General features: G+C 45.2%; 1 long non-coding RNA gene across 1 annotated transcript; it reads right to left on the bottom strand.

The window, feature by feature from the left end:
* Nucleotides 1-38,050: 38,050 nt before the first annotated feature.
* On the bottom strand, nt 38,051-65,160 carry LOC132229251 (uncharacterized). The gene is made up of 4 exons (XR_009451663.1): nt 64,861-65,160; nt 46,871-46,921; nt 39,455-39,553; nt 38,051-38,615 (listed from the first exon to the last, which is right to left on the bottom strand). It is a non-coding gene; the product is annotated as an uncharacterized LOC132229251 (long non-coding RNA).
* Between the last annotated feature and the right edge of the window lie 6,929 nt (nt 65,161-72,089).

The following is a 72,089-nucleotide window of genomic DNA, read 5'->3' as shown; positions in this document are numbered from 1 at the left end:
GGGTTTTCAAACCTCCAAGGCTGCCAGCTGTTCAGAACGGCCTTCTGCCAAACATGTGAAGTCCTGAATCAGCAAAAATTGGGTGCCTTTAGAAGAGACCGGGAGAAATGTAAATCTAAAAGCACAGCACCAGCCCAGCACAAAACAAATGTTGAACAAAAGGTTAATTCCAGGGATAAACAGCTCTAGGTGGCCGCTTGGCTGAGAGTCTGGTTCCCATTTCGTTATGCCATTCTGCCAGATGTACCCCTTTATTGATACATCCTGCTGAAGCTGAGATGAAACGCAAACTAGAAAGCTGCAAGGATTGCTGGCAACACGACGCGGCAACGTGCAGGGGCAGAGAAATCTCTGAACGTGGCCTACGTGGGGCTGCACGTTCCCAGAGAGAGCCGCCAGGACAGGGGCCCCGTGTACGCTGTTTATGCCTCGTGAGATTTTTTTGTTTTTAATGGAGGAAGAGGGAGGGTCACCTGATTCGGCACCCTTTATGTGTATTGGTATCACTTCAGAGATGGACGTGAAGCTCATTCTCTGCTTTTCCTCGGTCTGGGAACTCCAGGCTCCATCTCTCCTGCGTCTTCCTTTGTATGAAGTGCTTTCCCAGTTCCTTCAATCATTCACCCTGAGAAATGCATCGAGGACCTCCCATGAGCCAAGTATTGGCTGTGTCCTATTTTAGTTAGTGACATCACCCTTTGTGTTGCTTTAGGACAGGGGTGGGGAACCTTTGTTTCTGCCAAGGGCCATTTGGATATGTAAAACATCATTCTGGGGCCATACAAAATTATCAACTTAAAAATCAGCCTGCTCTATTTGGTCCAACGTTTAATCAACTCACCCCTAATGCCTTGGCAGGGCCAGGCCCAGTGATTTCGCCGGCCTCACATGGCCCTTGGAACAGACGTTCCCCACCCCTGCTTTGGGGCAAGGACCATGCTTATTTATATTTGTATATTATGATAGTTATTAAATATATGTTCATGGAGGGAGTCACAGCGAGAACTCCCTACGTCAGTTTCCTTCCCCTCTGTCCCAGGACGCCCGCTCTTGTCTGATCCCATCCGAATGCTGGAAGGTGAAGTGGTGGCCCGGCCGCTTCCCACTTGCAGGCAGAGAGAACAAAGGCCGCCTGCGCCGGAGGTGTTCTCCATCATGTGGAAGGCTGTGTCCAATCTCATTGTGGCAAGCAGCAGGTAGCGGTGAAAGGCGGCTCAGGCCCCCATTGTGATGGCCGTGGCTGCAGGTGAAAGGTCACTTCTCAGGCAAGACTCTGACCCTTAACTTTTTTGTTGGGAGTGTCACAAGGTAAATTAATCAGATTTATAGCATTAAGCTCTGCCAATTTCTTTATCCTCTCGGCTCTTTTTCTCCAGCAAAACTCTCTCTCCTAGGGGGGAAAAAAACTCCTTTTTGATGAAAGGGGAAAGTGCTTTTTGTTTCTCTCTCACAGTTTTCACTAAAAAGTGAAAATAGTTGGACACATATAGATAAAGCCCAGAGGCCAGGGCAGCCCCTTCTTCCTGGAAGAGCTGAACGAGGGTTCTTGCACGATGACGTGAACTTTCCCGGCTCTTAATCAGATGTCCCCTGGCGTGGGGACAATGAGGAGGGCAGGATTTGCTGGTGGTGAGAGGCGTCTTGATTTCTGGGCAGAGCCCTCTCCTTTGACCAGAGCAACTCAGCAAAGCCCATTAGGGTTACGTCACCATGAGCTTATGTCTCATTTGGACCCGGCCCAGGGCAGTACTGGTACCAGAGCAGTATTTCGGCGTGGCAGGTAGTTTGGAAGTGTAGGGGCAGAGAACCCTCAGTCCCAAAGCCAGAGGCTTGAAGCTGCCTCCCAGCGGGAGTGGGAGGGAGGCTGCTGCTGCTGCAGGTGCTTTTCAGGCAGCCTTGCAGGAGAGCACCAATTTCCTGCTGCTAGAAATTTGTCTGCAAATTTTTTCTCATTCAGAAGTGACGGGATCCAGGAGACACTGGCTAGATATGATAACTTGATTAAGGCTTGCACCGGCGACCCAGATGCCTGGGAATTGGCTGGAAGAGAGCATGCTCCCTCCCTAACCTTTTGCCAGGAGAGAACTGACAGGTTGCAGCTGGTAGATTTCTACACCCTTAGCTGGAAGGGGCCAATGTTTCAGACTCAGAGCCCTCTGAATACTGCAGTTCTGTTTTCGATACAGTTCCTTTGCAGATAAAGAAAAGTCAGCTAACAAAGCATCCTGTCACCACATTTATGTGCAGCATAAAATAAGAATTGGATTATATTGACTCAACCAGTACTTAGTGAGCACCTACTATGTGCTAAGCCCTATTTTAGACAATGGATGTATAGTAGTGAATGCTTTCATGGAGCTTATCATCTAATTGGGGGAAACTGACAGTAAATACTTGCGTAAATTCCCCGTATGTCGGGGGGTTAAAATGCCATAAAGAACAACCAAGCAGGGTCAGAAGATAAAGAATGATGATGGGGGTGGGGTGATACTTTGGAAACATAGAGTGGATAGGAACATCCTCTTTGGGAAGATGACATGGGTTAGAGGCCTAAATGAAGGGAGAACATAAGCCACATTGATAACTACTGCAGAGCCCCCTGAAAGAGGGTTTAGCAAGTGCTAGGTCCTGAGGTGGGAGTATGCTTGATATGTTCAAGGAATATTCTTTTACAATGAAATCTCACTTATAAATGGAAAAACCAACCCATTTAACAATTATAATAGTGGTAGGACTTTTGTGACACTGTTGTTATGAGGATTAAATAAAATAATGCTTATAACTCATAGCACAGTGTCCTTGAATAGTAAGAATTTAATAAAAGTTCATTGCTTTTATAGTTTTTGTCTATTAAGCATTTGATAGTCACAATAATCCTATAAGGTTGGTGGGTAAGAGCTATTAGCACCATCTTATAAATGAAGACTCTGAAGTCCACAGAAGGGAAGTGATTTGCCCAAGGTCACACTCCAAGTTAGTGGCAAGTGGAAACAGCCTGAGTCATAAGGGCTGATGCAAAGTCACCCAGGAGAGCCGTTGGTCAGACTTTGCCTGAGAAGGAAATAAACTTTTATTTCATTAAACCACTGAGATTTGGGGGCTACGTGTTCCAGCAGCTAGCATTACTTAACCTGACTAATACAATGGGCTATGAGAGGGTAGAGACCAGGACTGAGCCCCTCAAATAGCAGAGCTCATGGCTCTTGGAGGAGAAACTATGTCACCCACAGAGAAGGTAGTAGAACGGACTATGAAGCCTTGTCTCTTGGGGCTCATTTAGACAAGGTCCTCACAGGTTATTTTGATATTTCATCGGTGGACATGGCTTTTTAAAAACTGCATCTATTTCTTAGCACACTGCTAAATCTTAGTGTTTAGAAAACAGTGGGTTATATTTGGGAGTGGGTGGGAAGAGAGAATAGCCAGAGCTAGAGGAAAGATGAAGTGTAGAATAAATAAATACAAATTGCCATATAGGGTGTCTGCTTCCCTAACAAAACCCATGTATCTTTCAAAGCCCTGTTTGAATGCCACTTCCTCCAGGAAGTCTTGTCCAGCATGTGTTGCCCTGCACTTCCACAAAAGATCCCTGTTGGCTAATAGTCATTTGGCCTCTGTTCTACTTATACATGTATGTACATACATAGCTCCTGCATGAGACTACATGCTTCCCAAGGTCAGGCCTGTGACCTCATAGCTCTCAAAAACAGTTCAGGGACAGGATTCCATTTGAAGAGAGATGCAATAAAGTATTTAAAAAATTTAAAAGGTGATTTTAAATGGTTGGGCAAGTATTCTGAGAACATTTTCTTTGTCACATGTTAATATCACTGCTCACAAACATGCAACCTCACATGCATACATCTCTCAGTGGGCTCCTAATTTTCATGGGCAGAAGGAGTGTGATGGTGTATTTTGCTGTTGCCTTTATGTTGATATTCAAACTCCTCTTCCCCCCTCATCCGCATCAATTATTGAATGCCTTTTAAAAGAAAAAACTAACCCAGCAGATGTGTGTGAGCTGTTTGATCTCGAGACTGAATAGGAACGAAAGTATCTGAGACTCAGATTATGGTGCAGAGAGGGGAAAAAAAATCTGAACAGGAGCTCTGTGAAGGAGAGAGTTTAGCTTTGATCTTCTATTGAATTTTGCTAGTGGGGTGTGTGTTTATATCTATTTCTATTTATCTTTTTAGCTCTAAAATTCTGTGCTGCCGTGTCTGTCTTTTGTAACACCACAGAAGAGTTTCGTCTGGTTCTGTGCCATGTGATTTAAGTCATTTAAGGTAAGAATCTAATTTCTCTGGGAAATGAGGAGAGGACTGTAGCTTAATTTATGGATACCTTTTCCTTTAAGGGAGTCTAAAATAATTGGGCCACTTTCTCTCAAACCAAATGGAAAAGAGGCCTATTAAAAAACAGAGAGGCTGTGCTTCCCGACGAGGAGGTCTGACTTTATCGCTTAATTCCCAATTTGCACATCTTCTGCACTAAAGAAAACTCAGACCTTGGAAAGTAGTGTGACCTTTGTCATCTAGGAGGAAATAAAAGTACACTTGTTTATAGTTAAATCTTATTTCAAAATTCCCCATGAATGGGGCCTCTTCTTAAAAAAAAAAAAATCAGTCATCTTAAAAGTTAAGGTAACTTGAGAAATTTTAAAAGGCACCTGCCCTGGTTTGCTGATAATATCATATAATGATACTGGTGTGATATACAGAAGGCTTTTAGTTGTCCTCGCACTTTGTGGATTTTTAATGCCTTTCTCGGTGTAATGAGTTCGTTTATATTCTCATTATTGACTTTTTCTCTTGGTTTGAGGACTGCTAAAATGCTTATTATAACTTTCCTTTCCTGGCATGCATTCTTCAGTTAATATATTCATTCATTCAACCAATATTTATTGAGCCTACTAAGTGCCAGACACTTTGCTTGTACACTTCTAACCTGTGGTGGGTATTAAAAAAATAGATGTTTATCTGCACCTCAAGGCATAAGCCTGCTAGAGTTCCTAAATTAGGCACGAAGAATCCTCCTACGCAGCTATTCTTAGAATTTGTTTTATTTAGCATTTTCCAAGTTTTTATCCAACGCCAGCCAAATATAAAACCCAATGCTAAGCCCTGGCATGAGCAGGGAGATGGGTCATGCATGACTGTTTTCTACATGGCTTGCGGGTGGGACTGGGGAGGGACACACAGAAGGACCACTAAGGGAGAGAATAGGTATGGGTGGATGGAGTAGGGGGAGCACTCAGAGAAGGGGGATCCCTTTAGCATGGGCTGAAACTTGTCAGCTTCCAAATAATCAAATTGGAATGTCAGTGCTCTGGTGTGGAAGGAGATGCGATTCAAATGCTGTCCAAGGGGTTTGATCGTCTTCGGGAATCCTTCCCTGCTGGGCCAGGAGCGGAGGTCACACTCTGGAGAACACCTGTTGCCTAGAATTTAGGCTGCGCTTCTTTGGGTTGTGGATCACAACATTCTAGAAGATTCCAGAGAGGCTACCTCACTTCTCTGCTAAATGAAGGCCCTATTAGAGGCAAAAATATGATTGATATATCCTACTCCACCCCCCAAAAAAACTTGCTACAGGCTTACATCTTTTATTGTTCTCTGTCGTACCTTTCCTCCTCCATCCCCTGGAATGATTTCAAAACTTCAAGTGTTGGTTCCCACTGACTTTGTGACAGGGTAGGGTCATCCAGGGAATAAATTATCACAGTAGGTGCAGTTATATTGGTTGGCTCTCATAGGCCCATCCTCCCTTTCCTTCATTGGGGTCCATGTGTAATAAACACTAAGCCCTTGGCTCTGCCTTATTTAGAATTGAAAACTGTTCACAATTTTTCTTAGAGAAATTTTAGACTTTTGTGGTGTTTTATGCCATGGTTGGTCAAGTGTATTTTAAGTATGTAATTTCTGATGGGCTCCCTTTGGACTTGGCCAGCTGAAAATAAATTAGAATTTAAAATAGCTGTATATGTTTTATATTTCTAATCATATATATCTCTGTGACAGTTTAGGCATTAAACAACTATATCCAGAATACCTACTATGTGCATCAAGTACCTACTGTGTAAAAAGTAAACAAATACCACAGGAAGATGCAAGTTTTCCCCCTATATTTATTTGTACAATAATGTATATGCATTCAGTACTCTAAACGCTTTATTTCTGATGGCATTGTATAGAAAGTTTTGCTAGTAAGTTGAATAGTAAAAAAGACTTTGCTAACATAATATTTAGCATAGATTTGGCAGTTAAACATGTCTGACTCAAATACTGGCTTTGCCACATATTATCTGTGGGACCATGAGCAAGTCACCTCAACTCCTTATAAAACAGAGTTTTGGGGCTGTTTTGTGGATAAAATGAGATATAACATTAAGTGATTACTATTATGCCTGTCACATAGTAGTTGCTCATGAAGTGCTAGTGATTTTTCCACTTTTTTGCATATTTTTCTAGTGTCTTTACTTGGGTTTCAAAAGCTGTGATCACTTTTTATCTTATGACTAGGGGCCCGGTGCACAAAATCCGTGCACTGGGTGTGTGTGGGGGGGAGTGTCCCTCAGCCCAGCCTGCCCCCTCTCACATACTGGGAGCCCTCAGGCGTTGACCCCCATCACCCTCCAATCGCAGGATCGGCCCCTTGCCCAGGCCTAACGCCTCTGGCTGAGGCATTCGGCCCGGGCAGCGGTGACCCACAGCTGCAGTGGCCCCGCGATCGTGGGCTCCGCTTTAGGCCCAGGCAAGGGACCCCTAGCTCCCGGGACTGCCAGCTTCGACCGTGCCCAGCTCCCATCGCTGGCTCCACCCCTACTTCCTGCTATCACTGGCCAGGGTGGAAAAAGCGCCTGATTCTCTGATCATGGCTTGGGGGCAGGGCAAAGGCAGCCCCAGGGCCGCCTTTGCCCTGCCCCCCAGCTCTTAGCCCCCCCCCTGGGTTTCTGATCACTGTCAGTGGCAGGGGGCTTCTTCCTGCTTTCCCTTTCGCCTCCCTGCATTGTGCCTACATATGCAAATTAACCGCCATCTTGTTGGCAGTTAATTTGCATATAGCCCTGATTAGCCAATGAAAAGGGTAGCTCGTACGCCAATTACCATTTTTCTCTTTTATTAGTGTTGATAGAAGTTTATATTTTCAACATTTCTCTTCAAAAATGTCAAGATCTGTAAAGCCTTACACACTGGCAGTGTGGGGGTTTGTCTCTACAACATGCTGGTAAGGTTGCCTCTTTCGGATTCTTGCTGTCACATGGCACACACCTGTAGCCCCAAAGTAACTGAAAGGCCTCCTTTTGTGGCCCCTGGCTACCCCAGCCCAGCACCACCCCATGTCATCCTGAGGGAGCAATGGCCTTTCTTATGCGGTGCTCACATTACAGGTGTGTGTTGGAGAGGCCTGCACTCCCAGCAGAGTCTGTATTCTCTGTGGCTGTCTCTCACAGACACCTCTCTGAACCTCTGCCTCCCTCCCTCCCTCTCAGGAGCATGTGGTGCTTCTGCCCCTGCCAGCTTCTCAGAGCTGGTCTTCTTGAAGTCATTACCAAAGGTCATTCTCTTTGGCTTTCACAACTACACCTCATCATACTGTTGTCTCCACTCTGTTTTTCCTAGCTTTTGAACTCACCCAGCCTCTCTAAGAAAACTTTCACATCTCCTTTCATCTCTCTTAAGGTTTACACATCTGGATCGCTCCTACTGATGTCCAGTCAAACCCAGCCAGCCGGGGGAGGCAGGGCCCATCCCCTGTGTTGCCTGTTGGCTCCATCCATTCATGTCTGGGAGTTGCACCTGATTTTGCTTTGAGGAACCATCCAGCACCCACTGTGTGTAGTCTTGGAGGGGCTCTGGGACCATTGGTCAAGTGGTCCTGCTTTCCCTTGGCCAAGGCTTGGCATGTGATTATAACTTGACCAATCAGATTCTCTCTTGGGAATTTGTATTTTGGATAGAAAACCACTGGAGTCACCTAATCCCTGCAGCAGCTTCCTATTCAGACTGTCCATTGGTTTCTGCTACCAGGGGCCTGCCTGGGTTCCCAGCCATTCTGACACTGATTCTTCTGATTCTATAAGTGGTCCTGCATCCTCTACTAGATCTCTCTTGTGTTTAAAATAGTAAGATTTCACTTCTCTTGTTTGCAACCAAGAATTCTAATTGATATAGTAGGTCAGTCCAAATATCTAAAGCTCAATTTATATTATGATTATTCTTAGCTGATCCACAGTGGAATTCTAAAAATCTTCTAAGTTTTGAAACAAAGGATTTGGCAACTGCATTTTAGAGTGAACTTCCTGGTCCCTTGAATAGAAAGGCTTTTTCTTAATCACACGGCTAAAGGTAACTACAGATACTACAAGTAAGCTCGAGAAAGTCTGGTGTATCTAACCTTGTCTTTAAATCAGTGCTTCTCAAACTTAGTGTGCAGGAGATCACCTGCAGAGCTTGTTGTTCATCATTTCTTTTTTTAAAAAATTCTCACCGAGGATATTTTTTTTCCATTGATTTTTTTTTTTTTTTTTTAGACAGAATGAAAGGGAGGGAGGCGGGAGACAGAGAGAGAGAAACATCTATGCAAGATAGACACATGAGTTGGTTGTGGGTTTCACGTCCTTGACAAGGAATCTAACCTGCAACCTTTTGGTCCAAGGGCTGATGCTCTAACCACTGGGAAAAACCAGCCAGGGCCCAAACATCAAGTTTCTTGAAAACTACACTCAGAGCTTTTGTCTTAGTGGGTCTGGAGCGGGACCGGAAGTCAGACTTTTGAACAAGCTCCCGCTGACACTGCTGCGGCTCTAAGGACCATCATTGGAATAGCAAGTCCTTAAATATGATCTTTTCCCCAAGTAAGAGAGACTTTGGAACACGGAAAGGTTCCCTCTGGCTTTTGAAAATTAAAAGACGGAGACAAGATGAAAACTGCCCTCCCATTGAACTTTAGAGATGCCTGCTGCTCCCTGACCTCAGTAACAAACTGTGTCCCACTGAGCCCTGAGCAGGAGGAGACAATGGCTGGGCTGGAGGGTGTGTTCAAGAGCAGGGTGTCTTCACCAGCCAGCATGGCATCCCCCAGAGCCTCACAGGCTGCTGGGCAGAAGGTCCAAAGCTACTTCAGTGGAAAGTTAAAAACAACAACACACCAATAAGTAATTGCATAAGATCCAGAGGAAATGCATGACGGCCTCCTGGGACTACTCAGCAGTGACCACAGCTAGAGCCGGGACCTGGAGCCGAGCCCGCTCCTTACTGTGTCCTCACAGGCCCCCATCCCCACCTCAAACACCCTCCTCACTTTGCTCTTCCAAACCATTTTCTTACCGTCCCCTGAAACCAGCTCTGAGCTTACCTCTCCCCAGGTCCCCTTCCCTGCCATCTTCATTCTGCACTGTTCCAACATCTGCATACTCAGCTTTAAAATGTTAAAAGTCCTGCTCTGATACTAATAACAGCCACTACTTCTCTGCTCCTTACTGCATTCCTGGAGCTTTGTTTATCTATCTCATTTAATTCTCCCAACAACCTTATAAGGTAAGTGTTATTACCCTTGTTTATAGATGAGAAACAAAGTCAGAGGAGTAGTTTGCTTAAGATAAACTTAGAAAAAGTTAGAGGCAGAAATTAAACCCTATTCTGTCTGACCCAAAACCTATATCCTAAACCACCCTGCCATGCTATATGTATGCATGTGTGTGTATGTGTGTGTGTGTGTGTGTCTATGTTCCTGTACATGTCATGGTATTTTGTTTCCCTTTCTAATGGAAAACGCACCTAGGCAGGACGAGGTGCTCTGGGAGAATATCTTAGTGGTTCTCTTGACCTGGCTCACATTATATGGAGTGCATAGAGTCAGGTTTCTTTCCAGGGTAATCATTCAAGAGATATTGCTTACCACTGATGTATTCTCTGATGGCTGACATTTTTGAATGTCGGCAAGAGTAGGCACATTACTGGAAGAGAGAAGCATTTTTTCCTATTTACCAATTAGCTCTGTTTTCCATTCATGTCTATGAGACATATGAAAAGTCTGATGTCCAAAAGGAATAAAGAGTTCATTATTTGTCATCATCCATTGAGAGTCTGTTTTGTGCATACCATGAGGCTGGGATCTAGAAAGAGCCACAGAGGATCCTGATTTGAGAGGCTTTAGACATGGGGTGTGCTGGTACCCAGAGTTGGGGGAGGCAGGGGCCAGGAAGGGAGAGCAGGTAGGGACCAGGCAGAACCTGGGCTGGAGGAAATGTCCTGATGGTGGTACTGGTCCCAGGCTGGACTTCATACTGAACTTAATGGTGTGTGGCAAACACAGGTGCTCACCTTGAAGGGGTATACAGTAGTAAGGGGCTTAAAGTCAGATGAACACCAGCTTTGCTAATACAGGTGCTTGGTGATTTGAGCATAATAGCCAGGTAGTTGTTGAGAAGGCACAGAAAGCACTCACTTATTCATTCATACAATCACTCATGCATTTAAGAAAAATATATTGAGTATAGAACTTGGCACTGATGATACAATTATAAACAAGACAGATAGGGCCCCTGCCCTCATAGAACTTGTGGTGTTAGATACTAATGGCAAAGGGTGGCTTGATTATAGTTGTGGTCAGTGATATTACAGGATGAAAGAGGACTCATGCTCTGTAAGTGATCAGAGTGTAAGTTCTCCAAGCAAAGGGGCAGGAGTTTAAGACCAGGCAACAAATACAATGGCCTCTGTGCCTGCAGTTCATTTGGATCAAGTGAGAGAACAACCTGTCTAATTGCACAGACAGGCCCTGAGCCCAGGCTGAGAAAGGGTGTTGGACTTAGAACCAGAAGAGCAGGTGTCCAGTCCCAGACATCCTTGTTCCCACAGCAAACTGCCTGAATTTTAAGACATGTAAATTCTCCAAGCCTCAGTTTTCTCATTTGTAAATGGGAAAAACATTTATTGCTCTGCTTGTTTTATGGGAGTCATGAGTGAGAATGTGAAAGGCTTTTGCAAACTATGCAAAGCAGATACACACACACACACACACACACACACACACACACACACACACACACCCTGAGCTTAATGAGCCCAGGATGCTTAGGGCCAAGGGCAGACTTCAGTGCTAATGAAGCATTGAGAGGGTTGGGTCTGGAGAGATTCCCATGAGCAGTCTTCAGAGAGATGAACGTGGCACAGGGAAGAAGGAAGTGGCCTGGTGTGGGCATTCCACAGGGGTGGCATGTGTGAAGGCAGGTCATCAGGAGGGAGGGACCATGAGGGGGGGCCCGAGGTGTGTTTGGTAAGAGTCAAGAGTCTCAGTAAGGGTCAATCAGAGACAGAGGAGTTGTATGCGATGGAAGGAACAATCTGTGAGAAACCTTGACTGTTTTATGGTCCCAGTTCAGTCAAACGTCACTAAAACATTTAGGTGACTCATGAATTTCAGTTGTTTATCAAAGAATTTTAATTCTAGCACAAAGAAGGGGGCCTGGCATTTCTACATATAAAAATGAAAAGAGATAGAGTTAGGAATATGGTCCACTCTTTGAAGAAAAATAAAGTTAGAATCCTTACCTTATACTCAGTAAAAAGTGAATTTTAGATGGGTTAAAGGCCTACATGAAAAAGGTAAAATGACAAAGCCCTAAAAGGAGCTATAGCAGAAAAGATAAGAGAATACACTGAGTGGCCAGACTATTATGACCACCCATCAGTACTTCATTGGGCCACCTTTTGCCTTCAATACTGTGGCGATTCTTCTTGGCATTGACTCCACGAAATCTTGAAAGGTGATGCGAGGAATCTGACACCATGCCTGATGAACAGCACTGTCCAGTTCTGTGAGATTTGATGGTTGTGGAACCAGCCACCTGATGGCTCTTTTAACTTCGTCCCACAAATGCTCAACTGGATTGAGATCTGGTGATTGTGGGCGCCACCTAAGCAAGGTAAAGTCTCCCTCATGTTCTTGAAACCACTCCTACACAATACGAGCACCGTGGCATGGCGCATTGTCTTGTTGGAAGAAGCCATCTCCACTGGGATACGCCATCAACATGATAGGGTGACCTTGATCAGAAACGATACTTAGGTATGTTGTGCTATTCAGATGTTGATAATGATCTGGCCCTCTAGCAACTTCAGCGCAAAATTATAGTTAACTTGCCTACAAACGTCAGGTGGTCATAATAATCTGGCCACTCAGTATATATTAGTGGCCTTGGTGTGGAGAAGGAATCTTAAAGAAGAACCTGAAAGCATAAAATGATTTGACTTTGGGTGGTGGGCACACAATGCAATATACCGATCACGTAGCATAGAAATGTACACTTAAAACCTACATAACCTTATTAACCAATGTCACCCCAATAAATTTAATTTTGTAAAAAGCACAAACCTTAGGGCAAAATAATGATGGATTTGCCAATAACAATATTAAATTTTTGTGTTCAACAAATTATACATTAGATAAAGATTAAAGAAGGGCATCAGATGAAGAGAAGATATTTGCAATGCCTTAAGCGAATGGGAGTAAAAGAACACACAAGGAACTCCTCAGGACCAACAAGAGAAAGACAGGAAATCCAATGAATAATAATCAAAGGCTATGTGTAGGCAAGTTACATGGGAAAGTTTAAGTACACAGATGACACCCAACCTTACTAGTAATCAAAAAATTGCAAAATGAAATTACCGAACTGTACCTGTACTCACTAAATTTGCAAAACTTAGATGATCAGATCCTAAATACTGATGAAGACATGAGGAAATAGGCACCCACAAGCATTGCAAGGGTAGCCCTTCCAGAGAGCAACCCGATGTGCAGCATGTACCTAACTGACAAAAGCATGTGATGTCTGACCAGCTCTCACCCCAGGGGGAAATGCCATAGAAATGCTCACGTGTCAGAGTTGTGCTGTTTGCAGCAGCATGGGGGTCGGTGATGATCTCAGACACTGTCTCTAGAGGAATGGATAAGTAAAATAAGATGGATGCACACTGTGGAATATTATACAATAATCAGAAACAGTAAGCTGGAACTAAAACACCAACATGATTAGATTAAGCAAAAATGGTTTTGAGTGAAAGAAAACAGAATAAAATATATAGCACAATAACATTTATATAAATTAAAGCACAACAGAAAAAAGTATATTTTACAATTATTCATATCCAAAGACATATAACAAACATGATTGATGAGGTACCTAAGTAGCAGCAAGAAATGGGGATAATGTATCAATCAGTGTCCAATCAGGAAAACAGAAACCACTCTAAATATTTGAAACAGAGAGGGTTTACTACAGGGAATTGATTACAGGGGGATTGAAAGGCTGAGGGATGAGAAAGAGGACACTGAGAACACCGAAGTATTGTAACTACAGAGAAAAATTACCACATTTAAACCTGGTGAACAGAAGGGAAGGGCTAGTGTGCTGAGACCTATGGGTTCAAAGGAAGGAACCCCATGGTTGGTGTGCCGGCATGATGCTCGGAGCTCTGGGGCAGGGACATAACAGGTGCTGATGGCTGGTGCCGGGAGAGCTGAAGGAAGTGGGTGGGGGCCTGGAGCCACGGCCCTCCTTTGCTGCTGGGAGGATGCTGACAGGAAGTGAGAAAAAAGAGTACCTCCATTCATCCTGCCTTCCTACCTCCAACCTGCATGTCTCATTGACAGAACCTGCCAAGAAGCCTACTGACAAAGAAGTCTGGGAAATGAATGTAAGCCCCAGTATTTCCCACAGGGGAAAATGTAGAATTATGAGCTTGGGTTCAGAGATAATTATAAATAGACCATGCTATAAAAATAATAAAACAGCAGCTTTATCTTGGACTGCTGTAAATTAAGGAATATGATAAACTCAAATTTATAACTAAGTCCAAAAAAAAAAAAAAGTAAGGGCTCAGGACAAAGAGTCATGTGACATGGGGGAAGTTTGTGGTCCGACTCACTATGTCACCTTGGCCAAATCACTTAAACACAGGAGTCTCAGATTATCCACCTGTGCTAAACCATAGAGCCACCTGTAAGAGATAAAACTATAAAACTTTTAGAAGTAAGCCTCAGAAGAAAATCGCAGTGATCTTGGATTTGGCAAAGATTTTTAAAATCTGATATGAAAAGCATGAACTGTAAAAATTAAACACCCCCCCCACACACACAAAGAAACAATAAATTGGACCTCACCAAAATAAAAAGATTTACTGTTCCAAAAAACACTGTTACAAAATTGAAAATGCAAGCTTATCTAGACATAAGTCAGATAAAGGACTTTATGTCTTGAATATATAAAAAAATTCTACAACTCAATGATAAAAAGACAAAGAATCCAATTTAAAAATGGGCAAAAGACTTGAATAGACATTTTACCAAAAAAGATATATGGATGGCAAGTAAGAACATGAAAAAAATGATCAACATCACTAGTTATTAGTAAAATGCAAAATTAAACCATAGTGAAATACTTTTAGTTTCCCACTAGAATGGCTAAAATTAAAGATTAGTTAAATCAAGTGTTGGCAAAGATGTGGAGCAATTAATTAAAACTCTCAAATACTGCTGGTGGGAATGCAAAATGGTAGGGCTACTTTGGAAAACAATTTCACAGTTTATTTTTAAAAGTGAATACATACCTTTCGTGTGATCTAGTCATTCCCATCCTAGGTATATACTAAGCGAAATGAAAATATATATTCAGAAAAACACTTGTGCAAGAATGTTCATAGCAGCTTTATTTGTAGCAGCCAAGAACTGGAAACAACTCAAATGTCCACCAACAAAATGATTGAATAAAAAATTGTGGTACAGCAATACAATGCAATACTACATAGAAATAAAAATATGAACTATTGATATTATAACAATGTGCATGAATCTCAAAATATTTTTCCTGAATAAAGAAGCCAGACAAAAGAAAGTACATACTGCATGATTCCATTTATATGAAATTCTAGACCATGCAAACTAGTCTATGGTGACCAGAAGCAGGTCAATGATTGCCCACAGTCCCCATGGAGAGGTGGAGAGGATTGGGCAGGGAGCAGAAGGAGGCAGTGATTACACAGGGGCTCAGGGAAACTTGTGGGAGTAGTGGATATGTTCATAACCTTTATTTTGGTGGGAGATTTCTCATGTGTACACATATGTCACAACTCATAAAATTGTACACTTTAAATATGTGCAAGTTATGCAACTTATTGTATGTCAATTATACCTCAATAAAACCCAAAACAAGCCTTTCTGGCATGGCTCAGTTGGTTGAGCTTCCTACCGTGCAGCAAAGGGTTGCTGGTTTGACTCCTGGTCAGGGCACGGGGAGCATAAAGAAGACAACCAATTGATGTTTTTCTTTTTCTCTCTCTTTCTCTCTCCCTCTTTTCCTCCCCCCCCCCCTTCTCCTTTCCTCTCTCTAAGCATGTCTTTAGGTGAGGGTTAAAAAACAAACAAACTGAAAACAAAAAGCCTTCAGAGTAAGGAGTCACATGACCTAGTCCCACTTCCATTTCTGGCCTCTAAGGCTCACTTAGGCTTCATCCATTTGGAGGAGTGAGTCTCAGCCCCAGATGCACTTCCGGAGCTTTGAAAAATACAGATGCCTCAGATGCCTGAGCCCGCCCTTGGAACTCTGGCTGAGTTGGTGTGGTGGTATGGCCTGGTCTCTGCATTTATTGAGTCCCTTCCGGAAGCATCCACTCCCAGGTTATGCGCAGGCAGAGCTGAGAACCACTGATAGTGAATTCTGTTCTGAAAAAATCAGTAAGGTATTTTATGGGCATTACAGACGAGTCACTGAGAGACTGTCAGGAGGTGCTGAGCAGGTGCCCGTGGGCTTGTCCTGGGAAGGGTCCTGCAGGAGCAGATGGATCTGGAAGTGTAACTATCCCCATTCCATAAGAGGCAAGAAATGAGCAAGCCACACTTAGAAGACTTGATTTGGTGTAGGGAGAAAAAACAAGGTTGGGATTAAGTAATAAGACGAGAGACAGACGGACCTTGAATTCCAACATGAAAAGTGTGATTCTTCTTATTCCTAGGAGCCAAATCTTATAGAAGGAGACTATTCCCTCGGCAGAGAACTTCTTGGATTTCAATCTCAGGCAATTCAGTGGAGAGAAAAGTAATACAAGATTCTCTAATCAGGAATCTACCTATCCCCATGTAAATTTCTGTCAAAAAGAAAATACTGGACTTGTGTAACATTAGACTCTTTGGCGTTGTCATTCTAAATCTCTTATGTTACAAAGTGGGGGAACCAATGAATTGGCCAATCTGGTTTTCTTTCCCTAAAAAATATTTTCTCTGTATCATTTCATGAAATTGGTAGGAAAATGGCTGTCATGTGATATAGATCACAGGAACTATCAAAATCTATCAAAACCAAATTTTAAAAAAAGGAAGAAATGATAAAAATGTCCCGGAGGGAGCATGAGTCTGTTTCATGGAAATGGTTGTGTGATGCTAAGGTGTGATCGGGCTCTGAAAGTCCCAGTGCATGGCGTGTGTTACTCTCTGCACGTCACGCCTCTGGCAACCGCACTTGTTCACAGAGTTGAGAACAGAGAAGAAGAAGAACATCGATAACTCCAGCTAAGCTATGCTGAGTGCTTGCCATGCTCCAGGCACTTTTCTATGAACTTTGCAGGCATCAAGATTTTTAATCTTCACAAGAGCTCTACGAGATAGACCTTATTTTCATCATCCCTATTCTAAGGACCAGGAAGCTGAGAGGAGGAGAAGTACAAATATTCACCTGAGATCACACAACCAATAAACGGCTGCTCTGGATCCAGGTTAGGCTGGTTCAGGGCCTGAGTTCTTCACATTCCACCCTTATCCCGGAAGAAGGGCAAGAAGGCAGAAACAATCAGTAAGTGTTTATTAAGTGCCAGCTACTTCACACATGATTATTTCATTTAACCCCCACAACACACCCTTAGCCCCCTGGTATAGCCAAGGAAACGAGGAAACACACACTCAGCATTTAATGACTTGCTCATAAGAGGTAGAGCTAAGATCCCACCTTAATTTGCCTGACCGTAACCCTGTGCTTTTTTCACTAAGCCATGAAATTTCAGAGTAGCGTCCATGCATGAAAGCACACTTAAGAGAGAGTCTCTTGCTTAGAGCTTCATCTTTAACTTTGTATGATTTTAACAAGCTTGATTACCTGGTTTCCTTGTTAAAACCAGGAAGTATGTGAGGGGAAGGGGTAGGCACATGGATTGCAAGGAAAATTAGGTTAATAGAGAAATAACATGTCCAAGAGAAGAAAATCATTAAATAAGCAGTCTTTTAATTATTCATCTGTGATTTCTTTGAACAGAAGTTTTGCATTAAAAGCTTTATGCTTTATTTAAAGGAGTCAAAGGGAAGAGACTGGGTGAGTTGGTCAGCTAAATTTTGTAAACTTTCAAAAGCTAGTATACAGGTAATAGTTAAATTTAGAACACAAATCAAGCCCAACCAAGGATTCCGTTTTGAAAACAGTTTCATTTGTCTCTAAAGAATACTTTGCCATTTACTCTCAACAATATAACGTCAATGAAATGCTGATTCCAAGACCATTAAACGCACGTCAGAAGGTGTGCTGAGCTCAGACACCAGCTGCAGATGCAGGGCGGGTCCTGTGCCCGGGCATGTCCTCCTTCCCGCCTGCCCATGAGCTCTTCTTCAGGCCCCCGGGCAAGCAGTCAGCCCTATTTCCTGTGTCCCCACCCGCCACCCCACAGTTCTCACACTTCAGAGCGCCTCAGAGTGAGGAGGCCTTGTTGAAACACAGATTGCTGGGCTTTACCTCTGGAATTTCTGATTCAAGACTCTGGGCTGGACCCCAGAATTTGTATTTTCGACAAGTTCCCAGCTGATGCTGATGCTACAGCTTCCATGACTATACCTCGAGGACCACAGCTCCAGGGAAAATAGATTTCTCCTCTGTGCTGCCTGGTCTGTTCAGTTGTTTTATTTTGATTTCCACCAAGCAGATCATTTCTGTGTCTTCTACGGAGTCTGTGAGCTCCTTGAAGGAAGGCGCTGATTCTGCAGGCCTGGGCGAAGGGTGATAATAGCAGGGAGCTGAAGGGCTCCTGGGAGAGCAAGCCTGCTGAGCAGAGAGGACCCAGGACCGAAAAGTCTGTCAGTAACACAGCTTCAGTCTCTGAGAACTCCATCCCAAACCCCGGAATGTGCGGACTCCCAGGCCTGTAGAAAGTCAGAAGTTGTAATTAAACACAAATAGCTAGTTAAAAAGGGAGGAAAGGGACAGAAAGAACACTCTCTGGGACCCCATAACAGTGCGTGATACAGGGAGGGGGGTGTTTTCTCCACCCCCCACAAACCTCCCTCTCGGTGCCCCAAGGACTGCAGGCCGTCACAGGCAACATCTGAGTGAGATGACAGTGCCTAGCAGAGTGGATATCGTCCAGGGCTGCGCTGCCCAACACGGTAGCTACTGGCCACGTGTAAATTAATTAGAATCACAGAAAAATGAAAATTCAGTTCATCAGTCATGCTAGCCACATTTCAAGTGCTCAGTAGTCACAGGTGGGTAAATAGCCACCCTACTTCTCCAGCACAGATATAGGTGGAACATGTCTGTTACTGAAGAAAGTGCTATTGGCTAGCACTACTGTCGGGACTTGGGTAAGATGTAGCAGGAGTAATATGGCACTGGGGCAGGGCAATGTAATGTGTTTGTGTCCCTTGCCCTACATGCTACTACTGCCCAAGAATCTGTAAAGATTTGCAGTAACCCCCACCACCAGTGCCTGAGAACAGTACTCCACGTCACCCCCCACTTTCCTACACTCCTGGGGCCAGGACTTCAATGTCTAGTGTGGTGATAGCACCCTGGGACAGAGGGCCACTGGGACTGAGAGTGGCATTGTCCCTGAGGAGGGGTAAAGTCCCTCCCTGGACTCCTAGCAGGGCCCAAGGGCCCTTTCCATGAGACAGACACTGTCTGACATGCTTGGGCTACGTTGGGTCATGCTCTTGCCAGTGGCATCAGGTTTAGCAAGTGCCTTGCCCAGCTTCTTCTGCAGGAGGGACTTTCCCTCCACCTTCTCATAAACTAGATGAGCTCCTTCAATTGCCATCACTCCTCTATCAAAGCCAGCCTACTCTGCATTGGAAATCAGGAATATAAAAGGGTAGCTAAGCCCGACCGACATGTCTCAGTGGTTGAGTGTTGACCTATGAACCAGGAGGTCACGGTTCAAATCCCTGTCAGAACACATGCCTGGGTTTCGGGCTTGATCCCCAGTGAGAGATGTGCAGGAGGTAGCTGATCAATGATTCTCTCTCATCACTGATGTTTCTATCTCTCTCTCCCTCTCCCTTTCTCTCTGAAATCAATAAATAATATATTGAAAAATAAAAAAATAAAATAAAAGGATAGCTGATGAAAGAGAGAGTTGGATTATCCAGGCTAATGACAGCATCTTCCAGACTTAGCCTGGTCCCTTCTGTGTATTTTAGTAATGGGGTTTCCCAGCCTTCCCTGGAGACATTGCCATGGCTTAATAAATCTCTTTCCAGAGCTGATTTCCTGATCAAAGGTAGCTTAAATGTTCCTTTATTTAATTCTCCTTTAATTCATCGTAAAATAAGAAAAAAGATTCTAATTGCCTCCAGTCTGGCTAAAGGCTCAGGTAGGTAGAAGGGAAAAGCATTCAGGCTGTCTTTCAGGTGGCACACGGGACTTGAACTTTAGCAGAAAGGCCCTTATCTGTCTCTTTCATTAATCACTGCAATTCCCCTGCCTTCAGTGTGGCAGGGTATCAGTCAATGGCTGCATGACAAGACTGGGACCCTGCTGTGCATTGAACACACTTAGGAGAACAGAATGCTCAGCCAGATCACTTAAGAGGGTCCAATGTGGGGTTTCTCAATGTGCAGTGTGTGTGGTGATGGGCAACCAGAAGTCTGTTCCTGTGAGGACTGAGGAACCTCCTGGGAGACATTTATTTCAGGAGGATGGGAGTCAGGGCACTGCAAGCTTGATCTTGTGGGTGCAAAGTCTAAGCTGGAAGCTGGAGGAAAACCCACGTGCATCATGGTATTTGTCACCCAGATTTGCTTCCAACCTGATGAGGAGGATGACATGGCCAGGGCTGCACTAGGTACCCTCTGGGAAAGCTGTTTGACGCTCAGCTGTTAAGCACTGAGCCCAAGCAGCACTTCTCTCGCAGAGAGTGACAAAGCAGGGTGGCGAGCAGAGCTGTTCTCTCCCACTTCCCACAGAACCCACCCGGCTCTGGTGCTTGAAGAGCTCCAGGCCAGATGGCACAGAAATGGGGCAGGAAGCAGCAGAGCCCTGGGGGACCCAATAAAGATCTCTTGACCCCAGAGCTCAACAACCCCAGGGGATGTTGGGTTTCTACAGAGCGGACGGATATGAACAAAGAAGCATGGGGTACAGTAACAGGCCAAGAAAATTAGCTCTTCTTCCCTTCCCTTCCAGAAAATTCTGTTCAGGAGCTATTACGTGAGATGAAGCAAGGTAGGTCTCTGCCCCTGAGTGGGGAGTGCCTATGGTGGCCCAAAGCAGGAGAGTGAAGCCAACTGGGGTGAGGAAGAGTTTCACATGGGGGCATGGGGGTGACCTACTGGGAGGTTGGGGCTCATGGGGAGTGAGGGGGTGTCCACATCGGAAGGTGGCCCTGTGTGATGAGTAGGGTATCTTAAACAAGGTGAGAAGAGAGATCCTTGGGGAGGTGTCCTGGAATGGGATTCAGCCCCGAAGTGGAGTGAGAAGTGGGTCTTCATAGGAGAGTTTCAGAATCTGAGTTGGGTGGGGAGGGTGGTCCAGGGAAAGATGCTGGTGTCCTCCCAGAGGGCACCCCAGCATGGGTGCCTGCCCTGAACAGGGTGAGGAAGGAGATCGTGTGCCCTTGAAGGTGGCTGTGGGTCTCACTCTTTTTTGTATCCAGGGCCTAGCAGAGTGTAAGGCGATTAGTAGGTGCCCAAGTACAGTAATGGTGATTGTTAGGTGGATAGTGAAATAAATGAAGAAGACCTGAAGACCTCGGTTCAAGTCTCATCTTTACCACTTATACCTATGTACTGATGTGGCTTCATCTCTGACAAGGGGACCATGTGTATGAAAACAATGAAAAGCCAAAGTGCTGTCCATGTTTGAAGGATCCAAATTGTTCCATCTAACAGGAAGGGGGACCTTGACATTCTCTGATGGGCGGGCCTTCCTTATGCTTCCCATGCTTTGCTCAGTGGACACCTGGGCAGTCAGCTCAGCTGGTCAGGCCTCGGTGCCCCCTGCATAAAGTGAGAAGAGCCTGAGCGAGCTCCCCGAAGCCAGCCAGGCACAGGCCATGGTGGACCCGGAGCAAGGCGCCTCTGGGACGGAGCGAGCTGTGGCCATAGTGAGCAGACCCCTGTGTCTGTGTCCCAGGCCCTGTTCCTTTATTTGGCCTTGCTTGTCCCACAGATCAGTGGGAGTCAGTGTCACACTCCCCTTTCAGCACAAACCCTGCACTCTCACAGCAGACCAAGGCCCTTGGCTGGTTCAGGAAATACCAGGATGCCTTCCTGTCTAACAGACCTGCTTCTACCAGAAGCATGTATCTGAGTGAGGACACTGGGTGGGACCCGGGAGAACTGGACCAGTCACAGGATCACAGGAAAATGACACCCTGGCCTGGGCAGCTGAGGTCGGCCTGCTGGCTGTGTTCTGGGGACTCAGTCCTCAGCATTTCCCTCCTGACACCACTGGCCTCATGCAGGCAGAGGGGACAAACTTACTGACAAGCAGCCAGAGATCTGAAGGATAGCTAGACAATGTCTTATCAAGCACACCCTTCCCCACATGTACACCCCCCTCCAGGGGAGTATGTGGGTAGTTGAAACACAAATTAATAAAAGACATTTTCACTAAAAATATGTAAGTTATTCTCAAATTGTTTTGAATTTTTATGCAAGCTTTTAAAATTTTTGTTTTTAATTAATGTCATTATGTTTACAGCTCTGAGTCTGACTTTCCTCTATATCAAGGGTGGGGAACCTTTTTTCTGCCAAGGGCCATTTGGATATTTATAACATCATTTGAGAGCCATACAAAATTTTCAACTTAAAAATTAGCCTGCTCTATTTGGTCAAATATTTAATCAACTCACCCTTAAATGCCTTGGCAGGGCCAGACCAAATGATTTTGTGGGTCAGACATTCCCCACCCCTGCTCTACATCCTTGGATGTCTTTTCTACTCCAATGACATCACTTAGCATTTTTAAGATGACATTGCCCATAACTTTATCTCCATCAAAATCTTTTCTCTTAAACTGCAGGTTCAGATAGCAAACTGCCTCCTACACATGACCACTTAGATCAGTGGTTCTCGATCTTCCTAATGCCGCAACCCTTTAATACAGTTCCTCATGTTGTGGTGACCCCCAATTTCATTGTTACAAATTGAACATAATTAAAGCATAGTGATTAATCACAAAAACAATATGTAATTATATATGTGTTTTCCAATGGTCTTAGGGGACCGCTGTGAAAGGGTCGTTCGAGCCCCAAAGGGGTCGCGACCCACAGGTTGAGAACCGCTGACTTAGATGTCTCTTGGGCCCCTTCTTCCACAGACTGAATTGTGAACCCATGGACACCACCCCAGGCTGCTCCTCTCACAGCCCCCCTCCCAGTCTCAGGGAACAGCAGCAGCATCCAACCCCCACCCCTTTCTCTCACTCACTAAACAATTAGTCCTGTGAAGTCCTGCTGATCTTACTTCTCAAGGCTTCTGTGTCTGTTGCCAATATCCTGGTTCAAGACACCAGCATCTCTCCTCTGTGATACTGCAGGCTGCCGCCCAGTTGGTCTTGCCGGCTCTGCCCTGCCACACCATCCTCTCTGCCCCCTTCAAATTACACAGACTACAGCACTGAGCTTTGAAAAATGTAACTCTGAACCTTGTTCACTGTTGCCCTTAAGATAAAGTCTACAATCCTTACTATGGTTTATAAGCAGTCCTACACCGTGGCCTCAGCCCTCCAGGGTGACTGACTTGTCCAGGTTAGCCAGGGCTGTCCCTGGCTGTAGCACCGAAAGGCCTGGGTTCTCCTTAGTGCCTGGCAAACTGAGCAGGCCCTTCACTCTACTCTGTGGCCCACCCCCACCCCAATCCCTCCAGGTTCCCACTGTTTTCACCTCTTCTGAATTTCTTTCCTTTAAGGATGTCTGTCACTTCAGGGCCTTCACACTTGCAGTCCTACTGTCTCCTACTGAGAACACTCTGCCTCATTCCCTTTGCCTTTTTAAATTTTAACCCCCCTCCAGGTGGGTGGAAAGGTGTGGCAGGTCAGAGGACCCACGCTGCTTCGAGGCTCTGCTAGTTCCTCTGTGGCAGTTCCTCCAGTATTTCAATCAACCGATTATTTGGATCCACCTTCCAAGTCTGTAAGCACAGCCGGCAGGGGCTGTACCATCTTTGCTCCAAATTGTCACCCCATAGCTGGCACAATGCCTGCCACAGGTTTCAGTGGTGATTCTTAGCTTAACCGTGACTCATTCAGGCGCAGCCTAAACACAGAGCATGTGTGTATATCTGTTATTTTGGCTTTAAACAGGCAGCCTAACTTATAGAAAATAACTAACTTATAAATACATGATAACAATGTCTGTTATCCCTCCTAATTAAATGCATACAAATTAAAACAACATTAAAATTCATTTCTTACCTACTAGATTCATAAAGATCTCAAAGTGATGAGAAGGTGGGGTCACCAGCGGGGTGTAGGAGTATAAATCTGCAGGAATCCTTCAAGAGCAACTTGGCAGTCGCTACTGAAAGTTCAACTGGACATATTTTTTTACAATTTCACTCTTAGAAATGTGTTCTTCAAATATTCTTACACACATGCACAGAGGATATACAAGAACATTCAACCGGTCATTGTAACCAATGAGAAAAAAATGGAGAAAAAACACTGTTCACCAAAAGAGATTTATTAAATAAATTATGAAAGTCCTTCTCATAGAGATTATAAAGAAACTTTTTATAATGAAATGAGAACAAAAATAGACTCACACTATTGAAAATGGAGATGAGATTAATGACTAAAATACTAGTATATACGCAACTCTTAAATAAACAAGCAAAATTAAGGACTATAATAGAAAAGCTTGGAAATAGGAATTAATGGAAGAGGAAAATTGCAAGGCTACCTTCAATTCATTGGTGGAAAGAAAATTGCAAACTAAAAAGAAATGAGACTGAGATCAACTAGACTTTGAAAAGCTGGATCCTTCCAAGCACTGGTGGAAGGGTGAATGGAGAAATGTTCATATATTGCTGGTGGAGTGTAGATCACTGCAGGTAGCACTCAGTGGATACGTGGTCAGATTGAGCACTTCCACAATTTGTTATGCATCAAACACATTCACACAGCCCCGGCTGCTGTGGCTCAGTTGGTTGGACAGTGTCCCATGCACAGAGAGGTTGCAGGTTGGATTCCTGGTCAGGGCACATGCCTGGGTTGTGGGCTTCATCACTGGTAAGGGGTGTACAGGAGGCAGCCAATCGATGTTCTGCTCTCACATCAATGTTTCTCTCTGTCTCTCCCACTCCCTTCATTTGTCTCTAAAAATCAATTTTAAAAAACGTTCACACAGGTCCACAAAGGGGCAGCTAGGGGATGCTGCTGGATGTGGCATTATTTTTGAAACTGAAGAGTTGGTAGTAATCAACCAATTGGATCATCACTGGGATAGTAAGCAATTAAACTGCTGTTGAAGAGCACCATGGAACCCTATGCAGCCATGAGGAGAAACCGGATAATTGTTCTCTTCGCCACTTGGTCGGATCTCAAAATCATTATGCTGAGTGAAAAAAGAAAGCAATGTGCTTTATAACATTATGTAGAAACATTAAAATTACAGGCACACAAAAAATACGTATTTTGAAAGCATGCATATAAACAAAAGCCATGTAGGAAACCCTTTAGAATGGGTGGGTGCATTCTCTATCTGTGTGTCTTTAAATCTCATCACAATGGTCACATTGGGGCCACTGGTACAGTGTGATTTTGTTCATGTGTGTCTTATTCCCTACATTTTAAGGCAAATTATTCTTTTATTCATATTTCTATACAGCACCTAACCTAAGCCTCAGTAAATGCTTATCAAACAAAGAATGAGCCGAGAATTGATTGTAATTTTCAAAAGATGTTTTCAGCTTTTTTTGAGGTATATTTGAAACACTACCTATCCATCAAAAGGAGACTTGTTAAATAAATTATGAAAGTCCTTCTTATGGTGATTATGAAAAAAAACAACCCAAAAACTTTAAGCAATCCTCAAAGCAGAAAAAAAGAAAAAGGTCCACAATGTTTGTATTTAAAATTTTGATTTTAAAAGGAAATGCACATATGTGTTCATATGCAAAAAAAAATATTCCTGGAAAAACACAAAAATGTGCAAGAGACTCTGAACAGTAATTACCTCTGGGGAGAGAGACTGAGATCTGGGATAGGGGAGAAACTTATTCATTGCATTTTCCCTTTTAAGTGTTTAAATATTTTATTGTAGTCATAAATTAGCTTTGCAATTATTATAAAAATAAAATTGTTTGTTTTTAAAAGAAAGAAGCTAGTGAATTTGTATCTGCCTTTACTTCTAGTAATTTTCCTTCCTTCTTTCTTTCCTTCCTTCCTTCCTATCTTCCTTCCTTCCTCCCTTCCTTCCTTCCTTATTTTCTTTTTCTTTTCTTCTGTTCCCATCTCCATTCTAAGAAAATGATTTTTCCAGGATCTCCTAACCAGTACCCCACCCTGGCTTGGAGTCCGGGTTTGACTGGGTGAGCCCATCACTGCTTGTTGCCAAGTGCTGACTTTCTAACTTGACGAATGGGCACCTCTGTGCCCTCCTTCATCATCTCAGCCCACCTCTTTACTCCAGCCAGGTCTGGACTTCCAGCTACAACCGCTCCCAGCACCTCCTTTCTGCCTCTCATTCCTGTATCTCAGTATCAATTATGAAAACAAACTACCAGCCCTTGTGGAACTGCTCATTGTGGGAACCCCGGCTGGACGCCATCCTTCAGTCACCGTGTGCTCTGGCATCCTTGGACAGCTGAGGGTCAAGGTAAAACGACTGTCCCTGGGTGGCTTCTCTCAGTCTTTCTGAGGTGTAATGTTTATCCTCTAGGTCCTTGTGCCTGTCTTTCCTCCTCCGACTCCCCTATCAATGTGAGGATGGCATTTGTGAACCCAGCTATTCTTCAAAATTGCCTCCAAGTCAGATATAAACACACAGTTCAGATTTTCCAGGTGGGAGCATCTCTTCTGTAAATTGACTATACCAGTGGTCAGCAAACCACGGCTCACGAGTCTCATGCGGCTCTTTGGCCCCTTGAGTGTGGCTCTTCCACAAAATACCACATGCGGGCGCGCACGTACAGTGCGATTGAAACTTCGTGGCCCATGTGCAGAAGTTAGTATTTTGTGGAAGAACCACACTCAAGGGGCCAAAGAGCTGCATGTGGCTCGTGAGCCGCGGTTTGCCAAGCCACAGTTTGCCCACCACTGGACTATACCCTTCACATTGGGATCCTCTTGCATCCATTTTAGATCCCTTAACTGATTTGGTGATTCAAGAAACCGAAGAACCTCTGAATAACCCTGACTAGCCCCTGATTCACTGGAAGGTGGAGAATATACAGTTTGCTCATTTGGAGACCAAGGGTCCTTGCACAGAAGATGCTGGGCCAACCTGCCAATCCCTGGCTCAAGGTCACTATTGTTTCATCACCCTCTGGTCAGAGTTCCCACCAAGGGCGGTCGATGCCTTTCCAACAGGCCTGGAAAAGGTGTGTGGTGGTCTCCCATTCCCTTCACCTTCCCTTTTTTTGGGTGGTGCTCTTTTTTTTTCCTGTGTTACACTTTCAAAACAAACCATCCCCACTGGTTGTGGTGAATTTCAGTGAGGGAAATTTCCAGTTGGGAATGAAGAGACCTACCGGAGGGACGCTATATATAGCCTGTCTTTAATGGCCATAATAACATAATTGCCTTCTCACTGCTGTCTGCCTTTAAGCAATAAACAACATTTTCATTTGAAAAATCAAACCAGAATAGGTTGCACAGTCTGCCAAGATTCAATAAAATATGTGTAAATATGCAGCATGTATTATTTATAGACCTGACTATAATTTTCTTTTGGATAATAGCTTCATTTGGACGCTCTGTAGACCTGCGTCAACTGAATCTGACAAAATTCAAGTTTGTCATAGAAATCTAGATGTTTAGAGCTAGAGGAGCCTTTAGGAATCACAGGGTAGAAAGCCCAGCTTTTGGCCAAGGTCATGTGATGACAAGATGAGAACATGCAAAGAGGAAGAAGAGATTCATGCCAACTCACCACCAAGAGAAAGACCTTGATTCTTGGATTCAGTAAAAGGAAGCTTCACACATCTTTTTACCTATTATAATCCATATTTGGAGGTTGTAATCCCCACTGTTCAGTTGAGAGAACAGGTTCAGAGAATGAAGTGACTTGTTCCAAGTCACACAGCTAATCTGTGATGGGGATTGAATTGGCATCTGATTCCAATTCAAGGCCAGTATTTTTCCATTCAATATGATATCTCAGTTGTCCCTGGTTTCAGGACTCTTGGGTAAACTTTGAGAGCTATCTCCATAGTAACAGTCCTGCTGCTCTCACTCCCCATTCCTCAACATCTCACTCTGCTCCCTCCCTCTCTCCCAGCCCCAGGGCTTGCTCATCCTGTGAATGACATGAGCTGCTCCAAGCCTCTACCATCACCAATGCCTTCCTCTGTCTTCACTTTCTCCCAGAATGGCTCTTTCAAAAATAGAGCTATTTACAATTTCCTACTTCCAAAAGAAGAGCTAAAAATGAAAACCATATTTTAGGTTCCCTCCTCTTCCATTAGTTTCATGCAAAGGAAGTCCACTAAAAGTCCAAAGCCTTTGGCCTTGGCCTCCAAGGCTGTTTGCGATCTGGCTCTTGCTATATCCATCACCTCCCCATCACTGCGCTGTCTGTACTTCCATTAGATCATTGCACAGTTCTGCAATGTGATGACTAAGAGAGCAGAGGACACTGGATTCATTTTTATGTCTAACAGAACAGCTGCTGCAGGGTCTAGAGCAGGGGTGGGCAAACTTTTTGACTCGAGGGCCACAGTGGGTTCTTAAACTGGACCGGAGGGCCAGAACAAAAGCATGGATGGAGTGTTTGTGTGAACTAATATAAATTCAAAGTAAACATCATCACATAAAAGGGTACGGTCTTTTTTTTTTTTTAGTTTTATTCATTTCAAACGGGCCGAATCTGGCCCGCGGGCCGTAGTTTGCCCACGGCTGGTCTAGAGAGTAGGTGCTCAATGACGATATTGAATGGAAAGGACTCATCCCTGCTATCTGCAGTGTGCTCATGTGGCCTGTGAAGATCACACTACTCCAAGGGGTAGGGGGCAGGCCTGGGACCGCCATCCTTCGTGGTAGACACTAACACACAAAGTGGTGAGGTTAGCCTCTGTGTGGAGTATCCTGGAACTGGCTGGCCTAAGTAAGACTTGTGAGCATGCTACTGATGTAACTAGGTTTTTCTTAAATCATCACAACAAGATGCCTGATGTGTTTTCTACAAACTTTACCTGGACTGTGTGAATGCCTGTTCCTGACTCTCCCCTCCCCCAAATCGTAGCTGCTCAAGACTAGGTGAAGAGGAGTGTTGCTGGAAACTCCACAGATACTGCAGCTCCCTGTTCCAGTGTCTTGTGCTGGGGTCTCGATGTTTTACAGAGGAGCTTCCAGTCTAATGGGGTAGAGGAGGCGTGTGCAGGGAAACAAACCTGCAGGGAAATGCTGACAACAGAGCAAAACCAGAGCGTGAATATGGATATTGTGTACTGAGTCGGGTGGGAGGGATTGAATGAGAGAGTTTATGGAAAATGCCTACACAGTACCTGGCACGTAGTAGATGCTCAATAAATGGTAACAAGTCTTATCCTCACTGTCACATTTCTGGCTGGATACACAGAGGAGCAAGGCCTCTCTGCCTGTGTCTGATTGCTGTGATTTCTCCCACCCTTTCCATCTGCTCCAGCCGGATTTTGTGAACAATGAGAAACACCAAATTCTTTCCCTCCTGGGAAAGTATAAGCTGTTGTTCCTTATGCCAGGAACCTTTTGTTCCCAGCTCTTGGCAAACCTGGTTCTGTTTCATCTTTCTGGCCTCAGGGTAAATGCCACCTCCTTATAAAGGTCCTTCCTGATACCCCGATTTGGTTTTCTAGTTTGCTTTGTTTATTGTCCCATTAGGCTTCAAGCCCCAGATGAGAAGAGCCACCTCTGTGTTCTCCACTGCTGTGTCCCAGCACCTGCAAGGTACCTTTTGTACGATCGGCCTGTAGTTGCTCCACCTCTGCCTGGGGGAGCTGGGAAGGCCTCACACATGAAGGCGCATTTGATCAGGGCCTCAAAGAGGGGACAAGTTTACCCACCAGGGGCCTTGAAGATGAGGTGGCAACAGGCCTGCTTCTCAGTGGGAGGGAAGTACGGAGAAAAGAGACTTGGTTGTCATGAGCAGTTCTGTCCAAGATAAGACAGGCTCCGAGTCAGAACTGGGTGTTCCAACAGCAATACCCCGAGGGTGGGAGGGAAGGGGGTGCACCTCATCCCACTATCAGAGGCTTGGGGCTCAGGCCCTATCTTCTTATCTGGGTTCTCCTACCAGCCTTCTGAACTGGAATTTGTTTTTTACAATGTAACCTGCCCACCAGCCAGGGGCAGGGAGACCTTATCAGGTGGCCAAGCCCAGTTTTCAAGCAATCATAATAATTAAAAGTATTCCCATTTATTGAGCTTCTACTAAGCGTAACCACTGCACTAAACATTTTACCCACAATATCTGTTTAAGCCACAGTCCCTGCGCAAGGTTGCACCATTTCCCCATTCCGTGAGGCCATAGCTGGGATTCAAAGAGGGTGGGTAACATGTCCAAAGTCTTGGAGTTAGGAGGTGACGGATGGGGTTTCAGACCCAGCTACGTTTGACTTCGAAGTCAGTGCTCTTACACAACCTCCTTCTGGTTGGTGTTCCTTGCAGGTGAATCCACTCCTTAGGTTTGGCTCTGACCCTTGGGGGTGAGTCATCATAAGTCAGCCTGCCTGAACCTGTTTCTCTCTGGGAAGCTGATATAAACCTAATCCTTCAACTGACAAGGCCAAGGGCGAGGCTCTGGACTTTGGTAATCCCAGATAGGGCCACTTCCGCCCAGGGCAGGACCCAGGGGCACCGTGGGGGTGAGTGATCGCAGAAATTGTGCTTTGCTCCGTCATGGCCTGGGGTGGCTAAGAGCTTGGGTGGAGAGGGAGACAAACTGTTTTGAAATCCAACTCCTGCACTTGGTAGCTGTGTGGCCTCGGCCTGGGCAAGTCCCTTCACCACTCCACACTTCCACTCTCCCCTCTAAACTGCAGACGAGAACCGTGTCCTGCTGTTGCTGTAAGGATTACATGAAAAAAAAAAACATATATAAAGTGCCATGTGTGCATATGCAAGTCCTTGGCAATCGGTGACCTGTATTATCATTGTCATTAATAGTCTTAAGGGAAGGCATACGTGATAGGGTAGGTTTGAATCTTGGTGCCATCACTTCATAGCCATGCGATTTTGAGAAGTTACTAGACTTCTAAATTCCTCATCTTTAAAGTGGATAATTTAGGGACTTTGGGAGGGGGGGCTTAGGGGTGCGAGAGAGTCCAGTACTCTCATTCTTAAAATAAAATCAGCTTCTGTTAAGGAACTGGGAACTGCTAGAGGTAGGAAATGATTCTTGTTGTGAATGAACAGCACCTGCCTTGAGCCCTGGTCTGTTGAGAGGAGGCCCAGTGCTTCTGGACTGTCTGAATCTCATCAGGGGGCCCAGCTTGAGGCTGGATCAGCTGGTCGGGAGCTCTCAGCTAGTCTGTGGTTTGGGTTTGGGCTGGAAGAAGATCGCTGTCAGTGAGGAGCATGGCGAGGATGGCCTGCTTGAAAGAAAAGGCCACGGGGAAAGGCCAGGTCTGTGCTCACTGCCCTGGGCATGCCCAGCCTCAGAGTTCAGATGTGCAGCCCGTGGCTGGCCACCCGCCGTGGAAACAGGGCCACAGGGGAACAGAGGGTCTGGCTTGGGCACTAAAGCTCTGCTTCTGCTTCCACGCTCCCAGGCAGCCTTCCTACCCTGTACTGCTCACCTTCTCACAGGGAGAAAACCTCCACCCATCCGCACCCCAGTCTCGCGGTGCTATCTCCGACTCAGTGTGAGTTGATTGTGTTACTTCTGAGACGCTGACCCCCCTCCGAGGGCACCAACAACACTGAGTTCCTGGGCCTGCCAGACCCAGAGGCTGATTCTGTCAGGCGGTGGCCCCACCCAGTGGCCACCACTCTGAGACCCTGCCGGAGCTGTCACTGATGTCCCAGAGGCCCCTGCTCTCCCAGACGCCTTCTTTATCGGTCATGAACCTCCCTCAGGGTTAAAGCATTGAATGTCCTGGCATACACGAGGTGCTCAACAATGCTGATTCTTTCCAGCTTATGTAAACCCCATGATCTGCCCCTGCCAAGAGACTGTGATCCCCTTAAAGCCTGGAGCCCTGCCTCCTGCTGCTCTGGTTTCTCTCCCTCACTCCCCAAGGTCTGGGCTAGGACCTGACCTTGCCCTCGACGACTATCTCATCCATGCTATGGGTCCGCCCCACCCTGACCTCTGCCCACACATCAGACCTCCTGGTTTTCCCTGAGCCACACAATGGCAGCTACACAGTGGAGCACCCTGGGCCTGGCAGCGTGGCACCCAATTCTAAAGCTGCCAGCTCTGCCTGTGGGGCCTAGCTCCAGCCATTCCCATCTCTGCGCTTCTTTCCCCGTCTGTGAGGCGAGGGCTTTGGGCTAGCTCTTCACGTGCTGTGGTATTTGTATGGTGACTTATTCCTTCCACCCATCCCTCCCTCCATCCCACAGGCTCTCAGCACCTTCTCAGTGCTGGGTCAGGGATGGTGGTAGGAAGAGTGAGTTGGATGGACATGCCCCCAGGCCTGAAACCCTCACACCACTGCGAAGCATACCGTCCTCTGGAACATAGGCTGTACCGCACAGGGGACAAGCAGTGTGACCAGATGGCGGCAGGGGGGGCACTCTGTTAGCCTTGCCTGAGTCCCTGCTCGGTGGCTTTGCAGTGGCAGGCTCCAGAAGTCGGCCCTGCTTCCTGCGGAGATGCCCCCCCAGCATTACTCAGCGCCCCACAATGTCTGCCTCCCTGCACCCTCCTCCCGGTCCCCCGGGAGCGCAGCACAAACGTCCTGTTGTGGGCCAGCAGCCCAGGCAGCAGGCAAGCCTCTGGGTGACTCACCATCTTGCCATTTCCTTTGTGTGGCCCGCGGATCCTTGCTGGAAGCTGGCCTGTGCCTGCCCCGCCGGGTGGGGGCTCTGGCGGCACTCTCCAGCATCGCCCCTCTGGGAAGGGGACCCCCGCCAGCCCCCTCCCCACCCCTACCAGTGAGCCTTTTAGGTAGCAGGGGGAGGGGGGCTCCCAGCACGTGATGCCCCTCTAAGAAGGCAGCTGGCTCAGGGAAGGCAAGATGTTTGCAGCCCCGCCTGGCAGGAACCAAAGTGCCCACTGTAGGCGAGGCATGTGGTCCCCATCAGGCAGTGCTCTGCTCCCGGTGCCCTAAGGAACACATCTTTATGAAAAGTGAAGATTAACCACGGAAGGGAAGGGCCGGATGCCTTGGGAAGCTATGTGGGCTGCCGCCTCCGCCTCCGGGGGCGGGAGGATCTTTGGTCCCAGCTCAGATGCCCTGTCAGCTGCCACAGAACCCATCTGAGCTTCAGACACCTTCCCAGGCCTGGCTCAGCCTGGGGATCCTGCACTCAGCACCCTGGCTAGGGTCCGGCTAGTGTGTGGCCAGAGGCAGCCTGGCCAGGGGCACCTAATGAATAGTGAAGGAGCAAGTGAGCACTGGACTAGGAGCCCGGAGATGGGTTCTCGCATAGGTTATTAACCTGCATCACCTCCAGCAAGTTTTGCCAGTGGAATTTTAGGCATCCTTGGGAGCAGGCCCTAAGCCATGGCTCTGGAGACTCCTCCTGGTCTGGCTCCTGCCTCCTGCCTCCTGCTCTGGTTTTATCTCTACCCATCCGCTCCTTAAGCTCCACACTCCAGCCGCTGTGAACAACGTGTTCTTTCCTGAGCACGCCATGTTCTCGCTCTCCTCTAGGTTTTGCACAAGCTGTTTGTTCTTGCTGCAAGGAGAGCCTTCCCCAGCCTCCTTGAGGGCGTGTGGTCAATCCTTTCCTTTGAGACTCAGCTCAGGGGCCACCTTCCACGGGAAGCTTCTCCCTAGAGGCTGGCATAGGCATTCCTCCTCTGCACTCCTCTGAACATCTTTGCAAAACCTGTCAGAGCCCTGACCCCCTGCGTATGATTCCTGCTGGTTTACATGCAGGAGGGCACTGAAGTAGTGAGTGAGTGAGGACTGGTGAATGAATGAATGAATGAATGAATGAATGAATGGCTTGGGAAAGGAAATTGCTTCACATACCATTGCCATGTGGGTGGGTACTAAGACACACCCTACAGGAAGCTTAAGAAAATGGCTCTAATTCTGTCCTTCCTTTTACAATTTTTAGGCATCTCTTGTGAAACGACAGGTGCGGTTGTGAGGTTATCGCCCTAGACTGAGGAGGTACCCACACAAATGAGGGAGGGTGCATCTGTCATCAGTATGCGGGGTCAAAGCCAACTCACAATGTAATCAGACCCTTGAAACATAAACATGCATGGACTTAATGATGGGCCAGGTCAGTAGTCCGTCCCTGAGAACAATGAGGGAGGCATTGAGGAAAATCCCACACACTCCCACAGTTCTATGGGGTTTGCAAGCTTTCACCATCGCTGGTCATATTGGATTTGAGTAGAGATTATTTCTGCCCCCGTTTTTGAGATGAACATACAAAACTTAAGGGAAATTGAGCCTTGCTTAAAAAGTAAATGGGAAGAAAGAACGCAAGTTCTCTTGAACAAACCCTCAGAGGTCAGTGGGTGTCAAGTGTCCTGAAGATGAAAGAGATGTGGAGCATCCAAGGTTGTCAGGGGTAAGTGCTGCCTTCATGATAGGAACAAGGGGATATTGGAGTCCAGAGGAGGGAGAGGTTTGTTCTGGCTGTAAAGTCAGGGAAGACTTTGTAGAAGAGGAGACTTTTAAATAGGGTCTCCAAGGGTTGGCCGGAGGCTCCTGAAGATGGAGAGAAGAAAAGGAAGAGAATACAGTGAGAGGGAGCTATGACCAGGAAGCAGGCCACTACAGGCTTCCTCTTTTGGGCTATAAGGCATCCGTCTTTCAATGTTTAAACCAATAAGGACAATACTGGCAGATGCAGGGATTGGTTAATGTGAAGGTCCCAGAGGTTCCTGTAAAGCACTAGTCTCACCAAATCTCAGCAGCAATGAACTGATCCTCATGTTCTTTAGGCAGTTCTCCCAGAGGAGTGTGAATTTGGAAATCACCGTCAGTTAAATAGAAAACTGGGGTAATAGTTGGGGAGGAGTGAAAGGGGGTCAATGGAAGATTATATTAAGAGATACATACCACAATATGTCTTAGGCTGAAAGGAATGACCCAGAAGGCAGGCAAAAACAGTGCCCAAGCATCAACCTGAGACACCGTCCTGAGGCTGCTCTAACTGACCACCAGTTCCCTCTTACAATGTCTTCTCCATGACATAGTGTGCATGCACCTGGCTCCTTGGGTCCATACCCTTCATCGCCACTCTTCTTTTTTCCCTAGTTCCTCAACCTGTCAACCCCAGTATCACCTCTGCTGGTTATATAGAAATATCCAACTTGTTGGGCTTTAGCTCCTGGAAGGAAATACAAGTACAAGCGGAAGGTTCTAAGAGAGTTTGAGCCAGCCTGCAAGTAGCCCTTAGCTCCCATAGACCCCAGAGACCCACGTTGGGCAGCATCCAAGTAGGAAAGAGCCAACACTTTGACTTGTAAATCCAAATTGTAGATCCATAGCGTGGTGTCTGTATCCTTCGCTGCTTTTTGTAAACATAGTTGTATTTAGGAATGATAATCCAACCAATAGCCAGCTACTGGGAAGCAATGCAACCCTCCTCAGAATTCCTTTCATGCTGAAAGGGTGGGGCCTGGGAAGTCATATTAGTATTATGTCCCTCTGACCCTCATCAGCTGATTCACCCAGGTATGGACACATGACATAGGGCTTCAGTCTGGGCCAAGCTAATCAGCTTCTTCCTTGGTGAATTTGCACTAAGAGAGACTCCAGTTAGGAGTATGCTTGAACTGAAGGGTCCCCAGACATCAAGAACAGGAAGTGGGACTATGTATAACAAAACAGGAGCCATAGGCAAGCCTCGATTATGGAAGAGTGAAAAATAAGAGTCTTGCAGAGAGGTTCAGCCTGCCAAGAGGAGAATGGAATTAACATGCAGAAAGAGTTAGAGGCAAGATCATCTGTAGCCAGTGAAGGACAGAGAGAGACTTTTCTGTTCCCTCTGTCCTTGGAGATCCATGACAGTCTCCTGTATCCTTTTAGTAACTCGTCTACTCATTTGAAACTGTTTGAGAGAGTACCTGATCCTTGTTGCCAACACACCTTAAATAAGAAAAATACTAAAACTAAAGACATAGCGTATTTGAATTAATCCTTGGAATTCCTTGGCCCAACTCAATAATCATTCATGAACAACTTCCATGTGCCAGGTTCTGGATACTGTCTGAGAAAACTTGAGATCCAGTATCTGTCCTCAAAGAGTCTCCAGCCTGGTAAGCTGTGTTCCCATGTACCTAGAGCACAGATAGTTAAATGCACATCCTATGGGAAGTACAGATGGAAGGCTGGAGGGGTGGACTACAGCTTCGAAAGCAGGAGGAGCTTGATGGGAAAAGGCCTTCAAGGCGGAGTGGAATTTAATATTGGGAAGAGGAAAGAAGCATGGAAAGTACAAGAATCAGAAGTCTGGTGGCAGGAGGAAGCATGAAATTCATGGGACATGGCTTGAGAGAATTATGGGTTAGGGGGAATAATGTTAGCTGAGCCTGTAAGACAGGTTTGATTGTGATTATGAAGGGCCTTGAATGTCAAGTCCAATTTTTATTACAGTATCATAAGAATGGGAAGAACCTTGGATGCTATCTGGTCTAACTCAGGCAATCTGGTCTCTATGCCTCTTAAGGTGGCCACCATGACTGTGTGCATCCCAAGTGCTTATTTGTGATGTTATCATTTCAATGATAGTGACTCAGAAATGACTCTTTTCTCTACAAGGACTTTCAGTTCTTTCCACACGAGTCCTCTCACTACCAGGAAGAGTGTTAGAGCACAGGAACTAAGTGTAGAAATCTTTCAGTTCATCTGCTGTCCCTTTTCAGATGAGAAAACTGAAGCTCCAGGCAGGAGTAGGAAGATTCTCCAGGTCTGACAGCTGTAAGAAGTGAAGCAGGATGTGGCCCGGGTTGACCATGGCAATGTGCTTCCATACCCCTTCTCTGCTTCCTGTAAGGCTAGACAGGCCTTCTAAATTCACCCACAAAGGAATTTCAGAATGACCTACACTTAAAATTAATGGCTGATGGCTGGTAGTGAGTGGGTAGAGGGAGCAGATTATAACAACAAAAACTCCATTGCATGAATTTAGCAAGGTTCTAAACCGGCGATTTTCAATCTGTATGCCATGGCACACTGGTATTCCATAAGAATTTTTAAAACATGCAGTACCTGGCTATTTAGTCAGGGGCACTGACCTCTTTTCCCCTTAGATTTGTAAAAAAAAAAAAAAAAAAAAAAAAAAAAAAAAGACAACAGCCAATCCAACAAGTACCATCCATTGTGAATGAAACAAAATTATACCTATTTTTTTTTTTTTTAGTAATTAGTTTATATGTGCCATGAGATGAAGAATGTTGGAAATCACTGCTCTAGACCATACAGACCATAAGGCTACAGAAACATGTGGCAAAATGGTTATTTCTTGTTAAATAATCCCAAGACTCAATTTATAATATGCCTTGAACAAGTCCCCAGTTCAAAAGCCTTTATCATCTTACAAACCCCTCTTGAGGCCACACAGTGCTTCCGGCTTCCGGAAACAGCAGGTGCTATTGCTTCCATAAGTAATGTCATCACTTAATACACAAGGGGAAAGAGAGGAAGGAACATGCATGGACGGGGACAGGGGAGGAGGAGGCAGCATTAGATCCTCTCTGGGGTCCTGTCCAGCTGGAAGTGTGCTGTTTCCATCTCCTAAAGTTGGCAGCTTGGGATGCCAAGTGCCTTCGATGGGGAGGTTGGGAGGGGCAGGGACGAGTGCTGTAGGGGGAGAAAAGTGGCCTGGGGGCAAGAAAGCCTAGGTGAACTGATGGTACTTGGAGAGACAAGCAGAGGCAAATGAAAGAGCAGCTGAGGCCTGTGGGAAGGTTGGACCCAGCCTGTGTCTAAGCAAAAAGCTCAGGGCACTTAACACAGGTTGGCAAAATTTAGGGCTCTTTAGAAACACATGGGAAGCTGATTAAATCCCTAGTTCCTGAGGGAATCACCAGAGACTCAGAGTCTGTGATTGGGCCAGGAGTGGCATGTGTGACCCGTTCCCCAGGCGATCTTAGACAAGCAGTCCTTGGGAAAACACTGGCGACAGGATTTTCCTCTGTGAAGCCCTGTGACCTGTAAACTGAGAGGTTGTCAAAGACAATCCCGACTGTCCCTGTCAACTCCAACAATGGACTTCTCAAAGGCTTGCACAGCATCTCTTCGCCAGAGCTTCCAGGCAGTCTTATCTCTCTCAGCATACTAGTAGTTATTTCCTGTGCTTTTTAATGTATGAGGCAGGCAGGTTGTCAGCTACCTGCTCAGCTCTTGAAAAGGCCTTACATGTCACAGACTCTAGCAGCTCCATCTTGTCTGCCCATTTGGGTAAGAACAAGGCAGCACCGTGTGTGTTCATGTGGATGTCAAACAGGACCGTGTCCCTCTCTCTGGAGGCCATGGCTTGGGGCCAGGACAAAAACCACTTCCAGGTCTCAGGTCACAGGACCATGCAGGATGATTTATTTAAGGAAGAAAGCTTCAAGGGCTTAAAGGAAATTAAACGTGTATATTTCTCCAGCAATTATACATGTGCTTTCCCTTGAAAAATAGTCCCCATGCCCCGCCTGGAAGAAAAACCAGATTTCTCAATGAATCTGTGTTCTGAAGGCACCCAGGGGGAGGTGGTGTTTTTCTCGCAGTGAAAGCCACATGAAAGTCCTCACAGCGGCTTTGCACTGTTTCTGCTACAGCGCGTCTCAGGGCAGACTGGGGAGTCAGGGAGTCCTGTCTGGGAAAACGAGACAGGCTGGGCCTGAAACATTGATTTCTGGTTCAAGTTTCTCAGTGAAATGTGAATAGGGAATTTTCCACTTCTTTTTGTCCTGATTCACCTTGGCGGAGTCTTTGGAGTCCCAGACTGGGTCAGGGAAAGTCTGTTTCAGGTGGGCATCCAGCCAAACTTGCACCCCAAATGAATAGTCCTCTGTGCTGTTCCAGTATCACTTGTCTCCTTTTGGCCGGGAAAAGGCTCCATCCATCTGACTTCTGCTTTAACCATTTTGCTTTAGGAGAAACCAGGCCAGAATGTCAGGACAAGAGAATGTCATAGTGCCATGGAAGTCCTCATCACTGGCTCCGAACTTAAGTGGGTGATTATATCCATTTATACTAACTGAATAGCTAGTATATGTCAGGCTCTCTGCCAGACTTTGGGAATCAGAAGGTAAATAAAACACAGTCCCTGTTCTCAAGAGTTTACAGTCTGGTGGAGCTGACAGTTGTGCAAATAGCCAGGGCAGACTCTGTTAAAGATGACAAGACTGAAGCAGAGAAATGGGGGACAAGTTCTGGCTGGAAGGCATCAGAGAATGCTTCCCAAAGGAGTTGGCATTTGCACTGGGTCTTGAAGGATGAATGGGACTGGGAGATGGTGGAGTGGGCAGGGAAGAGCTGTCAGAGAAAAGTAGTGTGGTAGAACAGAGCGTCTCTGGTCCAAGGGGTACAGTAAATAGTCTGGGGCCCTGTAGGTAGATAAACAAAGAGAGGAGTAGGAAAGGCTTGAACAAAAGGCAGGGACCAATCTAGGAAGGACACTCTAAGTCCTGGTGAGGGTCTGGACTTGTCAAGGCAACAATGGACAATCATCAAAGGACTTAGAACTGGAGAGAGAGGAGTTGGACTTAGAATAGGTCCAAGGTTTTTTGCAATAAAGCAAGTGAAAAATTCATTTGGTCAATGTTAGGCTGAGGAAATGAAAAGTCAAAAATAGAATCAAAAGGTATTTTGGAAAAGAAAAGAAATTGATTGGCCATGAGGAAGAGGGAGATTTAAAGATTCCCAAATATGTGCTGACCCCCAATTTAGAGAATGATTGGGGGATGGTAGGATGGTTGCTGGTTACCTGAACAGTCTCTAGAGCCAGATGACCTCTGTCCAGCACCAGAGTTTTTAATTTCCTAGAGAGAAATTGAGGAAGTTCTTCATGCCTCAGTTTCCTCATCTATAAAAGGGCAAGGACAAATTGCCCAGTAAATTATGTTGACTATCACTGTGTTAAAAGGCCTATGACTTTTGGTATCAGTTATTTCTCAGGGTCCCCAAGGGTCTGTGACTTGGAACTTAAAAGGGGCGCACTGTGAAGAGGGTGTCCCTGGTGCATCACTTAGTTCATGAGGGTGAGATTCACTCTGCCCATTTTTACTCTCCATCTGGTAACTCATCTGACAATTTTGTTAAGTGATAAAATTTTCTGTGCCCCCCCCCCAAAAAAAAAGAGAGAGAGAGAGAAAATGCCTCTTTTGAAAGTGAAGAGGTCCAAGAAAGTGTTGTTTCTTGGGCAGAAAATGGAAGTTTTATAAGGGAAATTACTGCCAGAATAGTTTGAGAATTTGAGGTTTTTCAAAAGAATCCTGCAAATCATCCTTTGTATTCTCACTGGAAAAAAATGTTAAGAGTATTGTGATATGTGAGGTTTTTAACACCATTAAACAACATACATACAGCCCTAGTTGGTTTGGCTCAATGGATTGAGCATTGGCCTGAGGACTGAAGGGTCATTCCAGTCAAAGGCATGTACCTCGGTTGTAGGATCAATCCCCAGCATGCCTGCAGGGGAGGCAACCAATCAATGTGTCTCTTTCACATCAATATTTCTCTCTCTGTCTCTCCTCTCTTCCACTCTCACTAAAAAATGGAAAAATATTCTCAGGTAAGGATTAATTAAAAATAAAACAAAACAAAAGAACAACAGTAACATACATACAGAAAAAGTCCATAAAACATGCCAGCAAAACAAAGCATTATGAGTATTTGCATAACCACCACCCAGGCCAAGTAACAGAACATTGTCAGCTGCCCCCTCCCACCCCAACTCCCCTTCCTGGAATACCTCTTCACACCAAAAATAAATTTTGTCTTGACTTTTATTGCAACCACTTCCCTGATTCTCTCCTCCCACACCTAAGTATGCACCCCAGATTCCTGAACACCAAGAATTTATTTTGATCATCTTGACCTCCATGTCATGGAATCACACAATGTACTCTATTCTGTCTGGCTTCCCTTTCTCAAAGTAAGGAATGACAGCACCAATGCAGGTGTGAGCCTGTAGTCTGCATATTTTCACCACCACACTAGAAAACCATACTATAACTTACCTACCCATTTGACTTTTGGGCATTTGGGTTGTTCTGTTTGGGGGATATTCTGAATGGTGCTGCTGGGAAAATTCTCACCCATGTGCACACATTTCTGTTGGGATTTTCCTGAGCATGGAATTGTTGGGTCATAAAAAGTAAGTGTAGCTTCATCCTCAGGAAATACTTCTAAACAGTCTTCCAAAGTGGCTTCACCAGTCCACATTTCTACCAGCAGGGCTCAAGAATTGCCAACTTTTTCTATGTTTACCCAAACCCAGTATTGCCTATCTTTCTTACATGTTTTATGTCTAAAGGAGGTTTGAAGGGCATCCCAGACAAATAACCAGAGGTTGGTGTACTACCAGATGAACTTCAGATTTAAAGAGCTATAACATCTATAAATAAGCACAAGTTACATTTTCAGAGGAAGGCCCATAATTATGCTTTAACATACAAAATATTGTAAATCTCTGACTGGACTTACAGAGGCTGATTGTGGGTGGGCTGATGGTGCCAAGAGGGAGAGTTGTAAGGAGATACAATGGTGTTTCAGAAAAGTTTTTGAGATGGAAATGGAGGCAGGGATGGAAAGAATCAAGGATGCCTTGGGGCAGGTAGAAGCTCTGAGGGAATAGCTCTAGAAAAGAGTTTAAGGTTTTGGAACCATGTATTGGAATGGGTCTGCTGGTTTTAAAAATGTAAACAAGCCCTAGCTGGTTTGGCTCAGTGGATAGAGTGCCAGCCTGTGGACCGAAGGGTCCTGGGTTCGATTCCAGTTAAGGGCATATCCCCAGGTTGGGGGCTCAATCCCCAGGAGGGGGCATGCAGGAGTTAGCCAATTGGTGATTCTCTCTCTTCATTGATGTTTCTCTCCTTCTCCCTTCCTCTCTGAAATCAATAAAAATATTTTTTTAAAAAGCACACGAATACTATTATATTGCTCTTCTTACTTGAAATTTGCCTTTTCCCCTCAAAATATTGACCTATTTTATTAATTTTAATTACTATATGGTATTTATTGGCATTGGAACATTATATTTATTTATTCATCCCTATATGGGTGGATATCTATACTAATAAAAGCCTAGGTGACCCTCGTGCCCTTGTGCCCCGTGCACTCTCACATCATCACAAGATGGCTGCCCCCATGTTGTCACAAGATGGCCACCACAAGATGGCTGGCAGGGGAGGGCAGTTGGGGGCAATCTGCTGGCAGGGAAGGGCAGTTGGGGGTGATCGGGCTAGCAGGGGAGGGCAGTTGAAGGCGATCAGGCCAGCAAGGGAGCAGTTAGGCGCCAATAAGGCCAGCAGGGGAGCAGTTAGGGGGCAATCAAGCTGGCAGGCAGGAGCAGTTAGGGGCAATCAGGCAGGCAGGCAGGTGAGTGGTTAGGAGCCAGCAGTCCCGGATTGTGAGGGGGATTTTGAACTGCCGGTTTAGGCCCGATCCCTGTGGGGTCCCAGATTGGAGAGGGTGCAGGCTGGGCTGAGGGACAATCCCCTAGTGAACGAATTTTGTGCCCCAGGCCTCTAGTTAATAAATAATGCTGAAACATTTTTTAGTTTTTATATTTCTTAAGAGATGACAAAATTAAGCTGAAGCACATACAACAATTTTGGATGTTGAGTACAAAAATGTCTATTATTTTCTGGATATGGAAATATTTCATAATTTAAGCATGTTTCAATATTTAATATTAACCAAAACAAGACACAGAAAGAGAAGAGCACTGAATGGGCAGATCCTAGAGTCTTACTGGCTGATTTGACCAAGGAGCCTGTGGAAACAGTAGAGACCAGACACTCAAAGGGTCAACCTGGATGCAACCTAGCAAAGACCTTATGCTCCTCCCAAGCCACAAAGGTGGCCATGTGGTGCAGTTCTGGAATTAGACAGATACAGTGGGAACTGATTCCAGGGCTCACAGAATGAGACCCTAGGCAAACTGCTCTGTTCTCAGTCTCTTCATCGGAAAAACTCAGCAGATTTCATCTATTAGACAGAGCTGTTAAGAAAGTAAATGCAATCACAGACATAATTGGCAATTATACTAATTTGAGTTCATGAGGAAAGCAGAACCATTATGAGTGATAGAATAAAGACTCTGTTACAAGAATTTGACCATCAGAATTGTGTTGGAAACTGGAGAAGAGAAGATCTGGAAGGGGACAGTTGGAGGATCAGAGAAAAGTCACTTACTCACCAGGGGCCACGAAGAGATGGTGGTTAATAAGTCTATGTAAGGTTCAGCATTGATGGTGGCCTGAGGTCACTACAGGTCAGCAGGAAAGGCAGTTGGGGGAAAATGCTGGACATGAAGCATAAGAGAGCAAGGACAGAGCTCATTTCATAATGGTCAGCTCGGGTCTAATGGTAACTTGCTGGCCCATGAAAGGCATTCAGTCTCAATTAGGCCCAATAGCAAGGCAGACGCTTTCTAAAAGGGGGATAATTATCTGTAGAGGATGGCATAGTTTTGCACCCAAATCCTAAAAGTCTGTGCTATGCCTTATCAATAGGGACCAACTGAAAGTGTCATATAGCTTCCTTATCTGTCACAGATTTTTTTTTTAGCACCAATGGATCTGCTGAATCATAGGTTTCATTCAGCTGGCAGAGCAGCTTCCAGGCTAAATCTGCTGCAAAGTCTTTGCATTTTCTGAACCACACTCAAAAGTGGCAGACATTTAGGTTACTCGGTAAGTGAGTTCAAGTACCATGCTCAATGAAGTACAGTTGCCTCCAAAATCCAGAGGTTCGCAGGGCATTCTTCCATTTCCTCAGTGGTAAGAGGGGCCAGATGTTACAACTTCTTTTTCACTTTGGACAGAATATTTCAACATGTCCTGATCGCTGGACTCAGAAATTTCACTTTGATTTTTTTGAGATTTATTTTCCTTCATCTGCTTGCTTTTTTCTTGCCAAGGTTTTCAGAGTAGCTGCTATTTCCTGCTCACCAGGACCAATTAGCATGACATCATCAGCATAGTAGGCCTGTGTGATATCCTGTGGACTGAAGAAGCTATCAGGGGCCCTGGGATTAGATTATGACAATAGATTGGGGGGTTAATATAGCACTGAGGCGGACAGTGAAGGTGTATTACTAGCTCTGCTAGCTGAAAGCAAACTGTTCCTGGTGATTTATTTTTTATTTTTTTGGTTAATCCTCACCTGAGGATATTTTTTCCATTGAACTTTTAGAGACAGTGGAAGAGATAGGGAAAGACAGAGACAAACATCGATGTGAGAGAAACACATTGATTGGTTGCCTATTGCATGTGCCCTTACCAGGCCTACAAGGAGCCTGCAACCAAGGTACATGACCTTGACTGAAATTGAACCTGGGACCCTTTGGTTCACAAGCCTACACTGTATCAACTGAGCCAAACCAGCTAGGGCCCTGGTAATCTTTATTACGAGGGGGAGAAAAACATTTTCCAGATCAGTAGCTACCAGAGGTTGTGTTGATTTTCTTCAGTAACAAAAACAGATCTAGATCTAGAAAAAGATCTAGAAAAAGAACTGCAATTGGAGTTACCACCCATTAAATTTATGATAACCTGTTATTTTCCAAGATCCATTCATCAGGCCAAATAAGCAAGTTGAAGGTGGATGTGGTAGGATTCACAATCTCTGCATCTTTCAAGTCCATGATGGTGGCACTAATTTCTTCATGCCTCCAGAAAGGTGATTTTTTTAAATTTAATCTTTAGTAGGTAGAGATGATACTATTGGCTTCACTTGACTTTTCCTACCATAATTGCCCTTACTCCATGGATAAGGAAAACAATGGGAGAGTCTACTACTGGCAGAGTATGTCCCTTCCTAAAATGATCAATTCTGCAACTGGGGCAATAACTACAAGGTGTTCAGAGACACACTGAACCCTCCGTGAGATGGATCCAAGGCCAAACTCCATTGATCACTTAACTTCCATAAGCCCCTATTTTACTGTAGACAACAGTGCCATTTTTAGTCTCTTGAAATTAGTCAATTCAGAACCAATACCCAGTAATTCTTGAAAGGTATGGTCATTTTGCTTTTCCTCATGCAAAATCACACTGGTAAATGTCCTCAGGTAACTTTGGGAAAAACTAGAAAAAAGATTTACTGTATAAATTTTGGGCTGAATAGTAGTTTCTTCCTCGCGGATCAACTCTCTTTCATTCAAATGGTGATGGCTCAAGTCCTGGAATTTTCTACTATAATCACGTCACCTCTACTTGCCAGACCTAGAGCTTTTCAATTTGCATAAATCAAGTGAGACTTGAATGGGCCACTCATCAGTTTCAGTTTTCAGGTTGCTATGATCGATTAGCCAATACCAAAGAGCTCTCTTCAGGTCAAACAATTCTGATTAATGCTTTGACTCTGCTGTCCATTATGGTAGCCATCTCCTCTCAGACAATTAAGTGTCTTACCCTTGGCTTCTGCCACCTGCACATCCCATCATCTCCATGAATTCATGGAACCCACTTCAATGGCTACTATAGGTTCTTCAAAGATAGTGGGCTCCCTTTGTGGTATACATACCATATTACAAGGCCTTGTAAAGGGAGTGTCCTTGGGACCCTCCTGGAAACATAATTAGAAGGTGGGTAAACAGGTCTCACATAATAAATAAACTCCAATGTTCTTAGTTCCTTAGCATTTGGCCACCTTCCTCTACATTATATCAAGAAAGTTCTAGTATTTCAATTGCACTAGGTATAAGCCATCATTGGGTCTAGATTTGAGTTCAGTGAACCAAGCAAACTGTTAGAGACATTTGAAACTACTCAAAGTAACACACTGAATTGAGAATCTCTGCTCAGTGCACCTATATTGATATATTTGGCCCAATTCAGAATTGTATTCCTTTCACCCTGATACAAAGTCAATGAGATCCATTTCTAAACATGTTCCTCAGGTTTCTGTGAATGTAAATTGGCAGAACTTTGCAGTTCTTTTGTTGTATGTGACATTTTCACCTGGGTCACACTTTAATTCATAACCTCCAGGATCTGCTGAAACTTGAATCTAGTTATAGGGCTAGAAGCAATAAGAGGGAGTTGAGGATAGGTCTTGAGAAGAATCAGTAGTTTTCTGCAAGGCACTTCAGCTTCTTGGTTCTGGTCCAAGTTTTTCTAGAAAAGGTAGGCTGAGATTTTTAGTTAGTGGGGGAAGTGCTGCTTCTTATACAGAAGGTTCAGTGAAATTCAGAGCTCAAACTCCTCAGCTTCATCTAAATCTGTCCATGTTTCTCTCTCCCAATTGTCAGGGTCCCACTTCCTCTCAGTCAATGTTCTAACTTTTATTTTTTAATCCTCACCCGAGGATATTTTTCTATTGATTTTAGAGAGAGTGGAAGAGAGAGAGAAAGACAGAGAGAAACATCGATGTGAGAGAAACACATTGATTGGTTGCCTCCTGCAAGAGCCCTGACCAGGGCCCAGGCTGAAGAGGAGCCTGCAACCGAGGTATGTGCCCTTGACTGGAATTGAACCCAGACACTTCAAGCCGGTGCACTATCTACTGAGCAAAACTGGCTAGGGCAATGTTTCAACTTTACCTGTGGAGTGGTAACTTTAATTTGCATTATTCAGACCAAAATTAGACTTTGGGATTGATTTTGAGAAATTTTGACCCTGCAGCCATAGGAGATATGGGCTTTTCTTAGCTAGATCTTGAGTTGGGGACTTAAAGCTCTAAGGTCATAATTTTCTTTTTCCATTGCACTTAGAAACTACCTACCAATCCCTTTCTCCTCTTTATTTTAACTGAAACAATCTATGGCAGCAACTACTTGCTCATCTGAAGCCTTTCCTTCTATAGGCACTTGATTACAAGCATTACAGGTAATATTTTAAGTAGCTGTTTTGACACTGCATGCCAGGGACTACCGGTGTCCCCTTTATCACTGGTATCAGGATCATTATGCTTTTAGATATAATCAAAATAGAGAAGCCATTCCAGAAAGCAATTCCAGAACCAATTCAGAGAATTCATCCTTTAGATTCTCTTTCTCATAGTTTGATCGGCAAAGCAGAGCCACTCTCCATGATACAAAACAAAGAATTTTTTTATCGAGATTAGACTTTTTGCAACTGTGAAAGAAGCCACACAGGTAGAGGTCTGGAAGAGAAAAATTCCTAACTAGAGACCACAAGGGGACTGGTGAAGACTTCTGAGGGAAACGCACCTCCGTTTCCTGGTGGTTCTGAACTATTGCAGTCAGGAAGACAAGCTGGATCTGAAGAAAAGAGAGAAGACAACCTGGAACCCATGCCTGACTCTTGCTACATCTAACCTTGACAGTGTGTGTGGCCTACAGAAACTCATGCCCTCAGCCATGGAACTGAACTCATGACTGATACAGGACTCAGTGGGAGCTAGAAAAGCTGCAGAATGGGCTTCTGCCCCATGTCACAGAGGTGAGTGAGCAGATCAGTAACAATGCCTGTGCTGAGCTGTGGTGACACCTGTGGACAGGCACCAACCTTCAAGTAGGATAATTATTCTTACTTTGCCTTCCAAATTTCATGCCAATTTCTCTTGTGGCCAACCAGAAGGAGGGCTGTAGAAAGAAGGGGAATCTGGGAAATGTGGTTTGAACTTTGTTAGGCTGGTTCAGTATAAAACCACCAGAGCAGTCAATACTCCGTAGTTCTTTTTTTTTCTTTCAGATTTTTTTTTAAATTAAATCTTTATTGTTCAGATTATTACAGTTGTTCCTCTTTTTTCCCCCCATAGCTCCCCTTCACCCAGTTCCCACCCCACCCTCTGCCCTTAACCACACCCCTACTGTCCTCATCCATAGGTGTACGATTTTTTTTCCAGTCTCTTCCTGCACCCCCACACCTCTTTCCCCCTGAGAATTGTCAGTCCACTCCCTTTCTATGCCCCTGATTCTATTATATTCACCAGTTTATTCTGTTCATCAGATTATTTATTCACTTGATTTTTAGATACACTTGTTGATAGATATGTATTTGTTGTCATTTTGTTGTTCATAATTTTTTATTTTTACCTTTTCTTTTTCTTCCTCTTCTTAAAGGACACCTTTCAGCATTTCATATAATACTGGTTTGGTGGTGATGAGCTTCTTTAGCTTTTTCTTATCTGTGAAGCTCTTTATCTGACCTTCAATTCTGAATGATAGCTTTGCTGGGTAGACTAATCTTGATTGTAGGTTCTTGCTATTTGTCACTTTGAATATTTCTTGTCAATCCCTTTTGGCCTGCATAGTTTTTATTGATAAATCAGCTGACAGTCATATGGGTACTCCCTTCTAGGTAACTAACTGTTTTTCTCTTGCTGCTTTTAAGATTCTCTCTTTGCCTTTTGCCCTTGGCATTTTAATTATGATGTGTCTTGGTGTGGTCCTCTTTGGATTCCTTTTGTTTGGGGTTCTCTGCACTTCCTGGACTTGTAAGTCTATTTCTTTCACCAGGTAGGGGAAGTTTTCTGTCATTATTTCTTCAAATAGATTTTCAATATCTTACTCTCTTCTTCTGGCACCCCCATAATTCGGATGTTGGTACGCTTGAAGTTGTCCCAGAGGCTCCTTACACTATCTTCATATTTTTGGATTCTTTATTTATTTATTTTTTATTGCTTAAAGTATTACAAAGAGTATTACATATGTCTCCTTTTTTTCCCCCCACCCTTGACAATTCCCTGGCCTCCCCTACCTTTTTGGATTCTTTTATCTTTTTGTTTTTCCAGTTGGGTGTTTTTTGCTTCATATTTCAAATCTTTGACTTGATTCTTGTGATCCTCTAGTCTCCTGTTGGATCTCTGTATAATATTCTTTATTTCAGTCAGTGTATGCTTAATTTCTAGTTGGTCCTTTTTCATATCCTCGAGGGTCTCACTAAATTTATCGGCGGTTTCTAGGAAAACCTTATAACCATGGTTTTGAACTCTATATTCAGTAGTTTGCTTTCCTCCATTTCTTTCATTTGTGACCTGTTTCTTTGTTGCTGCATTTTGGCTGTTTCCCTGTGTTGATAGAGTGGCTTTCTGTGCTAGGTGTCCTATAGGGCCCAGTGGCTCAGCCTCCCCAATTACCTGAGGTGGACACTCTTGGTGCACTCCTTTGTGGGCTTTGTGCACAGTCTTCTTGTAGTTAAGCCTTGATTGTTGTAGGTATCACTGGGAGGAATTGACCTCCAGGTCAGTTGGCTGTGAGAAACAGCTGTGTTTACTGTGGGAGAACTTCTGTGCTGGAGACACCCTTCTGGGGCAAGACTTGCTTCAATGGGGCTTTGGTGCTCACTGAGTCTGTCCCCTGAGTGTGTCCTTTATGGATCTGAGGACTTGTAATCTGGATGGTCCCACTCTGCCCACTGGGTACACTGGCTCTTGGATCTCTAAGGAGGTGCTAATTTAGCCTCTGCCTGAGGCTACCCAGCAGGAGCTATGGAGAGATCTGCAGATTCCTCTTCTTTGTTTGGGGTTTGGAGGTGCCCAGGTGAGGCCCTGCTGTGAAGCACTGCAAGCTGCTGTGGGGCCTTGGGCCTTCTTTTGGATGTTCTGGGTCTCTCTGAACCAGCTGCAGTTTGTTAGGTAATTTTAGATTGCAAAGGGCCAGGGCATTCATATGCCAAAGCCTCTGCATACAGGTTGGGTGGGGCGGGGTCTCAGGGAATCAGCAGGGCGGAGCAAATAGCTATGGCTGATCCTCAATCCTGCCCTAAGAGGTCCTGTGTCTCAGTGTCCCAGTAATCGCTGCAAGCACCTCTGAGAGAAAGCCGCCCTGGAGTTCCAACCGATGCCAGACAGTCGAGTGTCTCCCCATATGCGTCTGGGTCCCTAGAGACTTGCCCAGAACTGGAGTTCAGAGCAGGTGGGAGCTTGAGACTCCCTCCTGACTGAAAAGGATAACCGCATCCTCAGTTGCCAGCCCTTTCCCCCGTGCACCTCCATGCCTCTGCACTTTACTTCTGCACCTCCTCTGAGTCTCCGTGTGCTTTTCTCTTTCCTTCTAGTTGTAGAATTTCCACTCAGCCAGCCTTTCTGTGGTTCTGTATGAGGTCAGTTTTGTCTTTTAGTTGTATTTTTGAAGTGGTTGTGGGAGGCAGCAATGTCAGGTGTTTACCTATGCCGCCATCTTGGTTTCTCTCCAATACTCAGTAGTTCTTATTTAAGGAGCTCAAGATCTAACCTAAGGATCAGTACCTAGAGGGAGATGCCAAGAGAGAAGGATGAAGAGGAGCCATGTAAAAATTGGAATATGAGTCAGCCTAAATTAATACTGTCTGTGATATTTTACTCATAAAAATCAGGATCCCAGGAAGCCAGAGGGGATTTGATAACAATGAATAGAATCTGCCATGCTTTTCTAGAGCATTTTATGGTTTGGAAAATGCTTTACATCCATCATTTCTTTCTGGGTGGATTGACCTACAGCATTCACTTATTCACTAAATATGTATTGGGCATCTGCTCTATGCCAGGCACTATGCTAGGTATTTTACATATGCTGCCTTCCAATATGATATCTCTTTTATATTTCACTCATTGCTATTTTACATATAAAGAAATTATGGCTATAACTTTGGCAATACAGAGATGAGCAAGACTCTTTCCTTGCTTTCTAAAACAAAGGTTGGCAAACTTTTCTGTAAAGGGACAGATAGTGTGTATTTTAGGCCTGTGGTCCATAGAATCTTTATTACAACTTCTCAACTCTTGTCTATGGAGAAAGCAGCCCATAGACAATACACAAATGAGTGGACGTGACTGTGGTCCAACAAAATGTTATTTACAAAAATAGCTGGTTGGACAGATTTGCCTGTGAACCATTGTTTGCTAACCCTTTACTACAAGGTCACAGTCTAGAGGAGGGACTAATGTAAACAGCTCATAATGAGACAATGTGGTAAAGAGGTATAAGTCCAAGCAGAGGACATAATTGTTTAGGGAACTTGGTGAAACCTCCACACAGCTTGTCTAGAATCGTGACCTGTGTGGCCTGTATTTCTAGGTCACTGCCATCTAAGACCCAGGAAATGGGTCTTAGATGGCAGACAAATACAGACAAATACAGGGTGGGATCTGGCACTTACAGCCAATCAGAGCATGTGTCTCCCTCCTGCCGTGGTATGGGGGTGTAGTTCACTGTTTGCTTCCCCCTCCTGCATTAACTGCTCCCCAATACTTCTAGAAACCCAGAGTTCCATATCCTTGGCAGTGCAGAAGCTGCGGGCTTGACCCAACACTGCCCTAGGATGATACTTTCTTGTATGTGATCCTCAACTTCTTCTGACCCAGACTTAGGAGACAATACTTCCTAGCAAGTGGGCCACCAGTTAACACTTCCTGGAATGCCCTCTGGATATGGTTCCTGCTAGAGGTATGGGATCACACCTAGGAGGCAGGCTTCAGCTCAGTACATGGAAGAACTCCCTAAAACAGCAGAAACAGCCTCAAACTGTCATGAGTTGTCTAGGGAGATGAGTTTCTGTGGTGGAGCAGTGGCTAATGACCATCTGAAGGAGAAAGACTCAGGAGCATCTCTATACTGCTCTCCTATTAACTAGCTCTGTGGCCTTGGACAAATGCCTTGACCTCTCTGAACTTGGTTTCATCACTTGAAAATGGAGATTACATGTCTCTCATATGGCTGTTGTGTAATTAATGAGAATTTCATCCAAATTCTCAGCATGCAGCAGCCTAGCATGGAGTGGATTGAAGACGCCTTGGAGGGACACTGACATCGGGTGGGGTGGAGTGAAGTAACACTGAGGTCTGAGCTGTACAGCTCTCTAACACACATATCTAATGAGAATTCCTTTCCTTATATGAAATGATCTCATGGAATCCTAAAAACAAAGGAATATGACCTCAGAGGATCCACTTGTTAGAGCCCTAAAACTGAACATAATGAACATTTGTTAACACAAAAGGATTTGATGTGGAGGAGAAAACAATTGTGGAATTTCCATGCTTTCTGATTTTTCATGTATATAAACAGTTTTGGGTAAAAGACATTCCAACGTAAAGTATTTCCAGTCAACCTGAAGGAAGTTTTGCTTTTAAAGTGTCTATATTAGCAAAGCTTTCATGAAGGTTTGGGGTGGAGAAGGGGGAACTTTTTAAAAAAAAACTTTTGCATGCTGCTTGTTTAAAATATATTACTCAATGGGCTGGTCTTAGCAATAGGCATCCATTTCCATAATTCCTCCACGAAATGAAAGTATCTGAATTTGTGAATCAAAGAAAACGCAACTCCTTTTTCTCAATGCAGATGGGAAGAACCCCAAGAGACTAGGGAAGCAAGAAATTATCAAAGCTGCGTGCGGTATTTACTAAGTAACTTTGTGCCAGTGCCCGGGGAGCTGCCACCACGGCTGCCAAGCCCCATCGCCCTCGCTGCCCGGTGCAGAAGGGGCTCGCTGCCCTGGGATGGAGGAAGCAGGAAGTTTGCTGAACCCGGACAGAAGAAAAAGAACGCATTCTGGAGAGTCCCAGCAGGTGGGGGAGCCCCTTTGCACAGGGAGGCTCTTTTGACCCAGAGCACACACAATAGAGCTCTCTCAGAAGAGAGATTGTTTTCCACGGGTTTCTTCTTGGCTCTGGGGATTTGTCCTAAGTGCTTTCTCTGTGTGTGAGTTGTCTTGGCCTTTCTGAGCTTCTTTCCCTTTGGAACTCTGCGATCTTTCCACTGTGTGCCATGTCCTTGTTAAAAGGCTGAGTCACTCTCCTTGCACTATGCAGCCTCCACATTCCTTCTTTGGATTAAGGTAACTGGGCCTATGTCTGGTGGCTCAGTAGGGGAAAGGGCACCTTTATCACCCCCTCAGGCACCAGGCACCCCCTCAGGAGCATTGTTGAGGGACATAGGTTTCAGATGAAAAGGTGTCTGTAAAAGGCTGACAGGAACTGCTTCGGCCAGATGACCTTTAAGATCTTTGCCAGTTCTGAAATGCTCCGATTCTAAAATGGTACGAGGCCCCAAACAATGCCATTTGAGGAAGGGCAGGCGGAACTAAAGATGTGTATGACTCAGAGGAGGCAATAGAGCTGCCTTTAAGATTTTTAAGATCTTAAAGAGATAGATTAGTCTTAGACTATCTGCCTTCAGAAGGCAGAAATTTTGGCTGGAATTTGATCACAGGATGGGAGTTTATAGTTTAGAGAGAAAAGGAACTAGGTCCCCAGGTGTAAAGCCTGAACACCTGGATTCAAATCCTGACCACTACTGACCACCATGTGACCCTGGGCTAGTGACCTCACAGAGCCTCTGCTTTCTCCAGGGTCACGTGGTGATGATAAGTTTGGCTTGCTTCTACTATTGATCTATCGTGAGGCTAGACTAGGATAAGGGAGAGTGCTAATAAATTCTAAAGTTTTTCAGATTTAATCTTATTTTTCAACCCCGTGATTTTATATAGTTGATACCCAAAGTCTAGAAAAGTTAAAAAATTCAAGTGAGACCACACAATATTGGTCTAAGGCAGTAGCTGATAAGGCCTCACTAATAATTATATTAATTAGAAACCCTGGGGTAATAAGCTTTTGGGGGACGTTGGGGCCGTGATGCACCCTCAACCTCCCACTGGGATTTTATTCACTGAAAGTTTTATTTTCTGATTATAAAAATAGTCCATGCTCACTATGAAACTTGTGGAATACAAAAATCACAAAGAAGAAAAGTTTAAAGCATTTTATGATTCTGCTATGTGGCTGTATTTACTGTTAAAATTTTGATGTATACCTTTCTAGTCTTTTTTCTTTGCATATACATATTTGAACATAATTGAAAGAATATTTTATGCAAATTTTTGCATCCTGACACATTTTTCCCCACTTAACAGTTTATTATATACTAGAGGCCCAGTGCACGAAATTTGTGCACATATAGGGTCCCTAGTGCAGCTGGCTGCCAGCCAGGGCCTTCCTTCATTCTGCGCTGTCCCCTGGTGGTCAGTGCACATCATAGCAAGTGATCAAACTCCCGAGGGGACATTTTGCATATTAGGCTTTTATATATATAGACTAGAGGCCCAGTGCATGGATTCGTGCACCAGTGGGGTCCCTCAGCCTGGCCTGTGCCCTCTCACAATCTGGGACCTCACAGGGGATGTTGGACTGCTGGTTTCAGCCCAATCCCCACAGGCCAACCTCTAGGGATCGGGCTGAAACCGGCAGTCCGACATCCCCTATGGGATGAATTAGTGCACAAAGCAGCAGGCAGCCAGGGAGGAGCCTGAGCCCAGGCCGGGCACAGGGCTGCTCTTGCTCATCCTGGCCCTGCTGCACCTGCCACTGCTGCCACCGCTCAGTAGAAATAATGAGCCTCACAGTGGATTGGGAGTGATGTTTCTCTGGAGCTTTTCTGAATGGTTCAGGAGAGAGTTCCTCTTCTTGTCCTTCATGAAGTTTTCCATGGTGGCCTCTGTCCCAGCTGGGAGTGGTTTCTGAATGAACCACTGTGGAGGATCTATCACCTGCTGAAAGACTGTGACCAGTGATCTGAACACTAGTATTTCATTCATTAATTCATTCATTTATTCATTCATTCATTCAACAAATATTTGAGCACCTTATCCACTTTAGACAGTATTCTACATGCTAGGACCACAGCAGTAAATAAATAAAACCCCTGCATTCATGGAACTTATATTCTAGAGGATTCTAACAATTCGGAGAGAGTGGTTATGGGGTTGATGATGCCAGGCTCTGAGGCCTTTCTGTTCCGAAGGCTCTTCTCCCAAATTACCACAGATCTTTTGTTTTCTCCCTTCCTCCAACAGCTGTTTCCATTTCCTCCTCCACATTAATGACTCTCCTTTCATGACCCATTCCCCTGGAACCGGGGGAATTAGTGCAAAAAAGCAATTGTTTAGAAGCAGGAAATATGATCATTTCTTCAATGATTGAGAGATCAAATAAATTAACAATTTTATAAATTTCTTTTCTAAAATGTACCCCCTCATTTAATTAAGTTGCTTTTGTCTTGTAGCTGATGACTTTTTAAAATTTATTTATTAGAAGTGCTTCACTGGGGAAAAACTTTTATTTTATCTAGTTATCTATCTATCTACTTATTTATTTTTAATCTTCATGGTTGAAAGTATGACATATGTCCCCTTTTGCCCCCATTGAGCCGATAACTTTCTTTCTGAGCATGGCCAGCCTGCATCAGAAGGGCCCCCGCCCCACCTCTCCCCGGACCCAGGTTTCAGGGTGTGTCTTTTATAGCAAACATGGCACCCCTGACCCCACCTCCTTTATCACTCCACTCTGGCTGTGAAAAGAAAGAGAAGAAAAGTGGTTTGTTTAGTGGGAGCTCTTTTCTGAAGCCAACAGGGAGAACAGGATTTGAAACAAGAGGAGGCTGCATTTGGGGTCAATGGTTAACCAGTCAGATTAATAAATTCTAGAAGGAGGAAGTTGCCAGTGAGTAAAAAGCCCAGAAAAAAATGTCTCCCTGTGGTTCAAAAGCCAACTAAAGTTTACCAAGATCCGTGACCTGTGATTAAAATGAGGCCAATACTCATCTCATTCCCACCTGAAAGGCTGCTGCCTTTCAAGAGAGCCACCTGGCTCTGCTCTTGGGCACAGCGCCCCGGTGCAGCAGCCAGCAGTGACTTACGTGGTGCCCGCCACTCAGACCTCACCAGGATGCCCCACCATGCAAGCCTCTGGGCCTTGCCCCAACTCCACAGACTTTTTTCCTTGGAACCCCCTCCTCCGTGTCCACAGGCTTTCTCCCCCAACACAGCTTCCACCCAATGTCTGGAATCGGATGGAGAGCATTAGGCCAGCTGAGAACGTTGGGCTGACATGAACCAGGGAAGCTGGGCTGTCCTGGCCTCTGCTCTGACTTGCTCTATGAGTTTTGGCAAATTGTTTACCTCAGTTTCCTTGCTGTTGAAATGACAGGTTGGCCTAGGGCAGTGGTTGGCAAACTTTTTCTATAAAAGGCCAAAATAGTGAATATTCTAGCCACCCAGTTGGTGTTTCTCTCAACTCCCACTCTGCATGAAAGCAGCCATAAACAGTATGTAAATGAGTGGGTGTGGCTGTGTCCCAATAGGGTTTTATTTACAAAAACACCACGCTGTGAACAGGACTGGCCAGTAGGCTGCAGCTTGAGAACCCCTGGAGGAGATCCCTAAGGAGCTTTGCAACACACAAATATCACTGAATCCTGAATTGTTTTACAGAGAGAAAATTCCGGCCCAGAGATGCTAAATGACATTCCCCAAGCCACCAACTATGTGGGTGACAGAGTTGGAGCCAGAAGTCAAGTCTGCTGGAGTTGGAGCTAGAAGTCAAGAGCTCTCAGTTCTTCCGGGGCAAAGCACGAGCTGTTTGGGGGACATGGGGCTTACCCTGACAACCACTCTCAGACCCTGGGTGCGGGGCTGGGAGGCGGCACCCTCTCTGCCCAGCTCTGGAGGGCTTTCTGGCTCGGGGAATGTCCCAGACTGAATTAGATAAGGGACACTACAAGAATGGGGCAAAGCAGTGGGCAAAAGGCTGCCATTCATTTTGAATCGAGAAAACTGTGGCTTCAGAGAGGGAAGTCCCTGTATATTCCATGTCATAACCCCTGCTTCTCAATCTGCATATGTTGACCTTCTTTTCACCCAGATGGTGCCGCAGGGAGGAAGGCCCCTCCAGCGTGTGCTCTTCCTGCGTGACTGAATGTTCCCCCAAAGGGGCTCCTCCCAGGAGATCAGCTCCTCAGCCTGTTCCTCCCCGGCAGAAGTGGCGTGGCCCAACACGGCTATCTATTGTTACACTTCCATGACATGCTTCCCTTCAAACAACTTCGTGTAAATTTGCTTGGGACTAGCTGTTCCTTGGCTGATGATCCAGAAGCTTTTATGATGTTATTCTGTTTTCCTCTTTGCCCCCAGCCTTTGCCCTCCAGAGGGGAGAGACCATGCATAGGGTCCAACGGGGTGGGGTGACACCTCTTTCACTCTGATTCTCAAGGGCCCCACGGTCTGGCCAGTGTGATCCTCTTTTCCACACTCTATTCTCCAATTCCTGCACGACCCCTTGACAGCACCCTGACCACAGGATTCTGGAGCAACAATATGCCCCATCATCACCGCCACCCTGATGACTTCTAAAAATGAGACAACACACTCTGTCTGCATTCATTGAGCTCCAAGGAACAGGCCCAGTTCTGTTTGGTGTGATAAGATTTTGTAACAAAAGTTGCATGAAAGATATGAATCTTGGGAATTAGTTTGGTACAGGGGTTTTCAACCAAGTGAGGAAAGAAGGATTGGTTTCAGCAAGAGACTGGATTGGAGAGCTACACTGGTTCTGAGAAGTCATCCAAGGAGGATTCCCCGAGATGGTACATGAAGTTCCTGGTCAGCTGGCATCTTCTAGCTGCAGGGTGGGCTCAAGATGATTCCTACCTAGAGTGTAGACCTCCAGGCTAATTTTGGAGGTTGTTGATTGTATTAAATGGGGTCTGGCAGCTAGAACACCCCAGTCCACTATCACAAATCCTAAATTGAACTACGATGGTCAGAGTCTGAATTCTCTGTGTGACTGATTCTCTGGTCTTGTCACATACTCTTCCCACCATACCCCTCATATTCCTGCTAAATTCACTTGCAGCAATCCCTGATCTATGTCTGCTTTCTAGCTCCTGCCTTTGCTGACAATGTTATCCCCTGTTTTGAAAGCCCACCCCTCTTCTGGACTGCTTCCATTAGTCCTTTAGCTTCATTTTTTATGGTTCTTATCATTTCCTTTTTTATATGTTAGTTATCTGTACCCCAAGGCCCTATTGAACAGTGATATACTTTAAGGCAGGGACTCTATCCAATTCATTACTATAGCCCCATTTCCTTCTATGATCTTTGGGGTAACTGTTGAAAGAGTGAGCAGATGAGTGAGTAAGTGATCTTTCAATGATTGGGCAGGTGAACAGTGCCCGGCCCCCAAAGTATGTCCAAATACCAATCCTCAGTACTGATGGATATGACTTTATTTGGAAATGGGGTCTCTGTAGATACAATTAAGCTCAAGATCTTGAGATGAGATCATCCTGGGTTTAGTGTGATCCGTAAATCCTTTCCAGAGATAGAAAAAGAGAAGAAACAGAGACACACAGAGGGGAAGGCTATGTGAAAACAGAGGAAGAGATTGGAATGATGCATCTATAAGCCAAGGGACACCATGAATTGCCGGAAGCCAGGAGAGAGGGATGGAATGGGTTTCTCTCAGAGTCCTCAGAAGGAACCAACCCTGTTGACACCTTGATTTTGAATTTCTGGCCTCCAGAACTGTGAGAGAATAATTTTACCTTCTTTTAAGCCACCAGTTTGTAGAAACTTGTTATGGCAGCCCTAAAAAGCTAACATAAGGGGGGGGAATACTTTCCAACTATTTCTATAAGGCCAGTATCACTCTGATACCAAAACCAGACAAAGACATTACAAGTAAAGAAAACTACAGATCAATGTCTCTTCTGAATGTAGATATAGAAATCCTCACAGAATATTAACAGATCAAATCCAATAACATATAAAAAGGATCAATGGTTCTCAACCTGTGGGTCGCTACCCCTTTGGCAGTCGAATGACCCTTTCACAGGGGTCACCTAAGACCATCCTGCATATCAGATATTTACATTATGATTCATAACAGTAGCAACATTATAGTTATGAAGTAGCAACGAAAATAATTTTATGGTTGGGTCACAACATGAGGAACTGTATTTAAAGGGCCAGAAGGTTGAGAACCACTGGATTATATCCCATTGGTAAGTGGGGCTTATCTCAGGAATGCAAAATTGGTCCAAGTCCAAAAAACAATTAATGTAATATACCATATCAATAGAATGAAATCAAAAATGCAAGATCATCCCAATAGATGCAGCAAAGTATTCAACATAATCCAACACCCCAGCATTCATAATCAAATACTTGACAAACTAGGAATAGAAGGGAGTTTCCTAAATCTCATAAAAGGCACCTACAAAAAACTCACAGCTAACACTATACTTAACGGAAAAAGAATGATTGTTTTTTCCCTAAGATCAAGATTAAGACAAGGATATCCATTCTTGCCATGTCCATTTAGCATTATACTAGAGGTTCTAGCCAGGGCAATTAGGCAAGAATACAAAATGAAAGGCATTGAGATTGGAGATGAAGTCAAACTATTTCTTATTTGCAGATGGCATGATTTTGTATATAGAAAGTTTTAATAAATCCACTAAAAATCTGTTAGAACTACTAAGTGAATTTAGCTAAATGAAATTTAAAAATAATTTAATTTACAATATCATGAAAATAATAAGATACTCTAGAACAGCGGTCGCCTGTGAGGTTCGAAAGGTTGGCAACCACTGCTCTAGAATACATTTAACAAAAGAAGCACAAAATGTATACTCTAAAAATTATTTTTAAAAAACAGTGTTGAAAGAAATTAAGATCTAAATAAAAAGAAATATATCCCATGTTTATAGATCACAAGACTTAATATTGTTAAGATGACAGTACACTCCAAATTGATCTACAGATTCAATGTACTACATCAAAATCCCATCTAGATTCTTTGCAGAAAATGATAAGCTGATTCTACACTCATATGGAAATTTGAGGGACTCAGAATAGTTAAGACAATTTTATAAAAGAAGAACAACATTGAAGGACTCACATTTCCTAATTTTATAAGCTTATGTGAAACTATAGTTATCAAGACAGTGCGGTACTGTTATAAGGATAGATCAATGAAACAGAATTGAGATTCTAGCAGTAAATCTTCACATTTATAATAAAATGATTTTTGATACAGGTGCCAAAATAATTCACTGAAGAAAGATTAATATTTTCAATGAAAGTTCTGGGATAACTATATATCTACATGCAAATGGATAAAATTGTACCCATTCCTCATACTATTCACAAAAATTAACTCAAAATGGATCAAATACTTTAATGTAAAGTTAAAACTACAATGTGCTATAAAGAAAATATAGGGTTAAATCTTCATGAGCTTGGATTAGGCAAAGTTTTTTTTAAAAATGACACCAACAGCACACGCAACAACAGAAAAACAGGTTCATCAACATTAAAAATATTTTGTGTTTCAAAGGACATCACCAAGAAAGTGAAAAAACAACCAAATGAATGGGAGAAAATTTTTGCAAATCATATATCTAATAAAAGACTTATACCTAGAATATATAAAGAACTCTTAAGACAATATTAAGAAAGACAAATAACAATTTAAAAATTGGGAAAGAATCTGCATATTTCTCCAAAGTCTATATACACATGACAAAATGAGTAATTAGTCATCAGGAAATGCAAATAAAAACCACAATGAGATCTCACTTCACACCCACTACTATGGCTGTATTGAAAAAGATAATATCGAATGTTGCTGAGGGTGTAGAAAAATCAGAATTATCATACACTGCTGGTGAAAATATAAAATGGTGCAACTACATTAGAAAACAGTCTGGCAATTTCTCAAAAGATTTAAACATAGAATTACTATATGACCTGAAAATTTTACTAGGCATATACCCACGAGAAATAAAAACATGCCCACACAAAAATTTGTATACAAATATTCATAGCAGTATTATTTATAACTAGAGGCCCAATGCATGAAAGTTGTGCAAGAGTAGACCTTCCTTCCCCTGGCTGCCGACACCAGCTTCCCTCTGGCACTCAGGACCCGGGCTTCCCTTGCAGCCCTGGCTTCATCTGGAAGGTCGTCTGGAAGGATATCCAGTCTAATTAGCATATTATGCTTTTATTATTATAGACAGGCAAAAAGTGGAAACAACCCAAATATTAACCAACTAAATATGGGTTTAAAAATATGGCATATCCATACACTGGAATATTTTTCAGCACTAAGAGTGAAGTACTAATATATGTTATAATATGGCTGAACCATGAAACTATTATAAGTAAAAAGGCCATCCTATATAATAAAAGGCTAATATGCAAATAGACTGAACAGCGGAACAACCAGAACAACCGAACAACCAGTCGCTATGATGTGCGCTGACCTCCAGGGGCGTGTGCGGAACATGGCAGGCATTGGTCGCAGCAGGATGGTGGAGCAGGTGAGCGGGGGTGCCAGACCAAGGTAGGGTGCTGGCTGCTGTCAACAGGGTGAGCCTCTGGTGGCTACTGAAAATTTTTTGCTCCCACGTGCTGCAATCCCACCTGGCACTCGTACCTGATGCCAGCGCTGGTCCCACTTGCACCTGCTGTAGCACCAGAGCCACCACTGGCATCCACTGGCATCGCTTGCCCCACTCATACCCGTAGTTGGCGCCGAAGCCACCACTTGTACCCGCTGCCAGTGCCCAGCACTGGTCCTGATGACTCGGCGCCATCAGCGGGTGTGAGTCACAGATGCTGGCCCTGATTGCCCCTGAGGGCTTCCCCACCTCCCCCTGCTCCTAAGGGGCAATTGGGGCAGCAGCCGTTACTCGCAACCACCGACAACACCAGCCCTGCTCGCACCTGCTGCTGGCGCTGGCCCCAATCGCTCTGCACCATTAGCAGGTGCGAGTAGGGCTGGCACCATCAGCATGTGGGAGCGGCGGCAGAGGGAGTGGGGCTTCCAGAAGACAGGGGACCAGGGGCCATGGTGGGAGGGGCCAGGTGGGGGCATGGAAGATGGGCCTACACCCTGTGCCTACTGCAGCCTTGAAGCCCACAGTTCCTTTCAAAGTGCACAAATTCGTGCACTAGACCCCTTGTATATTATATTTGTATAAAGTTCTACAATAGGTAAATCTATAGAGATAGAAAGTAGGTTACTGGTTTCTTAGAGCTGGTGAGGGGTGGGGAAGGAGGAAAATAAGGGGTGGACTGCAAAAGGGTAGGGAGTTTGGGGGGAAGGTTAGAAAAATTTCCTAAATTTGATTATGGTGATGATTGCACAACTCTGTGAATATACTAAAACCCATTGAATTATATGTTCTAAATGGGTGAGTTGTATGGTATGTGAATTATATTTCAATAAAATTGTTGCCAAAAATTTTAATGTATATATTGATATAAAAAGACTAGAAATTAATACTCCCAACTGTGTGGTGGTTTAGAGGTGATATTCTACTTTATACTTTTCTATAGTAACCAAATTATCTATTGTTATGTGGTTTCCTTTTTCTTATTATTATCATGAAAATGAAGATTATAAAAAAGTAGAGGCCCGGCGCATGAAATTCGTGCATGGGTACAGTCCCTAGGCCTGGCCTGCAATCAGGGCCATCTTTTCCAGCTGCCTCATAATGACTGGTCCAGCGGTAGTTCTGGTCGTTCTGTTGTTAGGGTCAATTTGCATATTACCCTTTTATCATATAGGATAGAGGCTTGGTGCACAGGTGGAGGCTGGCTGGCCTTCCCTGAAAGGGACCCCAGATCAGGGTTGGGGGTCCCTGCTGGGGGTGGAGCCAGCCTGGGTTTGGGGCCACCGAGAGCTTGCAGGCCAGCCACACCCCCAGCTTTGTCAGGAAGGATGTCCGGAATGACGTCCGATCTATCTGGTCTAATTAGCATATTATCCTTTTATTAGTATAGATTATTAAACAAGAGACTAGATGGTGCTCTTTCTTTCCCTTTCCTTTCTTTCCTCTTGTGGCAGATTAATTACTAAAATGACACCTAAATTGTTCTGAAATGCAATTGAAAACGAAAATATATCTTAAAAGTAGAGACACTTTATCCAGGAAATAGATCTTTTCTGTACAGCATCCTTGACAAAGGGTCCAGCCTCCACTAACCCCAACAGTGACCCAGAGCAAGCTCACTTCATCCCCAGGCATCATGTTCCTGAGGGCTATCTCAGAAGGTTTTGTTTTGAGTTGAAATATTCCTCCTCAAAGTTTTCCTCATTGGTCTAGTTTGCCTTCTGGAGTCACTCAAGAAGCCGTCTGTTTCTCTTCCACCTTCCACAGGACAACCCTTCAGATACCTTTAGATAAATAGCAACTCCCCGAGACTTCCCTGCTTTAAACCAAACACTCACAACTCCTTTAATCGCTCCTTACATGATATATGTGTCAGTCAAAGCTCTGAGTTGCAAGCAGTAGAAACCAACATTAGCTGACTTAGGTAGAAAGGCACTGCTATTAATAAGAAATGAAGTTGATCACCAAACTGGCGTAAAAGTTGCAACGCCTGCTTGAGCAATGGGCAGGACAAGGGGTGTTCAGACCGTCAGAACCACCCTGACCTGACACTTGTCCAGAAGCATATTAGGAGGGCACACTAGATGTCAAATGGAACCCATGCCACCACAGGGAGGAATGGTCTTTCTAAATGGTAATCCTGTTTTACCTGCACAACGGAGGAGGCAGCAGCTATTTCTCAAGAACTTATGGGGAATAATAGGTAATGGAATGTATCTGCTAGTAGACCCTATCTGCCTTGTTGGGTCAGTGTGGCTTTCTTTAAAGCATCAGGCATAGATGGTATTATGGACAAAATGTTTGTTCCCTCCCCCATTGATTCACATGTTAAAGTCCTAAGCCCCATGTGACTCTGTTTAGAGGTAAGACCTGTGAGGAAGTAATATTTAAATGAAGTAATAAAGGTGGACCCCTCCTCTGATAGAGCTGGTGCCCTTATAAGAAGAGGAAGAGACACCAGAGCTCCCTCCATCTCCTTCATGTGAGAACAGAGCAAGAAGGCGGCCCTCTGCAAGCCAGGAAGAGAGCCCTCACCTGGAACTGAATTTGCTGGCACCTTGCTCTCACAATTCCCAGCCTCCAGAACAGGGGTGGGCAAACTTTTTGACTCGAGGGCCAGAATGGGTTCTTAAACTGGACCGGAGGGCCGGAACAAAAGCATGGATGGAGTGTTTGTGTGAACTAATATAAATTCAAAGTAAACATCATTACATAAAAGGGTATGGTCGGGGTTTTTTTTTGTGTTTTTTTAGTTTTATTCATTTCAAACGGGCCGGATCCGGCCCGCGGGCCGTAGTTTGCCCACGGCTGCTCCAGAACTATGAGAAAGAGATGTCTGCTGTTCCAGCCAGCCAGTCTATGGTATGTTATTTTGGCAGCCTGAGCTGACGAAGATAAATGGGTTGGTAGTCGTTATGCGCTTTCAGATACCTGATATTTCTACAAAAACTAGTAGCCCCATTGAAAGACATGAAAACAGAGTCATGACACAGGGCTTCCCTGTTCATGCACAGACTTGTTCTCATGGTGGTGGTTTTGATGTATTTATTTCAAGAAGCATCAAATTAAGAAAAAAAAAATCAGCATTCAAGAAAGCACAGGGTTGTAGCATTTTAGGAATCCTTCAGAGTAGAAATTTCAATCCTAGAGACAGGGACCAGATGAGTTATGTACCAGTGGCCTGGGAAACTTTCTTAAAATGAAGGCTTTAGGCTGCACCCTTGGGGAGTCTAATTTCCTCAGTCTGGGATGGGAACCCAGCAATCTGTATTTTGAACAAGTGTCCCAGGCGATGGGGCTGGGCAGAGCCAGCACTAGGAACCTGCTCTGGGTAAGCAACTCATTCCTCAGATGAAAAGCTAAAGAGGAAAACCCAGGGCCAGCCAGGACCAGGGTCTCTTGGCCTCTGGGTATTTGTCTCTTCACAGCACTGACCCATCTCTGAGACATCATGGGCTAGAGACACCACTTGGTCTGTACAAGGGTCATGGACATCTTCCATGAGAGCAAGCGGCTGAAGGGGCAGGAATTCTGAGAGGGGGAGAGACTTCGGTGTCCTGGTGACTGCTAACCTACAGCTAGGCTTGAAAAGGATAAGCAGAAATGAATAAACAACTGGGGGTGGAAGGGATTCCAGGTGGATAAAACAGCTGGAGCAAAAGCCTGCTGGCTTTGGGAATGTATAGGCCAAATGAGGGGAGAGATGGCAGTCGCCCCCATGATGGTTGTTGGCCTCTTCCAGAGCACTGGGCACTTGCGATGCAATTGAACTTGAGGCGTATGTGACTGGTTGGGGCTGTAATTACTTTGTAAACCCTAAAACACCACTGGGAACATAGAGATTGGCAATAAATACCTCATAATGCCATTTCATAACTTGCCTTGATATCCAGAAATGAAGGAGCTGAGGTATTTGTAAATCAGCAGAGAGTCATGAGTAAATCATATGACTCACCCTATTGGGAGTGAGGAGATTCTGCCCCAAAGGGAAGAAAAGCACATATGTACCCCAAAATACCACAGAGGAAGGAAGAGCTTACCTCATTCCCACAGCCCCACTGAGTTCTCCCAGCTCCCTGTTGGGTATGTATATTGGCTCCTGCTGCTTTTAATGAATGAGAGGGAGAGGCCACAAAAAAATGCAAGGCGGAAGGGGTGCCTCCCGAGTGACTCAGGGCAGAGATTGCACGTCTGATTATGCCGGGAGACTAGTGAACAGAGCACCAAGGCCCATCTTATCAGCACTCAGCCATCAAGTCACAGGCATTCCTTGAGGGCAGAGGAGGCAGCTGCCAAGTAGGCCCAGAGTCAGATAAATGCAGCTCGGGGTAATGCCAGAGGTTTCCCCACGCCCCACACCCCACCCAAGACTGCGTACTACCCCAGCATGCAGCTCCCAGGGCCTTTTTCCAAAATGACCATCTCAAGCCACATGCACTCCTTACACCACGGGATGTATGATGGTTGCCCTTAGGGTCTTGGGGGATGTCAGGAAGGGAAGAGAGGCTGAGAGATGCCTCAAGCACCTTTCACTCTGAAAGGCAGAACAGCAGTACATGCACAATAATCTGTGGGATGGCAGTATCCGAGGTGCAGGAGAAGGGACAGTTCTAAGGAAGCGCCCAATTTCCAAAGATGAAGTAGTGCCTTCTGGGAAGGCATAGGGCAGGGCAGCATTGAAGTTGAGACTTGAGAGTTGGAATTTGGAAGTGATGGGTGCACAAAACCACAGATGGTGGGGCTGGCCTGAGTAATGGAGATGGTGGTGATCCATGGCCCAGCCACCACTTCCTGGCTCCAATCCTTTCTTTAAAAAAAAAAGAAAAAGAAAAAGTTTTTATTGATTTTAGAGAGCGAGGAAAGAATAGAGAGATAGAAACATAGATGAGAGAGAAACATCAATTGGCTGCCTCCTGCATGCCCCCTACTGGGGATCGAGCCAGCAACCTAGGCATGTGCCCTGACTACGAATCGAACTGTGACCTCCTCTTCCTGGGTCGATGCTCAACCACTGAGCCACGCCAGCCTGGCTTGGCTCCAGTTCCTTCTCCTTCTGCAAGGCCCTAAGGTAGAGCCCATGAGACGCTCTCACAATCTCTGAGCATCCATGACGTTCAGATCACAGTTCCAGGTGCTGACACTGTTTATAGAGGATGAGGAGTTGCTAGAACCTGCCTTGTAGTAGGTTAAAAGCTTAGATGCAAGAGCAAAATTGTGCACAGACAAGAGAGGTATTATTCCTACAGGGCTCTGCCCCAACCCCCAGGCTTGTCTCCCAGGAGCCCTAACCAACACCTGCTCCTTCCTCACACACAGCTCCCTGGACCTGAACAGTGCTTGCTCTGCCTCCCAGTCTTGGCTCTGCTGTGCCCTGCATCTGGAGTGTTCCTCCTCCCATGTGTGAGCATCCAGACCTGCCACTGAGGCCCTGGTCAAATGTTGCCTCCAGTGTGACTGGGAGTTCTTCATCCCTCCTCCAGGTGGAAGTGATCACTTCCTTTCTTGAATTCCCACCACACTGTATCTTATCTCTGTGTTGTAACAGTTGTCTGCTGACATGATTTTTTCCTACCCACAAGACTAGATGTGAGCACCTTGAAGACAGGGCTATGTGTCCTTCTCAGAGTCTAGCAGAGCATCCCGCACTTAGTGAGTGTTTAGGAAACATCTTTTGTTAGCCTGGATGGTTGAATATACATACAGATCTCTGAAAACATGGAGGCCAGAGTTCATCAGAAAGGGTTAAAAGAACTTTAAACAGTTAATTGGAAAGAAAGACAGTTCAGAGATTTGTGGAAGGAAGTGAAGGGTCACCAGTGGAGAACTGGTGAGGGACTGTGTGCATCAGAAGTGAAAGGAGATGGAGATGAGGACTCAGGCTTGTGGACTCTCTGGGATGCAAGGGTCTTAGCTACCAACTAGACTACCTGCCAATCCAGAAAGCCCCTCACCTTACCTCCATCCCAGACACATGTCCTAAATAGATGCTGGACAGAGGCCCTGAATGTGAGGCAGAAGAACTTTGGCTCAGAGGCATAGGAAGGCACTGCTGGCTGTTGAAAAGGTTTCTATTAGGATGAAAATTGCATTTCAAAAAGGTAGCCTATCCATGGTTGGCAACCCACGGCTCGCGAGCCACATGCGGCTCTTTGGCCCCTTGAGTGTGGCTCTTCCACAAAATACCACGTTCGGGCACACACATACAGTGTGATTGAAACAACTTGCCCATGCGTAGAAGTCGGTATTTTGTGGAAGAGCCGGTATTTTGTGGAAGAGCCACAGTCAAGGGGCCAAAGAGCCGCATGTGGCTCCCGAGCTGCGGGTTGCCGAGCCTCAGTTTGCCGACCACTGGCCTAGATCATGTCACTCCCTGGCTTAAGAGCCTGGAGAAGTTTCTCATTTCTCTCAGCATACAGAAAAAACTCTTCCCATAGTGCTCAGAGTGTCTGGGTTCCCTCAGCTTCCTGAGCTCAGCCTACCCTGCTCCTCCCTCCGTGCCCCCTCCTGCCACAGGACATTTGCACAAGCTGTTCCCTTTAACTGAAACACTACTAAATGTGGAAGAAAAGGAAGTTGGGAAGAATGGCAGGAGACACAGGTGACTACAAGGAACAAGAAGGATAGTGGCAAAACAAAGAATAGATAGATCTTTCTTTCGGACACTGAAATTAAAGTGTGCAAAAATGGAAGAAGGAAGAAAAAAGGAAAGGAAACTGACATTTATGAGTTTCCTCTTGGAGAGGGAGTAGCAGTTAAGGTCTGACTACAGGATTCAAATCCCAGCACAGCTCCTGATGGCTGAGTGGCCTTGAGAAAGAGGCAGCCCCTTTGTTCTCTATAGAGGGTGTCTTACAAATTAGCTGACTCAGCATGAGCAAGGCACTTAGAGCAGAACCTAGCTCCTGGGCAGTGAAAAGTAAATGTTAGCTATTATTAGCATTGCTGTAGGCCAGGAATAATTACACCCATGGGCTAGTAGGGATTATTACAGATGAGGAAACCGAAGGCAGAAAAGATCCAGAAGCCTGCCTGTGGCCACGCAGCACAGCTAGGACATGAACGTGCACATGTCTGAGTTCATAGCCCATGCATCCTACTTTCTCATTGCTCTGGGCTGCAAGGGACATGAGGGACTCTTTCAGGCCAATCTTCTCACGATATGGATGGGGAAACAGAGACCTCAGTAGACAAAGTGACGGGCCCCAGCCTCATGTTCTTACTTTTTAAGCATCCAGAGATCATCCGGATGGAGTTGTCCCATGGACAGTTGGGAATGCTAGACCGAGACTGGGTGAGAGGCAGAACTGGCTCCCCGATATTGGTTGGAATCCATGGCTGGTTTTCAACGCCCAGAACAGGAGTTCACTGACCTCCGTGTTCTCCCCGAGTGACTGGGCAGATGGTGAGCTTCGGTTGCCAAGGAGCCTCGGCTGGCAGTTCTGAAAAGGGCTGTGTCAGGAGCCTCGCTCTGCGGCTTCCCACATCCTTCAGTAACCGCCACACGGAGGCCGGGCACAGGCCCAAGGGTGCGGCGGAGGCAGACTTAGTAACCCACACGTGGGGACTCTCACCAGCCCGGTTTTACTGCACCCTCGTGACTAACATGATCCCTTACTTAGCATTCAGGGTGCCATTAAGGTCCCAAGTAAAAAGGTAAAACTTCGCAGGAGTTAGAAGGGGACAGCTTGGCCTGGCGTGAAGGGAAATACCTGTGATTGCCTACTGACAGGTCTGATGTACTCAGTGACTCTGTCCCAGTTTGAAAGTGGATCGCAGCGGGACAGGCAAGGAGTGGAGGGAGCAAAAGGTGTAAATAATCCGAGGTGAATGTGGGTCTTGTTGGCAGAGTAGATTTATGTCCTGTCTTCATAATGTACCCTTTCATCTTGGGAACCTGGATTCCAAAAATCGAGTCTAGACAGGAATTGATGGCGCGGCCTCTCAGCTTACACCATTCAAGGTTTCTCAACACCCAGGACTCCTGACTATGGACATGAACGGCCCACTCTGCCAGGGATAGTGCTCGGAACTCAGGGAGCCAAAGGCATCACTCTTTCAGGTCGTCTGGGCCCTGGCGGCCGCTCACAGGCAGCCCTGCGGAGGCAGTCATTCATTCCGGGGGATGACGCGGTCTTTGTCTCCATCTCCCCAAGTGGGAGACAAGCCCAATCACGCCTGCAACCCGGCAGCCGGCCTGCGCCTCTTTTCTCCTCCTTTTCATGTGTGCGTGGTTCTGGTTTCAGTGGCTTTCATCAGCGACTGAAACCACCCCCTCCCATCACTTCCCAGGGCACAGGCAGGCCCCGGGCTGACAGGGCCAGCCCCCGAGTCTGGGCAACGGTAAACAAGGCCGCCAGAGGACCTCTCAGCCTGCGCTGCCCAGGCAGGCCCTGTCTCCTGGGTGGCCAAAGCCAGGGCCCAGGAGCGCCCTGCTGCAGGAGCCCAGCGTCTGACAGGCGTCACTCCTGAGCAGGCCCCCTCCTCCCAGTCTCCTTGCTGTGGGTCCTGCAACCTCAGCCTGGGAACCTGGGGCGGCTGGGCAGGAGCAGGGGGTGGAGCGGGCGGGGAGCTGGAGTGTTCTTAGTGGTCTGTGAGGCTGAGCAGTGACAGAGAACTGGAAAATTGACTACAAGAGACTAAAGATTAAGTGACCTCGAGAAGACACAAAAACTACATACGCTCAAAACAAACAAATAGGACACAAGGGCTCAGACACCGGTTTGTCGCTCATTCTCTGTGATAGCTGGGGGTCCCTGGCTCACACTGTCCCCTGTTCTCTACGCTGCAGGGGCCAGGAAGAGGCCAGATTCCACAGGAGACAGAGTAGAGTGCTTAGCCAACCCTGCCACTTACTTGCTGTGTGACCTTGGGCAACTTAGTAATTGTTTCTGAGCCTCAACTTTCTTGTTTGCAAAAAGGAAACATGACTGTCTTCCAGGGTTGTTGTAAAGGTTACACGATGACATGGCACATAGTAGGCACTAAATACATAGTCGCAATTATTATTCCTGATCAAACATGGTTTATTCACTCCCTTTGAAAGCCCACCCTCAGAAACCAATTTTTCATAAGCACCTCTTTCTGACATAGTCAGTGACCATGACAGTCCTCACCCACCTGGACAGTGTTTGACATTCACAGTGCATCTTCCCACTCATCAGCTAATCTGTTCTTTCCAAAGCCCTGTGAGGGGCTTCCGGCAGGCCGACAATCCCCATTTTACAATAGAGAAGTCAAGGCACAGAGGGGGGAGGGGTCTGCATTTTGCTGCTGGTCAGGCTTCTTGCAAGTGTTGCCTCTTCGCCCCGGCCAGGGCTAACTTCTCTGGACCACTGCACCTTTAAAAGCACGGCGCTGAGAAATGGTGCCCTTACTTCACCTGTTGCTTTGGGGTATCATTGAAATGATCTTTCCTGAACAGACGTAATAACTTAAGAGTTTTGCTCTCTGTTCCCCTGAGAAAAGGGACACGCTTTGAAGAAGGAATTCAAACATGAACAGTCATGTCTTGTAGGCATCAGTGTTTATTCCCCTGTGATATTGTAGCTTCCTCTGGAAAAATCCAACCGACACATCCGTTTCAAGTCCTGAGAAATCTCAAATGTTGACCATGTGTCTGACTCCTGTGTGGTCAAAAGAGTGATGTTTCTGAATGTCCACAACTTATTTCCATGTTAAAATAATTCCACGCTCGGCTAAATTCCACTTACACACAAGTGTGCACCTGTTAAAATAGGTCATTTTTCACTGTTAATCTTCCAGATTCCATGGGTATGTGTGGGAACCCCAGACAAATGCAACCTGAATGCCACAAAGGGCATTTCTCTCCGCTGAGTGGTCCTGGTTGGCCCGACCCCCCAGGCCCCTCCCTCCCACAGATCTGTGAAACTCAGGAAGATCACTTTGTGCTGAGAGAATGGATTAGAATCAAGTCTTAGCAGTGAAGGCCTTGTGTGAAATTGCTAAGGCTTTTTGTCTTATAACTGTGTTATATTTTAATTAGGTTCCTTTAGATCTTTTTCACACTCTGGTGCACTACAGTGTGCAAATTTAGTGACTTGTCCCCATACCCCCCATAAAGCTAAAAGAAAAAGAATGAAAGAGAAGAAAAGAAAAAGAAAAAAAAAGATTTTCAGAGTAAGAAGCTCCAGCACCTGAGGGTTTATTACTCTTGTGGAAGTAGAATATCTTTTCACAGTTTTTAAGACTGAAAAATAAATACACAGAAAAGTACTTTTGATTCTAAAATCTTCATCTTGGCAGTGATTTTTTTCCCCCTTCTTCAGATCTGAAGTGCATCCGGAAACCCGAGTGTCCTCAAGCAGTATCAGGGACTGCTTCCAACTCCTAAGAGTCTCTAGGGCTCATTCAAATGTGGGGCCTGGGTTCCAGAGATATAAGCCTAAGGTCACAGGGAAATTGATGGCAAACACAGGCAGCCCAGCCTCCATATCTAACCTCAGTCTTGGGGTCTGTGCTGGGACAGCCTCTCTTCCCCTCCATGAGTTGGGAGGGTTTGCCTTGAACTGCTAATCTTCCTGGCAATTTATTTTGAAGAGATAGTCAAGGTCTGGAGCCCAGAGCAGGGTCGGGGGATGGCTGGGGGCAGGGGGGCTAGACCAGTGTGGCCTTGTAGGCTAAGTCAGACTAGCCACAGATCTCCCGGGAAAGCACTCATCCGCTTGGGAGGTAGATGCCAACCTTTCCACAGGGCTGTGAGCATCCATGTGAATACCAATCCAAGAATGGGCTCTCCAAACAGATTTATTTAAATGCTTTCTCTGAGACACGTGTTTTAAGAAGGAGATAAAGAAGGCAAGGTGTCGATGCTGTGCTGTCTTTGACAAAGGGAAGGTGCACAGCTGTTTCTACAGTAGAATCTGGCACAGAAACTGGCCCCTAACAGGCACTGCACAGACCTGCCTTAGCAGAAAGGAAGGAGTGATCATGTTGGGGATGAGAACCGGAGCCTTAAAAAAAAATCCATCTGATCAATTACATAGAATATAAACCATGTAGTTATAATCTTTTCCAAGGCTCCCACCAGCTCTCTTCATTCAATTCACTTTCACAAACATTTTCTTAGCACCCACCCATTCCCAAGGACTGGAGTGAGCACCATGGGGAGACAGAGATGAACGAGACACAGTCCTTTTTGCTGCTCCTGCAGCTGAGTAAGCTTATAGCCTGTGTCTATTTGCCAAGAGCATGGCCAACTAAATAAATACAAACAAGAAAAAGCTGGGTCAGTGAGATGACTGGGCTTGGG

Source organism: Myotis daubentonii, chromosome 3, assembly GCF_963259705.1.
Source record: "Myotis daubentonii chromosome 3, mMyoDau2.1, whole genome shotgun sequence".
Taxonomy (NCBI): Eukaryota; Metazoa; Chordata; class Mammalia; order Chiroptera; family Vespertilionidae; genus Myotis; species Myotis daubentonii.
The sequence above is the reverse complement of the archived record's forward strand: the minus strand, read 5'-3'. Positions and strand labels throughout refer to the sequence as shown.